General features: G+C 36.1%; 1 protein-coding gene, 1 long non-coding RNA gene and 2 pseudogenes across 5 annotated transcripts; 1 reads left to right on the top strand and 3 right to left on the bottom strand.

Annotated features, from left to right (window-relative positions):
- Positions 1–13,150: 13,150 nt before the first annotated feature.
- Positions 13,151–30,971, bottom strand: LOC141500342 (uncharacterized). Of its 4 annotated transcripts, XM_074203482.1 has the most exons (6): positions 30,869–30,929; positions 29,161–29,251; positions 28,792–28,927; positions 28,158–28,256; positions 20,615–20,759; positions 13,151–20,337 (listed from the first exon to the last, which is right to left on the bottom strand). In XM_074203482.1, exons 3-6 carry the CDS (start codon positions 28,823–28,825, stop codon positions 18,891–18,893), a joined length of 1,725 nt encoding a protein of 574 aa, XP_074059583.1. In that variant the 5' UTR covers positions 28,826–28,927; positions 29,161–29,251; positions 30,869–30,929; the 3' UTR covers positions 13,151–18,890. The 4 variants fall into 4 exon arrangements, with proteins under 4 accessions (XP_074059583.1, XP_074059565.1, XP_074059558.1 ...); XM_074203464.1 differs by lacking the exon at positions 29,161–29,251 and having other exon boundaries at positions 28,158–28,253; positions 30,869–30,971; XM_074203457.1 differs by lacking the exon at positions 29,161–29,251 and having other exon boundaries at positions 30,869–30,971.
- A 2,329-nt stretch (positions 30,972–33,300) lies between these two features.
- Positions 33,301–38,487, bottom strand: LOC141513726 (uncharacterized). Its single transcript, XR_012475869.1, has 3 exons — positions 38,012–38,487; positions 37,309–37,386; positions 33,301–36,052 (listed from the first exon to the last, which is right to left on the bottom strand). It is a non-coding gene; the product is annotated as an uncharacterized LOC141513726 (long non-coding RNA).
- Positions 36,077–36,485, top strand: LOC141493091 (single-stranded DNA-binding protein, mitochondrial pseudogene; annotated as a pseudogene).
- Positions 38,488–38,664: 177 nt separating the features above from the next.
- On the bottom strand, positions 38,665–46,462 carry LOC141513731 (uncharacterized; annotated as a pseudogene).
- Positions 46,463–72,089: the final 25,627 nt, after the last annotated feature.

Consider the following 72,089-nt stretch of genomic DNA (forward strand, 5'->3'; position numbering starts at 1 on the left):
CAATTTGTCAAATAGTGTGTTCTTATCCCAGAAGCTGATTTCTTTGGATTTGTCAAACAATAGATTGCTGTACTCATTTGCTGAAGTTTCTTTTGAACCTATCCTAATCCACTGATCCATTACTCTATTTCTTTTATTTTTTAAGCATTAAAAATTATTTATTTTTGAATTTTATAATTTTTCCCCTAATCTCACTTTGCTACCCCCACTCCCCACCCCGACAGAAGGCAGTCTGTTAGTCTTTACATTGTTTCCATGCTATATCTTGATCTAAGTTGAATGTGTTGAGACACACATAAAAAAATAAAATGTAAGAGATAGCAAAATTACATAAGATAATGTTGACTTTTTTAATTAAAGGTAATAGTCTTTTGCTGTATCTGCAAAATTCCTCCTTCCTCCCAAAACTTCCTCCCCCTTCCTAGATGCAGCTGGAACTGTGAGATAGTAAACTCTACTCATCCTAAGCCTGTGGGAAGCCCCTGGGTACGTGACTCCCTATGTCACAGGAAGCATGTTAAGACATAAAGCAAAACCCTGACCCTCTTCTGTCTTTTACTGGCCTCCTATCTATACCAGGCCACATGTTTATAATAGTCTGACAAGGAAATATATCTAACTGCTATCTCTGTTTCTGTACCCTGCTTGCTCACAGTACCCCCCCCCCCCAAAAGAAAATACTATAAAATCCTTGTTCTCTAGACACTCGGTGCTGTGTGATTTGAGATGTAACTCCACACAGTCAGGTAATAAACTCCATTCCCAAATTTCATAGTTTGGTCTCTGACTCATTTCTTGGGGTACAACATACATGTTTAGTAATGATATAGCTTCCTTACCAATGGGTTAAGTTGTAGTTTCCTTTCTTGTCCCTTTTAATGAGAATGATTTTTTCCTTTTACTTTTTCTGAGATCAGGATTGCTACCCCTGATATTTTTACATCAACTGAGGCATAATATATTTTACTCCATCTTTTACCTTTACCCTACGTGTATCTCTCTGCATCAAGTGTGTTTCTTATAAACAATATATTGTAGGATTCTGGTTTTTAATCCACTCTGCTATCTATTTCCATTTTATGGGACAGTTCATCCCATTCACATTTACAATTAAGATTACTAATTCTGTATTTCCCTCTGTGCTATCTTTCTCCATTTATATTTTTCTCTTTCCTTTCCTCTTATTCCTCCTCACTAAAGTTTTACTCCCTTTCCCCTTTTTCTTTGAAAATATAACTTTCAGTTTATTTTCACTTAAACCTTCACCTTCCATTTTTTCAGTCCTTCATCCCTTCCCTTTCCTTTTCCCTGTCCCCCCTTTCCTGTGGATTAGGATAGATTTTTAAACCCAAATTGGAATGTATTTTATTCCCTCTCTGGGCAAAATCTATTGAATAGAATTTACTCAATGTTCACACTCTCCCTTCTTTCCCTCTAAAATTATAAATTTTCATGCCTCTTCACCTGGTTTGTTTCTCAAGCACTAATAATCAGGTATCATCAATCATAGTTTGATTATTTGATTGCTTGATAAGCTCATATTACTATCAAAAATCATCACAAATTGATCGCTTGATAAGCAGCATTGTCTCAAATTACATCAAATTATAATTATAATCATTTTTTACCTTACCCCCTTTTCAAGTACCCTCCAAGGACACACAATCCTCCTCATGAGTCAAAGTATCATCCAAAGCCAAATCATTACTTGAACTATATGTGCCCCTCCCAGCAGGGCTATTTTCCACTCACACTTTATCCTACCCCCCACCCCCAGGGTACCTAACCCCTTGTTAAGGGAAACAAGGATTAACTCAAACCCTGATTTAATTAACTATAAGAACCTTAAAGATCTCTAAAGACTGGGAGGCGATGGAGGTCTCATCTGAGAACTTTACACATGATTGTAAGTTAAAGAGACAGTGACTCAGGACCACCCAGTTAATGATGCCCTCACCAGCACAGCAGAATTAAAGGTGGTCAAAGGATAATGAAATACTTAAGTTTAAAGCTAATACCCCTGCTTTTCATCAGGATTTTTTGTCTCAAATATAGTGAAGTCATCTTGGACCTCTTCAGTGGAGAGACAAGACCCAACTATATCCATATCTTTTAAGTCCAATCTCTTCAATCATATTTGACTCTTTAATTATCCTGAGAAGTAAAGTTCTCAAGAATTAGAAGTGTTACATCTCCTTTCAGAGTTATATACAATTTGATGATCTTGACCGACATTTGTTTTGTCTTTTCCTTCCCCTTTTCATTTACCTTTTTATGCAACTTTCGAGTCATGTATTTGACAACTGAATTCTGTGTTCAGTTCTAGTCTTTGTGTCAGGAAATTCTGGAAGCTCTTTGAGCATCCATCTTTTTCCCTGGCAGTAAATGCTAAATTTTGGAGGGTACTAAATACTGGGTTGTAATCCCAGGTCCTTTGCCCTCTGATATATTGTATTTCAGGTCTTCTAGTAAGCCTAATTGTGTTTCCTTTGTATTTGAATTGCTTTCTTTTTGCTGCTTGCAATAGTCTCTCCTTTATTTGAGAGTTCTGGAATTTGGCTATAACAACCCTTAGAGTTTTTATCCTGGGGTCTCTTTCTGGAGGGGTTCTGTGTATTCTTTCAATGGTTATATTGTTTTCTTGTTCTAGCAAATTTGGACAGTTTCTCTAATAATTTCCTGCATGATGTTTTCCAGGTTCTTTTTTTCTTTAATCTAGACTTTCTAGTAGTCTGATGATTCATAGATTGTCTCTCCTGGATCTATTTTCCAGGTAATTTGTTTTCTATAAAAGGTTCTTTATGTTTTCTTCAATTTTTTCAGCCTTTTCATTTTATTTGATGGACTCTTGTAGTCTTTCAGTCTTGTAGTCTCATTGGTTTCTATTTGTTCAATTCTAATTTTTAGAGTTTTATTTTCTTCAATTACCTTTTGTTTCCTTTTTAAAGGTGTTGAAATCTCTGATCAACTTTTCATAATTTTCCAGCCTGACTCTCATTTCTTTTTTCCATTTTTCTTCTTCCTCTCTTCTTTGGTTTTTAAATTCTTTTCTATGAGCTTTTGGATTTGATTCCCATTCATAGATTGTTTTTGAGACTTTCCCTATGAGTGATTTTTCACAGATTTATTCTTCAGTCATAGCACTGTTATTATCTTTGTAAAGTAGTTTTCTATACTGAGCGCTCTTTTAGCTTTTTTGCTCAGCTTGTTGTTTTAACTCTGCTCCCAGGGTATAGGGAATATAGCTTTTTTTTTTTGGCTGGTACTGGGGTCTGATCCTTGGCTTCTTATTGGCCAAGATGGTGCCTATGCAGTCCAGGCCTTGCCTTTGAAGAGGTTTGCTTCCTCCTTTATGTCCAGGTTTTGACTTGGCAGTGGTATGTTCTAGATTCCGATCTGTCTTTTGCCCCAGTGTTCCCAGGGTTCTGACTTTGGTTGGAGTTGGGATCCTCCCTGCTGGCTTGCTATCTAGCTGTTGGGACCTCTGTGCTTGTTAAGCTGTTGGGATCTGGATTGTACTGTGGCTAAGAGCCTTCTGCTGGCTTTTCCACTCTTTTGCCTCCTAGACATTATTCCCCCTTCCCCCCAAAGAGACAGACCTTCAATGAAGATCCTCCATGATGGCTACAGTTGAAAACTTCTTTGAATCTTCTCCTTTTCTTGGTGGGATCCATAGCTTCATTTCTCTTTGGTAGGGAAAAGCTCCAGGACACATGTCAATTTCACTTCACCATCTTGGCTCTTCCTAGTTGCTAAATTTTTAACTTTTCTAGTTGCATAGACTATTTCATTTTAGGTGACTTTATTATTATTTTACCTAAATTATTAAATTCTTTGAATAATTTCAGACTAGCTTTAATTTTGTTTATTCTTATTTAGTGAAGTTACCTAATAAAGCAATGTTATCTATTGCCTTCTTGAAATGGAAGAGAGTAGGGGCAGCTAGGTGGTGTAGTGGATAAAGCACCAGCCCTGGAGTCAGGAGTACCTGGGTTCAAATCAGGTCTCAGACACTTAATAATTACTTAGCTGGGTGGCCTGGGGCAAGCCACTTAACCCCATTTGCCTTGAAAAAAAAAACTAAAAAAAAAGAAATGGAAGAGAGTAAATCAGGCATTTTTGCCTGTTTCCTAATAATCTTAGCCCTAGCTTCAAATTTCCTCCAAATCCCTATTTTAGCAGTTACAAAAATGTTTAAATGATAATTTAAATTCATTATAAACTTATTAAACTTTAGCTACAAATTTAGATTCTATTAGTTTATAATGCCATAAATTTCTACAAACTAGAAAAAAAAATATTTCATTTTCATGTTTATCTTTATCTCTGCAATTGTGAAGGCAGAGAAAAAGATAGAAACTTGCAGATTTTCCTCTTAATTTCCATTGAAAAAAATCTAATCAAAGAATCGATGAAAGTTAGTCCCTGATTAATATTGCACATGTTTTAGGCATGAGAGTTAGTTAATTTTCCCCCATTCTTCTATTACCCTTTCTGGACTTCTTTACAGCAGTCTTTATGAGTGACTGAATGTTCCCCTTCAAAAATCTCCAAAGTTAATAAGACTTAGTGCACATTACAGAGCTTTTTGATGTCAGTCAGTCTGCTTCACTACCTGCCTAATTCAAGTTTTTCTCTCTATATGCAGGTCATCCAAATTGAATTCATGTAAGACTAATATTGGGTAAATGGTCTATCAGAGTCAATCAGTTAATCAGAATAAGACAAGATACAGTTATCGCATAAAGGGGTCTATAAAGCAAATAATATTTTGCCCAGATGTGAATGTCCCTTAGACACAGTCAAAACAACTTGACTGAATGTAAAGTCCAAAACTGGAATTTGGACGTAATCAATGAAAACATTTAATGAATAGATTTAAAATATCATGAGTACTATATTAAATTAAATTTTTGTTGTTGAAAAGTTTTCAGAACAAACAACAAAAAGTTGGGAACTACTGCTCCAAAAGATACTTGCAATGGGACTACTTTGAGGCATTGAGTGATGATGATCATTAGAAATACAAAAGACAAAGTCACAAATAAACAGAGCACAATTCATTCTCAATTTGTCATATTCAAAAGACAAAAAGCCTCTTTCAGACTCACAAAATTAAATTCATCCATGCATCTTAAAGAGAAATTGTGCTCTGAGGGAATCCTCTAGTACAAAATTACAAAATGATAATTTATTAAGTTACAGTTCTGGAGTACACAGAACTTGTCACATTAATCTGTCCTTGTTGAATAGCCACAGGTAAGTTATTTTTTCCAAGTCTAGGGGAATAAACTTCCTCTCAGTGAGAAACCATCAACAAAAGTATTATCAGAAGCATGAAAGCCAGTCAAGGCTTACCTTGCTCGGCCCTGTCTATTACCTACTTCAAGGACATCATTCTCTTCTAATCCTGAAGTGTAGGGATATCCAGGTGAGACTAGGGCAGCTATTTGGTACAGTGGGTAGAGTATCGGCTCTCCAGTCAGGAAGACCTGAGTTCAAATCTGGCCTCAGACACTAGCTGTGTGATGTTGAACAAATCACTTAACCCTCACTGCCTTGCATCCAGGGTCATTTCCAATTGTCCTGATTCATATCTGGCCACTGGACCCAGATGACTCTAGAGGAGAAAGTGAGGCTGATAATTTAGCACAACACCCCTTCACCCAAATTCACTTCTTGTGCTTGCCATGGCATTACCCCAATTGTCATGGTCTTTTTATTTTTTCTTTTTTTGGAGTTGTATGGATTTTTTTAATTATAAAGATTTTATTTATTTTAAATTTTACAATTTCCCCCCTAATCTTACCTCCCTTCCCCCACCCCCCAGAGAAGGCAATTTGCCAGTCTTTGCATTGTTTCCATTGATCCAATTGAATGTGATGAGAGAGAAATCATATCCTTAAGGAGGAAACAAAGTATAAGAGATAGCAAGATCAGACAATAAGATATCAGGTTGTTTTTTTTTCCTAAATTAAAGGTAATAGTCCTTGGTCTTTGTTCAAACTCCACAGTTCTTTCTCTGGATTGTTGCACTGATGGAATGAACAAGTTCATCAAGGTTGATCATCGCCCCCTTGTTCCTGTTAGGGTGTACAATGTTTTTCTGGTTCTGCTCATCTCACTCAGCATCAGTTCATGCAAATCCCTCCAAGCTTCCCTGAATTACCATCCCTCCTGGTTTCTAATAGAACTACAATGTTCCATGCCATACATATACCACAGTTTGCTAAGCCATTCCCCAACTGAAGGACATTTACTTGATTTCCAATTCTTTGCTACCACAAACAGGGCTGCTATGAATATTTTTGTACAAGTGATGTTTTTATGTCATGGTCCTTTTCAAAAATGAAGGACAACATTATCCAGGTAAGACTAGTACCTATCATGTGAGGGCTGTTGACCCCTTTTCAGGGATTTTCTACCTTTTGTGTCCACCTGATCCACCCAGTTTTCACCTGTGACTCTAAGAGGCTGAAGAATGCTCAAACAACCACATCCAAATAAATTGTTTTGACAGAGGGACTAAATCAGGTTGAGGATAAGAAGCAATTGAATAGACAAAAGGTCTTTTTATCAAATTTCTCTAATAATGACTTGGTGTTAAATATATAATAATAACTTGGTATAATATATAATAATGACTTGGTAGAAAAAAATGGATAAAATCTGTGTTTTGTGAGTTTAGGGAAAACATCTGCACAGAAACAGTTGTCTTAGATGTCAAAGAAATAGAGCCTGGAAGACTGTATAAATAGAGACCAGACTCAGTCTATATTCCATTCTGATTCAATATCAAGAAAGCCTCCTCCATTTTAGATCTCAGGTCCCACCTAGACATTCCAATGAGAGGAACAGACCTGATCTTGGTACCCAAGATTTACTAGTTACATCATGGTTAAGACATTATATCTTCTCCCCAAATCACTTATTATTCTAGCCTTGCCTTTTGATTTATTGACCCCCCCCCCAGTTAAACTGACCATGGAAAGAATTCTGGGAGTATTTTAGGATCTCTGGGTTTGGTAATTCCCCAACAGTATCTAAGATATTCAATTAATAAATATAAATTAGAATAATAGCCATTACCTAATACATAAGTGGTCAAAAGATATGAATAAACAGTTCTCAAAAGAAAAACTGCAAAGTATCCACATCCAAATGAAAGAATGCCACAAAACACAAATCACTAAGAGAAATGCAAATCTAAAAAACTCTGAGGTTTCATTTCACCCTCTGGAAATTGACAAAAATGAATAAAAGTGACAGATGTCAATCTTGTAACTGGGGAAGAGAGGCATACTGATATATTATTGTTGGAGCTGTGGAATGGTACAATGGAATTATGCAAATAAAGTGACTTAATGTCCATATCTTTTGGCCCAGAAACTCCATTACTGTAGTTATACCCCCCGCCAAAGAAGAATAAGAAAAAAGATGCTAAATATAGAAAAATATTTATAGTAGCACTTTTTGTTTTAACAAAGAATTGGAAATGGAGTATTTATCCATAAATTGTGGAATAGTTAAACTATGGTATATGAATGTAATGTAATATTACTGTGCTATACAAAATGATGAATATAGAATGCAATGTAGCAAGGAAAGATCTAAGTAAATTGCTACAGTGAGGTACTGCAGAGCCAAGAAAACAATGTGCACAATGATTGCAACAATATAAATGAAAAGATGACCACCCAAAAAATTCAAAAGTAAATGTTATGAAGTTAAAAAATTAAAAAAAAAGTTTGACTCAAAAGAAGAGACTTCAAAGGAACATCCCAATCCATCCCTTCATAGACACCTTCAAGGGAATAGGAAATCCATGAGTGTTGCACATTGAACAGGTTTTCAATTTTTTGTATAGTATTGATTGCTTGTACTGATTTTTAATCTTTTTTGCCTTTAAAATTATATGGGATGACTCAGAGGGGAAGAGAGAGAAATATAGGGGAAAGCTGTGATGATATTGAAAGACATTAATAAAAAAATTTTTTAAAAGAAATTACATGATTTATTACTGGAACTAGAGCTAAGTAATCCCTTCCTTCTTTAAGATAATACAAGCTTTCTGTATAATTTTCTATAATAATTTAAACATGTGACCTGAGAAAAAGTGTTAAGTTCTAATCATTAACTGAAAGGCATTCAGTCTTAAAGGGGATTAAGACTGTTTGCATTTGGTCATTTTCGTTTTCTGGTGCTTGTGAGAATAGTATTTATAACAGAAAAAAGCTATGTAACGTAAGTGTTCAAAAGAATCAGAAGCTGCAGTTGCCATGCATATTATCTTATCAAATAAGAAAATCTAAAATTAATTTTTTTAAGGTTTTTGTTAGGCAATGGGATGAAGTGGCTTACCCAAGGTCACATAGCTAGGTAATTATTAAGTGTCTGAGGCTGGATTTGAACTCAGATACTCCTGACTCCAGGGCCGGTGCTAAAATTAATTTCTATAGGCTATAACTCACTTTATGCTTATTAGTGCTCTCATTTTTAAACTGTAATTTTGAACAAAATTATTTGTGTATAGACAATGTTTTGGTTTGGGGTTGGGATTATATTTTGGATTTGTTTTCTTATCCAGATCCTAATCAAAAAAGAAATTATTTCCTGGTTCCAAGAATTCTGTTTCTCTGCTGTCACTTTCTGCTTAACTGATTTCCACTGATCTACTATACACTGTTAATTACCATCTGATCATTTCAAAGATGAATCAGTTCCTTGAACCTTTGGCCAACTTTTAATATAATTTTTTAGATAACTCTTCCTTTTTATACAAAGTAACTTTTCCTCCATATTGATTAGCATTCTTAGCTCTATTTATTGTGAAATTCAAAATTTTCTCCTGTTCAAAATGCCTATATTTTAGTCTTCAGGAGACTGATCACTGTTTTTTCTATTTGTTTATACTTTTGAGGCTGTGAATAATTATGGACATTGTGAAAAGTCACTTTTTGGGCAGCTAGGTGGCGCAGTGGATAAAGCACCAGCCCTGGAGTCAGGAGTACCTGGGTTTAAATCCAGTCTCATACACTTAATAATTACCTAGCTGTGTGGCCTTGGGCAAGTCACTTAACCCCATTTGCCTTGCGAACAACCTAAAAAAAAAAGGTCACTTTTCAGATGATCCAGAAGTGCAAATCCCTAGTCTCACTCTGACTTATGTTGTTAGAAGTTTTATTTGGCTCTGTAGAAATGTTTTCTACAAAAGCTGTTACATAACCATTAGATCACAATTATTTTGCAGATAGAATTACAGTATGGAATATATATAAAATTCTGATTAATGTGTGAACAGTTATCTACTTTTATGGGAATAACTGAACCTCTCTGTAGAAGTACCATAAGGCCTTCATTAGTGGGGCAAGCATCAGTGGAACCTACAGTAGTGAACTGTGCTTTCATTTTTGAAATTTTACTTTAACAGCTTACACTAGGCTTCAGATAGAGATATTATTAATTTATATTCACAGTTGTTCTGTTGGGCCATGTTACTTTTTTTTAAACGTAAGAGTCATGTTGGGAAAATGAGATAACCTATCTTTATGATGATGTTGAAAGGGTTGTGGGTCTAAATTTATTAAATTTATTTCTATATCAGGGATATTTGATTCTATTTGGCACCATTTTATTTCTACCTTGTTTTCTACTGGGACATGAAATAAATAGATTTGCTTATATATGGGCATGCCCTCCTTAGACTTTCAATAAAGTTGAAGATCTTAAAGAGCAAAGACAGATGATGAGGTGTAAAAGGGGAAGTCATTGCAGATATAGATGAAGTATTCCTGTCTTGGTCTTTGCCTTTTATGTTCTTACTGAATTCTAACAGGAGCAAGCAGACCCTTACACTTACTGTATTCCTACATTTGTATTAATCAGAGTTCACAACTTGCTGAGTTTTGAGGCTCCAAGTAGCTCTAAAAAAGGAAACCTGAGATTGAAACATGATAGAAATCTTCTAGAGATCATGAGTCAGGTAGGAGGACCATAGATGATAAAGGAAGAAACAACTCACAGTTGTACTATCCAAGGGAGTCAACATGGGAAAGAAAAATGCAGGATCTTTGGGAATTTATAACGGTGGGATCTGGTTGGAGGGCCACAGATCTAAGGATAGGTCTGCAGTGGAGAAACTTGATAGTAGTAGAGGGGATAGATGGCCAAAGTACTGATTCTTGGGGGTCTCAGGGGTAGCCCTGGACATCTCCAGTCTTACTATTTTGCCAATCTTTCAAATGTTTCTAATTCTCTTCGGAAGAGATTTTCCCAGGAACAGGGTGTTAGGGAAGTGAAAATATTACATTACTTTCATTAGAACATCAAAAACATCATCAAATTTTATAAAATTGAATACATAAAGGCTCTGGGGAAATAGTTCCTTTATTAAATCATTGGTGAGATTTGCATATTTTTATACATTTAGAAAATAATACAGGAATTTATGAGTCACAACAATGATCATATATACATTTCAGTTCAACGTCTCCATTAAGACCAGTGTCCCAAAACTAATGAAAAGGAAAAAAGTCCCTTCCTATATCACAGTATCGAGACCATTAATTAATGTAATATAATCATGTCATCAATATTAGCAATTTGAAAATGCTTATACAAAAAGATGCAAAGCCAAGGCGGCAATGCAAGAATTAGAAGGTCCTTCAGATGCTCCTCTTTATGGATGATATTGTTTTTATTATGTCAAGTCTCAGAACAATCCAGTCTTTTAAATGAGATATATAATTCCGCAAGATTTTGGTCTAGTTATCCAAATAGGAAAAACCAAGTGGACAAAGAATATTATGCAGGCTGTAAAATAAAATTAGATAGACAATAATCTACAACAGACACTGCTAATGAACAATCACTGATAAACCAAATTACAACAGATTCTTGAAAAGAACAAAATCATTTAATTTGTTTGTTAATTTGTAGGTTTCATTTTTACAAATACCAAAGGTTTATATTTATAATACTAAGATTTTAATATTTTAAATTACAAACAGTTTTGATGGTTAACTTTTTAAATTTTTAAGTGATTAAAAAAAATCAGGCCTCAGGACAGTAGGCAAGAATCCTCATGCAGAATTATAGTATTTAAAGGGAGCTCAGTGACCATCTAGTCCAGGTCATACATGAACCACAGTATTCTATACAAGTCATCATCCACTTGAAGTGTCATTTTTTGTCTTTTCTGTATTATTTAATACTATAGACCATCCTTTTCTGGATGGTTATCTTTTCTCTGAGTTATCTTGACAGTGTTCTTTCTTGGTTTGTTCTTTCTTAGTCTTCCTTGTTTAGTCTTCATCCATGATATGTTCACAAATCATGGATGCATTCAAGATTTTTCTCCTGACTTTTTTTCTTTCTACCTGGCCTCTGGGTGGTAGAATGGATAGAATGCTGACCCTGGAGTTAGGAAAATTTGAATTCACAATTGGTCCTCGAACACTAAGTAGCTGAGTGACCCTGGGAAAATTAATCTCAGCATCCTCATTTGTAAAATGAGAACAATAGCATCTCCTTCATAGGGTTATGATGAAGATAAAATGAGATATTTGAAAAGCATCTTGAAAATCATTAAGTGATATGTCATCATACCATCATCATTATTATTATTATTACCTACCATCTCTGCAATGGGTAACTCATGGCCTCCCATGAATCCAAATATAATCTCTAATTTTAAAACTCCTGTATTTATAGATCCAATCTATCTGTGGAGTTTTAGTCCCACATTACACATAAGGCTGTTAAAGCTGTCAGACAATTTAAGCTGTGTCTCACATTCAAGTCAAAAACAGAATTCATCTTTTCACCCAAACACAACTCTCTGGACTTCCCTATTTCTATACAAGGTACCAGCCTTCCAAATGCTCAAGTTCAGAATCTCAGTGACATTCTTTCATTCTTATTCATTCCACATTCTCAATTAATTCTCAAATGTTACATTTGAATTATTTCCCCTTTCTCCACTCATCTACCTTTTCTCTACTCACACGGTTGGACTAGCCCTTTTGATTTCCTTGAATTAAGCCTTACCTAGCTGCAACACATTCTCTAGTCACCAGAATGTTTTTCTTAACTGACAGGTCTAACCATATTAGCCCACTTCTCAAAAATTCCAGTGCATCCCTTAGGAAGATACTGAAAATCACCTGGCAGAAGATACCAGACTCTGTGGACCTTTCTTGAGCTAAACTGCCTAGCATTCCAACATTACTACAGAGAGAGCAACTACGATGGGCTGGATACATTGGAATACCAGACATATACTTGCTAAAAAAAACTATTTTATGGAGAACTCACACAGGGCAAGCACCCACAAGGGGGTTGGAAGAAGTGATACTGAGACATTTATGAAGGCGTCATTGAAGAACTTTAGAATTGATTGTACAGCATGGGAGACACTGGCACAGAACCACTCAGCATGGCATGGCCCTCATCAGTAAGAGTGCTGCTTCCTCTATGAGGAAGGTAGAATTGAAGCAGCTCAAAGGAAACATGACATCTCTAAGTTTAGAGTATACACCCCAGGTGTTCATAAGGACAATTTGTGCTCAACTGTGGTGGAGCATTCTGAGCTCTTATTGGTCTGATCAGCAACAGTAGGACACACTGTAATTTATCTCAAACATGGTGATGTCATTTTGGTCTTTTGGATAATGAAGGACAAGAACCATAGTTCTCCAAACCCTTTTTATACACTATCCAAACCATCCAAGAGGAAAGGAGAATTATCAATTGAAAAGGATCTGAGCTATTTCCCTAGGGTAGGTGGTGCCCTCTGAAGAGACAAGGGCCACAAAGACGTAGGGCAACCCTGTGCAAGAAGGAAGGGCAGGAGAAGAGCTGGTCAAAAGCATCCTCTCCTTATTGGATACATTTAAGAAGGCTGGATCCTAAAAACTACTGAACCAGAAATCTTTCTCCCATTTTAGACTGACATTGAATCATGAGCAACGTGGCTTATGGGAGGTGTCAATCTTATCAGGCAGAGACAAACTCTTTGCTCTGAGAAGTAGTAAAAGCCTTTTTGCTACTTAGGGTTAGGATAAGGTTAATGTTAATGGGGATTAGGTGGAAATGGATAGTAGCCTAAGGAGAGTTGTGCAAGAAGAGTTGCCTTCTCCTTATGAGGATCAAATGATCCCCGCCCCCCCCAGCACAATATAGCATAATAATCCCCTGTCCAGAGTGGCAACAGAACCATTCTCCAACATCTGCCATTCTCATTATGGCTTTGATTTTGTTGAGTGCTTCATCAGAAAGCATATATCCATGATCAGTACTAACATACCCCATAATCCTTCCTATTATGGGAGACATTTGCAAAATTCCTTCATAGTTACCGATGATCTTCTGAGATCCTTTTATTGTCCTGTCCCATTTTCCTAAGACCATATACACTCTTGACAAATTCATGACCACCACTGACACCACCCAGGAAGCAGTGTATAATGATGATCTTATCTGATCTCAGTGCTCTTTTACCTGCCAACCATACTATCTGCAGCACAGCTCAAGAAGCCTTAATAGAATATCCATTCTCTAGAGTTAGTGAAATCTAGCTGCATATGCCTTGCTTTTATGAAGAACCAGCCATAGCTAAAATAGGGAAAATTGCTCAGGACCTAGATCCACATTAGTAGGGAACCATCAGGGTTCAGAGGCTACAACCTGTTTGTGAAGTGCACTAAAATTCATTCTACCTTTACAAGAGAAATTTTTAATATACCATTCTGGTTTAATGATACGAAGTTTCTGAGCTTTGCCCATCTTTTTAGAAGGGTCTTTTTATATAACCCAACTCATGATAACCACCTATGAACAGAATGTTGATATGACTGAGCAGCAGCAACTAGAGCCCAGGCAAGCAAATTTTCAAAAGTGGTATACAGAACGGACACTTTGGGGAACTTTCATATATTTTCAAAAAGTGTCTACCAAAGCCTATTTAATCATGTCTTTAAGAATAGGGACTTCCAAAAGCATGGGTCCTCACAGGGTCCTAAGAGTCTAAGGAAGAAATTGCTGTACAGCTTGCTTTAGGTCTTTCAAGACAGAAGTTGTTCTGGGTTTCACTTGAAAGAGATGAGTTTGCAGGTAGCTCAGTAAAAGGAGAATGTCAGGGTAAAGGGTAAGAGGAAATCTCCAAGAATCTAATAAACCAGCTTATTATTGACATTTTCATTTCTTTGCTGAATCAAGTATGATTTGTAACCCCATTAACTGATTATACTGTATTCTAAAATGTATCATTTTAATCTATATTATGTGGAACAAAACTTATATAATAAAATGCTAGCATAAGAAATATAATTTCTCTATACTAAACTGAGTTAACTGTTAAAACATCCCCCACAAAGACAATGTGAACAATCTATTTTTGCCCAGACCTAAGTGTGACTGGGGGGAACCCTCCTCCCCAAACTTACTGTAATCTTGATCCCATAGGCTCCAGGACAATAAATCACCTTTGATGATTTCAAGGAACTTTTTTCATTTTACTCTCACAACCAATTTATAAAGTTGATACTATTTCCATTTTACACATGAGAAAACTGAGGCTGAGAGAAGTTAAATAACTTGCCCAAAGTCATACAGTGTGAACTCAAGTCTTTCTGACTGCATGTTTCATATTCTAGCTACTCTGCAGCTAGCTTGACTAACATTGTGGGGAAGCAAGTCTAGGCAGCTTGACCCAGTGTCCTGAATCATTTGGATTCTCCCCATTCACCATGGTTTTCGAAATTCTAATGAGTTTTGATTCTGCATTTTCTTGGGCTTTATTGCCCAACACTTTCGCCTCATATGGGCTATCTCATATAGGTTCTCATCTAGCTTGATCAATCTTATGACATCAATTCAGTGGTGGACATCGACACCCTCGGGTAAAAAACCTCTTTCAAGTCCCTGCCCACCAAAATGCGGTCAGATGAAGGGGTCATAAAACTCAAGAGTTTTAGGGAAAGATGGTGAAGACATACTGGACTCCTTCCCAAGTGAAAACCAACTGCTCCTGAATGGTAACCATGAAAAGAAAAAACTACTATGTTGGGGAGGTTGATAATTTTATTCGAATCATCCTGGAACTAGGCTGCCTGACCTACCACAATGGCAAGTCAGGAACTATTACAGTGAGGTGAAAATGACCATTTGGTTTAGCTCTCTATTATACACTAGAAATCAGGTGCCATCCACCTTTCTCATGGGTTACACAGGGCTGTTGGTAAAGTAATTGTGCTTCATCCCCAGCATTAGGAAATCTTGACTACTCCCTCTACCCTACCCCGCAGTGGAAGGGGTAATATTTAATATTAATGACATGATATGCAACTGCCAAAGTTTCTATTTGGCCATACTCGCTAGTTCAGTTACTGCTTCCTAAAAGCTTGATGTCTTCCGTTGGTGGTTTACCTGTGGAAACTGGGATGAATCTCTAGATCTTCCTTGGTTTTACTTATGCAGCAACTTATGTCCAAATGGATTTGGAGTTTTAAGAGATTCATCAGATACAAGTGGAGTTCAAGGGTCTTTACTCCCTGTGTAATGTTTCTTGAAATAGTTTTATCAGCATCTCCAAAAGCTGGCAATCTGCTTTCTTATCAACTCTTTTAGGAATCACACTCAAAAGATCTCTGAGAGAAAGAATATCACCTTTTACTTACCTGGTAGAAAGGTAGGCTTTGTGCTTCCTTCCCATTCTCAAAACGCCTATTTTCAATGACTGCACTTATATATCCTGATCATTTTCCTGTCAAATTTTAGCTACTGATCTCCAATTTCCTTAATGACTGTGGGGAGGGAGAACTACAGTCATCTGGGTGGGGAAATATTCTCACTTAAAGGCAAAATCTAATTAATTGCCCCAACTCATGATCATACAGCATGACAAGTTAATGAAGAGAGGAATGTAGTTCCAATTTACCACATCTCTTTCACCTAGGATCTCCTCTTACTTTCCCCTCAAAGTGAGAGAACTGGGAATTAACTTTTATGGGGTAAGTAATGAATTACTACCCATCAAAGACACCTTAAAAAAGGACAAAGGAAGTTTCCATCTGTAACAACTGATTTAATTGGCTTAGGAAAAGTAAATCTTCTTACAACTTGCCAAACTCATAGGACTAATGTGGACACCTTCACTCTTATCATCTCATTAGTTTGCTGTTTACTATTCTTGCATAACCTTCCCAGTTCTTTGATGGTGAATATTCTCCTACCCTACATTTCTCTATGGAATAAAAGGTTTTTTGGGGGGAAGGAGAAAGAGTAATAGAATCACATGAATTTTTAACCTACAATTTTCAAGTTTCATCTTCATTTCCATTCTCAAATCATACAACATTGATCTCAGAAGGATAGAGAAATTTTCCAATAAACCTTCTTGATTAAAAACCCTACTTCTCACAGGGTCAGCTAGGTGGCACAGTGGATAGAGTACCAATCCTGGAGTCAGGTAGACCTGAATTCAAATCCCACATCACACACTCATACCTATCTAGTTATGTGATCTTGAGCAAATCACTTAACCCCAATGCCTTGCAAAACAAAAACAAAACAAAACAAAACAAAACCATACTTCTCACATTTGCCTATAAGATCCTTTCTAAAGTCTGTCTCTGCTACCAGCTGAATCACTTTTTCCACTTGCACCACTGATTAGTAGCTTCAGCAACTGCTTGTCTCACTGCAGTCTTTAGAAATAGGGAATTCTCTTTCTATGCAATGTGCTGATTCAGTTCAAATGCAACTTTTTTGCTGAGGTCTCAAATTCTCTAAGGCAGTTCAAAACAATGAGGGAAGGGTGGTCCAGAAAATGAATATTTGGAGTAAGTCTTTTCTTGCACTCAATTTACTACTGACTAATGCTAAAAGCTATGAGTTGAGTTGGATTCAAACTGGTAGTATTACTTCAATTTTGAAATGAAAAATGATACTCCTAAGTATCTTTTGTCAATTGAGGTAGCTGACAAAAGAACATTTAAGTAGTCATAGCTTAAAAAGGATACTTAATAAGAATGCATCAGTTGTTTGGGCATTCTTCATCTCTTTAGAGAAATAAGCCAGGTCAGTAGACAAAGATGTGCTAACTCCAGGGACCTTGGGAGTCTGAAGAACCAGAGTTTATATAAATGTACTTTTTTATGCTGTTAGCTGAACATAAAGCCAGTTTAAGATGGTTTATATCCAGCAGGAAGCTATTTCAATAAACTGATCCATTTGGACCTCAGTTCCCTGGGCCAATCAAGTTTTAGGGACATTTTCCTTACCTTTTAAGGGAAGAACTAGCTTAATCTACTTGGGAACAAAAATCCTAGTAGATCTTAATCTTGTCACACTGCTTTACTTGCTCTCCCTCAGACATCCCCCATAATGCCCTCTTCTAAACATTTCTTCTTCTTGTTCCTGATTTTTGTCATGACTCAGGTCAACTGAATAGCATGAAGGCTTTCTCAAGGTATTTATTTTCACAAGTTTCTATTTTCATGAAGATATTTTCTAGTATGAGAACTTCAATGTTGAATAAAGTTTGTTTTCATGGAAGGCTTTCCTCCAATCATTATACTACATTCTTGAGGCTTCTCTCCAGGGTGAGGTTTCTGATGTTTGCTAAGATATATATTGTTGAGGAATGTCTTTCCACAGCTAATTTCAATTATAAAATATCACTTTTCTATGCAAACTCTGATATTGAATAAATGGAGATTCAGCAAAAATTCTTTCCCTATTCATAGGGTTTATTAGGCTTCTCTCCATTATGTCTTCTGATTTTGATTTAGGTATGGAATGTCAATCAAAACTTTCCCACAATCATTATATTAAAAAAGCTTCCCTCTAGCATGAATTCCCTAATGTTCCACAGAGTATGTACAGGAAGGTTTTTTACCCTTCATATGCTTTCTCCTCTGTAGGAATTCTGATGTTATGCCAATCTTTCCACATATCATTTATGCTTGTAGTTTTTACTCTAATATAAATTCTTTGATATTCAGTAAAGTCATGAGCTCCAACAGCTTTTTCAATAAATACATTTTAAGGTGCTACTTTATTATGAATTTCTAATATACAGGCCATTAAAAGAGGCAGTGGAAAACCTTCCCACATTCATAAGGATATTTTTTAGTAGGACATCTTGAGCTAAGTTGTACTCTGATACAGGTCTTCCCTGAATAGTTCAAAAATCCTCTTCCTAGTGTGAATCCCCTAATGCTGAATGAACTCTGACTTTAGGGTGTCTTGCAATTGTTACAATCATTATTTGATATGCAGTTAAGTATGAGCTCCAGGGAACAACTTTTCCCACATTTATTACATTTATAATGTTTCTTCCCCAATTGAAGTCTCTGATGTAGTGAGATGTTCTTTGATACAGAAGGTCTTTCCAGAATAGTTAATTAGATGTATGACTTTTCTCTAAGATTAATTCTCTGATGTCAGTTAACTCTGACTCCAGTTGTAGGTCTTTCTACAATTATTACATTGACATGCTTCTCTTTAGTATGAATTTATCTGATGGTAATTCTGAAGTATAGTGGAAGATTTTCCCACATTCATTTAAAAGGTTCTTTCTCAGTGCAATATCTCTGTATAGCAAGGTAAATTTTGATATAAAAGGACTTCCCAAAATAATTACCTTCATAAGTCTTCTGTTCAGGAGGCCTTCTCTGTTGTATAATTAAATATTAACTCCTATGGAAGGCCTGCTGACTGAATTCTTTGATGTATTTTCTCTCCTGGATGAAGTCTCTAATATTAAGTTAACCATGAACTCTAGGTGTAGGTCTTTTCACAGTCAGTATAGGTTTATTGCTTCTCTCCAGTATTGAGTTCTTTGATGTAGAAATAATTGTATACTCTTGTGGAAAACTTTCCCACATTCATGACTTTCCTAAGGCTCCATTATGAAGTTTCTGATGTATAATAAGATGTTCTTTGTTGCGGAAGGCTTTCCCACAAAAGTTACATTTATAAGGTCTCTCTCCTGTATGAATTCTGTTATGTCGATTTAAATGTGAACTTTGGCGAAAGGTTTTTGCACAGTGTTTACATTTATAAGGCTTCTCTCCAGTATGAATCCTCTGATGTAAAGTTAACTCTGAATTCCTATTATAAGCCTTCCCACAATCCTTACATATATAAGGCTTCTCTCCAGTATGAATTCTTTGATGTAGAGTTAATTCTGAACTTCGGTGGAAGGCTTTCTCACAATCTTTACATTTGTAAGGCTTCTCTCCTGTATGAATTCTTCGATGAAGTGTTAACTGTGAACTCTGGTGGAAAGCCTTTCCACAATAGTTACACTTGTAAGGTTTCTCTCCAGTATGAATTCTTTGATGTCGAGTTAATTGTGAACTTCGATGGAAGGCCTTCTCACAATAGTTACATTCATAAGGCTTCTCTCCAGTATGAATTCTCTGATGTGGGATTAACTCTGAACTTTGGTAAAAGCCCTTCCCACAATCCTTACACTTGTAAGGCTTTTCTCCAGTATGAATTCTCTGATGTCGAGTTAAATGTGAACTCTGGCGGAAGGCCTTCCCACAATAATTACACTCATAAGGCTTTTCTCCAGTGTGAATTCTCTGATGCCTAGTTAACTGAGAACTCTGATGGAAGACCTTCCCACAATAGTTACATTCATAAGGATTCTCTCCCATATGAATTCTCTGATGTAGCATAAAGTCTGAATCTTGGCCATAGATACTCATATAATTGTTATATTTATAATACTTCTCTGAGGCATGAATTCTGTGATGTAGATTTAGCTCTGTACTATGGCGAAATTTCTTCTCACACTCATTACACTTGTAAGGCTTCTCTCCAGTATGAATTCTCTGATGAACAGTTAACTGTGATCTCCTGCAGAAGGCCTTTCCACAGTCATTACACTTGTAAGGCTTCTCTCCAGTATGAATTCTCTGATGTGCAGTTAATTGTGATCTCCAATGGAAGGCCCTCCCACAATAATTACATTCATAAGACTTTTCTTTATTACGCATCTTCTGACGCTTTTTAAGAACCTGGCTATAGGATAATTCTACTGGACATACATGATATTCACACGGTTTCTCTCCAGTATGAAGTCTTTCATGTTGGTTAGATTGTGTGTACAAGCATAAGGATTTTCCACAGTTATTAGGTTTCTCTCCAGTGTGTAGGGTCTGATGTTGGGTAAGAAATGAGTTGGAATGGAAGACTTTCCCATAATCATTATCTTCATAAGGCTTTTTTCTACTATGAATTGTCTGACATTCAACAAGGTGTGTGCTCCAGATGGCCTCTATATATTCATGACTTTTATGGAGATTTTCTCCAGTAGGAATTCTGTGATGAGAAATAATTGATGAATTGTGGTTTTAGGTTTACTTACATGCATTACATTCAACCTAATAGGTTTCTAAGTTAATGAAAGGATGAATTATGAACTGAATGAATTTTATGTTCATTTTTGTTTCCTTAAGCCCAAATAATGTATAAAGTTCTATGAAAGTATATTTATGGAGATATTTTCATATATGGCCACCAACTAAAGTAAATGGATCAGATTTAGTCAGAAAATTCCACCATATGTTGAGTTTTCCTTTGAATGTTTTTTACTTACCTTGAATGTATCACCTCTTGATTCTTCTGCAGTCCTTCCAATTTTACATAATATTCCCAGGATTCTCCCAATTTAGAAATATAGACATCATTCCTTCTTAATTTTTCATGAATTGGTAAACTGGTTTCAGACCTAGTTTCCCAATCTAAAATAAAAAAATGTAATTATTTTCTATTAAATCCAAAAGTATAACAAATCCATCCTTCTGACTTCTTTACCATGAAAAACTGTCTACATTTATTTTTTAATATACTATAGGTTTTTGTTCAATTTTTACCAAGAATTTTATATTTATCTAATTCTTTCTCTACTTTCTCTCACCCTGAAATTGGTATAGATTTTATTTGTTTGGTAAAAGAAATTTAGCATGAAGACTTTCTCTATTACTGGAAACATTTATTTTCAAAAACTATACATTGCTTTTAAATACATAAACACGCATTTCTAAAATGATCAGGACCAGAGTGTTTGTTAAGCTATGATTTTGCTTTGCCTCTGGAGGTTCAATTGTTATTTATTCAGTTTCCCTTGAGGTTAAAATCTCTATCTTTCACATATTTTCTGACTATAAGTTTTTTTTAAATTTGGATTTTTTTATATTCGAGTTTTAAAGAACTATCTAAATCTTATGGTAATCTCTAAGTCTTTTGAGAACAGTTTTTTTCATATCCTTTAACCATTGCTGATATTTGTCTTTTGTTTTCAGAGAAAACCTTGACATCAGGGAAGTGAAGACATGACAAGCACATGAATTGGATTTGACTTAGAGGATGCTGAGCTAAATCACCAACCTCACTTTCTCCTTTGAGTTAGAGGTTGCTCAGCTAAGTCATCAACCTCATTTCTTCCTCCAGAATCATCTGGGTCCAGAGACCAGATATGAATCAGGACAACTGGAGATTACCCTGGATGCAAGGCAATCAGGGCTAAGTAACTTGGTCAAGATCACACTGCTAGTAAGCATCAAGTATCTGAGGCTGGATTTGAATACCTGCCCTCCAGGGGCAGCTATATGGTGCAGGGGATAGAGCACCAGTCCTGGAGTCAGGAAGATCTGAGTTCAAATTCAGACTCAGATACTTAATAATCAGCTAGCTGTGTGACCTTGGGCAAGTCACTTAATCCTACTACCTTGAAAAAACAAAAACAAAAAATTAATGAATATCTGCCCTCCAGACTCCAAGGGCAGAGCTCCAACACTGTGCCACCTATCTGCCCTCTAATCTATGAGGGAAAGCATCTGGTATTATTTATTTATGTAGGTTCCCCATATATTTTAGATAGTATGCCATTATGAGAGCTTATAAAATACAAGTGTAATCCTATATAAGAATATCCCTTCTTATCCTAATAGCTATGAATATTAGTGTTAATATTTTTCAATTTCATGGAGCTGAAATGCTCTATTGTATAGTTTCAAATTGTCTAAATCTGTTCTTTCTTATCCAGTCATCACTGTGAAATGTACCTGGTTTAATTTTTTAAAATTTTGTTGTAAAGTATGATCTGTAATATTAGGCTGTATATTAATTCTCTGTATGATGTTGGTCTAATTCCAGCTCAATTACTTCTAAGTTTTCAAGTTGTTAAATTGTGAGTTCTTTCTCAGATAATATTTTTTTAGGCTTATCTAAATTTTTTTTTTTTAGGTTTTGGCAGGATATGATTTCTCTCTCAGCACATTCAATTTGGATCAGTGTATACCATGGAAACAATGTAAAGACTGGCAAATTGCCTTCTGTGGGGGGTGGGGGAGGGAAGTAAGATTGGGAGAAAAATTGCAAAACTCAAAATAAATAAAATCTTTTAAAAAAAAATTATTAAGTGGCTGAAGCCAGATTTGAACCCAGGTACTCCTGACTCCAGGGCCGGTGCTCTATCCACTGCACCACCTAGCTGCCCCATTTTTAGGCTTATCTAACACTAAATTGTTAAGGACAGATATTCCTGATCAATTCTTATCTAATCTTTCCCACTGAAATGTTTCTATTAAGTTTTAAAAACTACTAAATGAGCTTGCTAATTACTTCTCTATAGCATAAGAGGTGATGAAAATATCTTCCCATTCTTTCCCTTTTCATTCCTGCTTTAAACAAAAATCTCTATAAATTTTGGAACATTTGGTCCTTTAAAAAAAAGTTTTATATAGCAACTTGGGTCACTTAGGTGACACAGTGAATAGAGTACTGGACCTGGAGTTATGACAACTAATTTTCCTGAGTTCAAATCTAGTCTTAAAACATTTACCAATTTTGAGTTACCCTGGGCAAGTCAGTTAACCATGTCTGCCTCAGTTCCTCATCTATAAAATGAGGGGCGGCTAGGTGGTGCAGTGGATAGAGCACCGACCCTGGAGTCAGGAGTACCTGGGTTCAAATCTGGTCTCAGACACTTAATAATTACCTAGCTGTGTGGCCTTGGGCAAGCCACTTAACCCCATTGCCTAAAAAAAAAAAAAAAAAAAAAAACCCAGAGACAAGTGGGAAAATTTTACAAGAAACAATATTATAAACTGTTTCTACTTGTAATTGAAAAAAAATTTTTAAATAAACTTTAAAAAATTTAAAAATTTCATCCCTCTACACATTTCCTTGATTCTATTTTATCTGTTTTTATTAAAGATTGCCTGTATAATCATCTAATCTCTCTCATTGAATATCTCCTTACTACTGAATTCTTCCACATGAATTTGATACAGACACTGAGTAAACTAAAACAAGAAAAAATACACAATAAATTAAATGAAAATGAAAATGTAAAACATAATAACAAAGTAATAAAAAATGAAGGCCACAAAATTACAATGAATGAGCTTGACCTTAAAATAAAAATACAGGCAACAATCTCTCCTCTACATTTTCATAAGGGACCCCTCCTCCCACTCCCATAGCTAGAAGACAATGAATTTAGAATAAAACTTCACATGTTTTAATGTATTGTTACAGTTTCCTGAGCTATTTATTTAAAAAAAATATTTTCACTCTAAGTTATGATTCTCTCTGATATGAGAAGATATATTGCAAAAGGCAGTTGAGAGAAAAATGAAATATCATTAAATATTTTTGAAGCATTATTTAAATTATTAAATATAAGAAGCATGAAAAAATGAAAAAAGAAAATTTAAACATACTAAAATGCATACATACCATTTAAAATTAGGACTGAATATTAATTGTTATGCACAAACATCAGAAGTTTTCTGAATATGTTTAAGGATATAGAAATGATGACTTCCTTTCTCCTTTAACATTCAACATAAGCCCACAAGAGTTAAAGCAATAGAAGAGAAAAGATATTAATTAAGATAAGTAATTTTATACTGGTTACAGTGGAAAAAACCCCCACTATTTATGGAGTTAATAAGACCTGGGTTCAAAACCTGTTACAAACATCCTGTACATAAGCTTGGACATGTTATATAACCTCTTTGAGCCGCAGTTTCCTTAGCTCTAAATTGAGAGGATTATATTATACAGTTTCTGAGGATACTTCCAGTTTTAAATCTATGAATCTATGATCTGTGGTCCTATATCATCAGTAAAGTAGCAGGGAGAGAAAATATATTCTATGTTGTAGCCACAACATACTGCTGGCAAAGTAGTCTTAATTATGAAAACAATAAGTAAAACTGTTAAAAAAAAAAACTTCCAAATACCTATGATCATGATGAACTACTGCTGATTTTACTATATTGGCATTAAGTGGGAACAAATTTCCCTAGCAAAAAACCCCCCAAAAGTGCATATTTTAATATTATTTATAATGTATTATTTTACATTGATATTGAGTTAAAGAACAAAGAATAATAAAAACATGGTTCTTAATCTATTAACTAATAAAGTAAAAAGGACATTAAAGTAAATAAGCTAGGAAGGGTATCAAAACCACACAAACTCAATTTGTGTAATATTATATTCAGGTCTCAAAAATCTATGTGACAAAAAGGAAATAAAAATAAGACTGTTTTTAGATGAGTCATAATCCCTGATCTAACTGCAACCTGTAATATGAAAAAGGTCAATTAAACTTGATGTAAAACTAGATTATATTTGGGTGTGGGGTGGAAGATTATAAACAAAAATAATGTGAAATGATTGAAGTGAGGGAGTGCTAAGTGTTGAAATGAATCATAAAAGGTCCCATAAAAGAGGTATATGTGAACTGTAATTTGCAGCATCAAGGGTTCCAAAAAGAAGAGATGGAGAAAAGACATAGAGGCAGAAGGGACAGTGGTATAATGGAAATGAATTTGGAGTCAAAGAACCTAGGTTCAGATCTCACCTGTGACTTAGTAAATGTATTAGATCTTGAGCAATTGACAATCTCTCTGGATCTCAGTTTCCTTATCTTAAAATAAACAGGATGGGCTGGATGACCTGGAAGATTCCCTCCACTAAGTAATGAAACAAGTCCAAAAAAGTAGGTAGGAATCAGATGGTAGGAAGCTTTCACTGTCAGTATCTATTTTATCTGGGAGATAATGTAAGATAAACATCCTTAAACTGAAGAAAAGAACAGCTGGGTGGAAGGGCAGATAGAGCACCAGTGTTGATACTTACTAGTAGTATAACTCTGGCAACTTACTTAACCCCAATGCCCCACAAAAAAAAAAAAAAAAAAAAAAAAAAAAAAAACCTGAAGCAATACAAAAATGGAGCAACTGGATCAGAAAGTAGTGGATTTGCCTTCACAGGTCTTCCAGAAAAAGCTGGATCATCATATCAGATATACTGTAGAGGTATTTTTTTTTTTGGTCATGGGTTAGGCTAGATGGTCAATGAGTTCCATTTTCACTTGGAAATTTTCTAATAAGGGGGTCATTGAAGGTTTTTTTTAGTAAGGTTGAGAGGGGGGAATGATCTGCCAAATTCTGTGCTTCAGAAAATCAAGTCAAGTGAACAAGCACTTATTCAGCACCCATGATGAGCCACTGTGCTAAGGGACAGATATAAAGGAAGGCAGAAACAATGGCCACCTTCAAATAGTTCCTCACCTAATGGGGGATACACCATGTAAACTCTTGTGTGAAAACAAGCTATAGATGGAAATGAATGGGAGAGAATCTCAGAAGAAAGGTTCTAAGATTAAAGACTAAAACTTTAGCTGAGACATGAAAGGAGGAAAATCAGAAAGAAGGAACTATAAGTCAGTGAAAATTCCCAGTCAGAAAATAGAACATTATTTAGGAAGAACAGCAAGTGGGGCCAAGTCATGGAATATGTGAAGAAGTACCAAATCTAAGATCAAGGAGGTAGGAAGAAGCTAGGCACGAAGGACTTTAAAATCAAAACAGAAGATTTTGTATTTGATCCTACAGATAAAGAGGGAGTCCTTGGATTTTAATGACCAGGGGGTGATAAGGTTAGACTTAGACTTTAGGAAGATCAATTTGACAACTGAGTGGGAGAAGGAATAGAGTATGGATAGTCTTGAGGAAGGAGGCAGGGGAGGGAGAGCAGACTAGCACAATAATCTAGGCATAAAGTGATGAGGGCTTGCACCAAGGAGATAGCACTGCCAGAAGGATGTCAAGGATAACAATTTGGCAGTAGTATAGAGAACAGTATCTTCCAGAGAGACAAATAGACAAGAAGTGATGAAGGTAGGTAGAGGCTGTGAGAGTAGAGACAAAAGGAGACATAAGAAAAATTCTGTAGAAACAGGAGCAATAATACTTGATAAGTGAATGGATAAAAGAGTTGAAGGAAAAAGAAGAGTCAAGAATATCTCTGTTTTTGCAAAGCTTGATTACTGGCAAGACAGATAGCATGAATAAAGAATTTTGGGAGAAATATAAGCAGTTCCATTTTGCATATATTGAGTTTGGATATGTTGAGATTTCTGTAATCAAATCTAAGCTTACAGACTGGGGAAGAGAAACTGAGTGGAGACATATCATATTATATCCTTTAATGAGTTCCATGTGTACCAATAATCTATGTATTTTTCAAATATTTAAATATCATAAAAATGATTCTCTCTCCCTTTTATTTGTAATATACCACAAAAGATCCATGCTTTTGACTCTTAGGAAATGGCAAAATAGACTATGAATTAATTACTTCTTCTTCTTCTTCTTATTATTATTATTATACCATTAAGTATAAAAAATAGAAAAGTATATTTTTAGGATATGGACAATGAGGGAATTTATTTTGCTTGATTATATTTATTTGCTATAAGTATTTCCCTCAGTCCTTATAAAGGAATGAGGAAGTAAGGAAAGAAAACAGATTTTTGCTTATGAAAAAAATTAAAATTTATAAAAAAAAAAGATTGACTAAGAGAAATAAGGTAAAATAAATGATTGTTGGTGATTAAATGGCCTGAAGGAAAAATGGGAGAGGAAGATCTCTGACTGAAGGAAACTAGCAAACTAACTCAAAGAAAGCAATTTGAGAATATATACTCTAAAGAAAGTTATATTAAAACAAACCCTAAATCTAAAAAAAAAACATTTAGAAGAAAAAAAAGGAAAAAAGGATATGGCAGAAAATACGATGTTTGTATAACTGTTTTATTTTCTCCACAGCAGTTTCTCCTGCCCTGGAGGCCAGCTTTCCAGAATCATTCATCTCTAGACAAAGCTACATTTCTGAGATGCTGGCTTCCACCATTTCCCAAAACCTTTTATATAACCTACCCCTCTCTAATACATGCTTTTCAGAATCCCATCTGTATTTTCTTCCCTCCATTAAAATGTAAACTCTTTGAAAATGCCGCTTGTTTTTTAAATTGAATATGTATCCTCAGAACTTAAAAAAAGAGTCTAATACACAATAAACACAATAATTGTTATAAATAATGTGTTCAAGTTGGTGTTGTTGGTGTTATTCATTCATGTCCAACATTTAGTTAATGACATCATGACTCCATGGCCCAGGCATGCCAATGAAGTCCATAGGGTTTTCTTGGCAAAGATCCTGGAGTGGTTGACCATTTCCATCTCAACTGGCTTAAGGCAAAGAGGTAACTGATTTTCCCAGGGTCATACAGCTAATGTCTGAAGATGGATTTTAAATCAGGACTTCAACTTCAGGACCAGTGTTCTACCCACTGATCCACCAAGAGCTGTTACCAAGTTAGTATACATATTTTGAAAAAAAAGTGATCAAGGTAGATTTTTTAGGACATGGACAAGGAGGGAATTTGTTTTGCTTGTTTATGATTAATTTGCTGTAAGAGTTTTCCTTTACCCTCAAAGGGGAATGAGGAAGTCAGGAAAGAAAACAGACTTTTGCTTATCAAAGAAAATTAAATAAAATTTATTTTTAAAAAAGGCTAAGAGAATTAAGGATAAAAAAATTGTTGGGGATTAAGTGGCCTGAAGGAAAAATGGAAAGGGAAGTTCTTTGACTGAAGGAAACTTTCTCAACAGATATCAGGAAAATGGCTTATTGATAGTTCTTCCTCTCAGAGCTCAGCTCTGCTCAAGAGATGCAGAGGCCTTTAAGGAGAACTCTAAAACTGATTTACTCCCCCTGAAAGACCAAATAAGTTGTATTCATGAAGATTCCCATTTGCCTGATTTTCAATGACTCACCTGAACTGATAGTTCTTGGTGCTTCTCTGTCTTGCATCCAAGGTGTTTTCCCTTCTTCCAAGTGGAAGATCACATCTGGTTTCCATACTGTAAGTCCTGCTTATTGGGAAATAGAAAAGTGTTGAGGACAAAAGTCCTTCTCTCTAATTTCTATTTGAGGTAAAGAAGCATGTTAAAAATCCCCAAAAGGGGTCCAGAGGACTTCTGATGTATCATCTTCACTGTTTTCTTTAGATAAGCGGGGTTCCCCCCCAGACATAGGGGATTTCCTATCACAAATAAAAAAGTACATTTGATTCATTTCCACCAAGAGTATAAAACTTTCTTATCCTCAGGCATATACAATGGAACTTTAGGAGAGAATATCTGATCCGAAGGCAAGAGAATGGGAAGGGTACAACTTCAATAGTAACACACAAGCACCCTACTTCCAGTTATATACAATAAGGACCTTTTACCTGAGACTAAAGAGCAAAAGAAAAGCATTGATGACCACAACAGAATTAGCAAATAGGTCTTTTTTTTGGTCAAACAATAACTCTTAAATGTTTATCGTGTAGAAAATGCTAATTTACTAAAAGAATGGAAAAAGACTCCACTATGGAAAGAATCAGAAAGAGATAGCTCTCCTTACCCAGGAAGACAAGGTTTCTATAGTTCTCCAACATCACATCCCTATACAACTCCTTCTGGGAAGGGTTCAGGTTTTCCCACTCCTCCTGGGTAAAGTTCACAGCCACATCCTTGAATGTCACCAATTCTTGTTGGACCTTCAAGGAATCATAAATTTGGTAGGAATTTTAAAGAGTTGTTCTTGAAGGTTAATGTTCAAAGCCAAAAATAAATTGAGTTATCAATGATGCAGCTTTTACTGTGGGCAAACAACTATATAAGCTCACATGTATATTGCATGTACATTTTCTATAAAAAACAATTGAAATATTTCAAGTATTGTCATTTTATGGATTAGAAAAGTGAATCTAAGAAAGGCTAAGTCACATACCTATAATCAAACATCCATAATCTCTTTAAGTGAACATATGTGAACCAGATGTATCTCTCAAATGCTCAATTCATAATTTGCTATCAAAAATCTACAATACACAATAGTAACATTAGTTATGATAATCCAAATATTACTGATTTCAATTAGAAGCAACAGTACAATCTTCCTCTACTAGTAATCAAATATAATTTCCTTTGGATAATATTCACCAGTGCCATTTTCTCCTTTTTTTGCAATATTTCAGACTAATTCAAACATGCTTACTATAGCTATCCCCTAGATGATTCATTACCATTTAACACAAGCAGTCTACATTTGTTTAGCAATTCGTTTTGAAAACTGTCTTATAAAAATGATCTTTTTTTTTTAGGTTTTTGTAAGGCAAATGGGGTTAAGTGCCTTGCCCCAAGGTCACATAGCTAGGTAATTATTAAGTGTCTGAGGCTGAATTTGAACTCAGATACTCCTGACTCCAGGGCTGGTGCTCTATCCACTATGCCACCTAGCTGCCCCCAAAATGATCTCTTTTAGACCTTGCAAAGATATGCAATTTATAGATGAGAAAACTGAGAAGCAAACAGGTTAGCTGACTTGAAAAAAGGTCACATACTATTAAGGAAGACTTGTAATCCAAATCTTCCTGGATCCACATGTAACACCAATCACTGCACCAAAATGCTCCTCAAACAATTTAATTTTAAGAAATCTTGTAGCTTTAACACTAGAATTCCACAGACAGGCATTCTCACAAAATTAACTTTTAACAAATACTTTGAGTTATATCATTACAATTGCTTTGCAGTTATTTTAGTTTCTACAGTTATCCTCTGGGACACACTTAACCACAGAAATAAGAGACAAAATAATTCTACCTTAATTTTTCCCCCCCTGCTTTCCTATAAGAAAAAAGTCAATAAGATTAATACTAATATAGAAAAAGAAGACAAGAGACCACTAGATTCTATACTATATTCCTTCTCTACCCAAAATATTTAAAATAAAAACTGAAGCATCTGAGTATTGCTTAATTAATTGATGTTGGGAAGTAAATGCTTTCAGTATTCCCATCTGTCAAATGGAAAAATAATGCTTGCACTCTGTAAATTTTCTGGGAAGAAAGTACTTAGGAGGCTGGTTTCAATATCTACTAATTTTACAATTTTTTTTAAACATTCACACTTATCCAGCTCAGAAATGAGCAGGGTATTTGAATAAGTGACATTTAGATTGAGAAGAAAAAGGATCAGTTGCATAGTTGGATGGGGGTGGCAGCACGGTATAGAGCAGGAAAACAGCCTGAGAAGTCAGAAGATCTGTAACAAAATGCTGGTTCTTTTACTTACTACAGGTGTGACCTCAGATATGGAGCAGGAGGACTCTGTGGATCAAATGCTAGAGTCAGTTAACATCAGAGCCCAAACCTTACTTCTTACTAACCCTTCTGTAAAATGAGGCTAGCATTTTAAGTACTCATAGGCAGGTTCTGGTAAGGTTTAAAAGAGCCGATGAAAGGATTTTGTAAATCTTAACATACGACATCATTATTACTTCAGGTTGCAGAGCTTTTTAATAAATCTCTAAAACGAGGGAATGATGACTACGGTCCTCTGGAGCTCGGAATGCTACCCTGTGCTAAGGCTATCTAAGGGCCTTGGGCGCCGGCGGGCCTCGCTCCTCGGGGCCGCGCAGCCCCGAGCGGACTCACTTTGCAGGCCGGCGCCGGCGGCAGCAGCACGGGGGCCATGGCGCCTCCTGCGGAAGGACGCGGGAGCTGGCGCAGGCCCGGGCCCGGAGGCGCCCCTCAGCCCGCCCGCGCCCCGGCGGGCGCGCTCTGGCCAGGCAGGCCCCGGGGCCTGGACCGGCAGGAGGGGCGGCGGCAGGCCGCGCAGGCCGGGCCGCGGGCGGCGGCCTCCTTCCGCGCGGACGGGGGCGCGGGCGAGGCCGGCGCCGGAAGGGGCCCGCCCAGGCACCCGCCGGGAGAAGGGCCGGGCCGCTAGGGTCCCCCCGGCCGGGGGGGCTCCGCGCAGGCCCCGAGCCCCGGGGGCAGCTCAGCGCGCCAGGACGGGCGGAGGCGGGGAGACTCCGGGATGGTCGGGCCGAGGGCCCACGGCCGGAGGGGCCTCAAGGCCCAGGCCCGAGCCAGGAGCAACGGAGCGGACACAAAGCAAGCCCATGAGGTCAGACTGCCCGAGTGACAGCGGAGCGGAACCGGAAGGCACGACGGAGCCCCTTCCGCCCGCCCCTTCCGGCCATCCTTCCTCCACGGTCTCTTCAACCCCGGTTTCCGCGGCAACCGCCCTGGAAGGCCCTGGCCCACCCTGATGGAAGCTGGGTCCCCGGGGGGCGGGATTTCCGGAAGTGGAGGCGGAGGCCCGAAGAGATTTGTGCGCATGCCTAGCACAGAAGAGGGCCACTCTTGGGAAGCGCCCGAGACTTTGCTCTCTCCGTGTCTCGCGAGAGTTTGCTCGTTTAAAGCCTCCTTTCCGGGCGAGGCCCGGTGCCAGCCGCGGGGCGCCTCCGGGCCACGCCGATGCCCGGTGTCCGCCCGAGCTGTTCCCAGGACGCGGCTGAACCGCGTCCTTTAGCGACATCCCCCTTCCCCGCCCAAGGGAGATATATACATATACATATATATATATATATATACCCACTCCCACGACTTAAAACAGATCCCAGCGTGTGGAGGAACTGTTGGTGCTGCTCATGGAATTGGGGTTAAGTAGCTTGCCCAAGGCCACACAGCTAGGTCATGATTAAGTGTCTGAGGCTGAATTTGAACTCAGATACTCCTGACTCCAGCGCCGGTGCTCTATCCACTATGCCACCTAGCTGCCCCAAAAATGATCTCTTTTAGACCTTGCGAAGATATGCAATTTATAGATGAGAAAACTGAGAAGCAAACAGGTTAACTGACTTGAAAAAAGGTCACATAGTATTAAGGAAGACTTGTAATCCAAATCTTACTTAATCCAAATCCACTTAACTCATGGAGACCTGCAATCCACAGAATGCCCAGGGGGCCTTTAAAAAAATTGGAAAAGGGCGCACTGCATAGAGCACCGGCCCTGGAGCCAGGAAGACCTGGGTTCAAATCCAGCCTCAGACACTTAATCATGACCTAGCTGTGTGGCCTTGGGCAAGCCACTTAACCCCATTGCCTTGCAAAAGCCCCCCCCCATTTTTTTTTAATTGGAAAGGGCTGGGATGTTTATAGAGAATGGATTATCACGTGGCTCTAACAGGCCACCAGACCAATGGACTCTGCCAGAGAGGAGTAAGGGCTTTCTTACATTCTATTGGGTGGAAAAGTCACAAGTTAAAGTACATAAAATATATATATACAAAGTTATGAAAGGGGGATACTAGTAAATAGGAGATCAGTACTGACTTCTTAGAGATGGCGCATGAGCTGAACCTAGAAGGAAGCCAGAACATAAATTCAAGTATACAAAAAATCAAAAAGATTAATCAGAAAACAGTAAACCTCCACTGTATTACTTAAAATATTTGTGTTCTGGCAGCTAGGTGGTACAGTGGATAAAGCACCGGCCCTGGAGTCAGGAGTACCTGGGTTCAAATCTGGTCTCAGACACTTAATAATTACCTAGCTGTGTGGCCTTGGGCAACCCACTTAACCCCATTGGCTAGCAAAAACCTAAAAAAAAAATTTGTGTTCATATAGAATCCAAAATCACAGAAATGGAGATTTTCTACTTTATCTCGATCATATAAACATACATAAATTATAAAACAAGTTTACAATTTTCTGCATGGCTATCATGGATGTGATGTGTATGTTATATATTATATGGACTCACACAAATACTTCTATAGTAAGGAGTCATAATTTTTATGTGATTTTTATATATCATGTTTTATATATATATATATATATATATATATATATATATATATATTTGTCCACATTTGTACATTTTTGAATGTGTATGTATATGTCTATATACATATGTATGTGTATGCATGAATCTGGACAAATGTTTGACTTTAGAATCAGGAAGACATAGTTTCATAAATCTATAACAGGTAGAGTCATTTAATCTAAGTCCCTCCTTTTATAGATAGAAAACTGAGAGATTAAGTGATCTAATTTCTCAAAATACATATGTAGTAAGCAGCATAATATGATTTTTGCATGAGGTTGTATATATTATACATCATACCTATAAAATTTAAACAGTTAACAAATACGTTTTTAGTTTTTTTATTCCCTTCTCAACTGCCGTCATGTTATCCTAGATTTTTTTGCTGTTATGTTCAAATAGATCTCTGATACCATTGATTCTGGAGTTCTTTCCATGGAAGCACATCAGCCTGACCATCCTATTATATTCTAGTTCATGTCCTTCTATATAATTAACATACTTCCTCATGTTCTCCTGACATTGCAAGCATATCCATGGAATGTTGTAACCATCTCTTTTCTCATATGTAACCAGTTCATTTTCTTTTTCTTTCATAAATTCATAAGATTCTTTGAGAACCCCCTTTATTTTGTTAAATTTTATATGTATAATGTCTAGATTATATGTACAACCACCTGCACATAATATATATGTAAACATTACATACACCATAAATGCTTATTATATTGCATAGATGTGACATCTACAATACAGAATATTTAGTATAGTAGTATAGTATTCTGTAGATAAAATTCAGTTTTATGCAGTTGATATGGTATTTGCTGCCTGATAACTACAGGAAAGATGACAGAAGCAGAACAGAGGTCTGTATAGAATATTTGATCAAACATCACAGCCCTAATTCAAGTGTTGTATTTTCTCCCTCTACATTCTTGGTTTTCCTACTTATAGTAACTAACCTCTTAGTATAAAAATGCCATTTCATTACTGCTAAGGGGGGGGGGCTAACAAATTGTTGAATTTATCACCTCAACCCTTCCCAACCTAAGTCTACAGCTGTCCCTCAACTCAACATCTTGTCCTGGTCCAACTGGCCTCTTATGGCATCTTGGTTTATACCTGCCTCTCTTTAACTGGCCAGAATGGGAGAGAGGATGTCTTCCCTCCCTGTGGCCAAAAGGGAGGAATGCCAGGATCCCCATGCTCACACCACCACTCTCTTTTTATTATTAGAAGACACCCCCCTTTTCCAGAGTTAAGGCCCAGAAAGCAAACTGTGTCCTGAGGGTGGCATAGTAATAATCCTTTGCAGCTCACCCTCTGGATGATCTTAACCAAAGAAAACCTCAGAACTGTTTCACCCCAACTCTAGATGGTCTCTGACCTCAGACAAGCATCTAGAGTACCCATGTTCTAGTCATGAAGTCTTATTATGAATCAAACTTGTCTCATTGTTGCTATTACTCCTCTATTGTCTGGGCTGCAATCACTGGTACGATTATTGAGATTGGTCCACACGGTGCAAAAAAAAAAAAACCCTCCAGAAACAATAGGAAAGGCTTTCACCCCCCCCCCCACAACAACAGAGCCTGCACCAGTACAAGGTAACTCCCCAATATGATCAGAGATGACTCAGGGATACTAGACACAAACAAGGCTCTATGTCCATAGATAACAAAGAGTGTCTTTCCAGAGAAAACTCTGTCCTAGGCTCAGGGGATCTCAGGTTTTCTGTCCCAAGACTCCAGAAAGAATTTTGAAGCTCCAGGGCTCTGTCTCAAAAAGGTAGGGAGGAACTTAATCATAGGAATTGGAGATCATGGGGCTAGATCCTCTCTTCATTTTTAAAATGTCAAAATCATTCTTAACATCTAAGGTGTCCAAAAATAGAAAGTGGGCACAATTTGACCTGTAGTTCAAATGAATCTCCTATTTTAATTCTTTCATGTCTCCTTGTTTTCTAAGTATTGAATTGGGACACCAATCTGCATTAGGTCCAGTTTGGGACAAGATGAAATTCCTAAAAAAAAAAAAAAAAAAAAAATTGGTTTAGAGGCAATTAGATAGCAAAGTGGTTAGAGTGCCCTGGAGTCAGGAGGTCCTGAATTCAAATTCAATCTGAGACGCTATATGACCCTGGCAAATCACAACCCCAATTGCTTGGAGGGTTTGGGCACAGAATAGTTTGTTAACTAGCTACCAACCACATCCAGATCTTTATAACCAACATCTGTCAGGGTCTTTTGTCCTGACTTTTGGGTGGAGCTGTACCTAAGTAGTATCAGGCTTTGGATATAGGTTTCCTCCATTATTCTACCTTATTGGCCTGGAAAGAATAATTTACAGTATTCAAAGAGTTTGGGAAAGCACTGAAAGATATCTAGGCAAAGAAGGCTGCCCATAAAAAGAGTTCTGGGGATGATGGAAGGTGATATTGAGATTGTTTCCATCTTATTTTAAGCAAAAGTGATTAAGGTTAGGATACTTCCTCCTATAAGGAGTTTTTGATGTGAGTCTTTAAATATGGGGTGGAAAAGATGATCAATCCTTTTCTTGCTAAGATGACAACTTGATCAGGTGTTAGATTTCCCCACTACCATAGACCTACAGCAAAACAATCAAGTTTCCAAAAGACCAAGTAATCTTATGAGAAACTACAGTAAACAAATTCTTCCACTACAAAACTGCAAAAAAAAAACCCTCCAGAAACAATAGGAAAGGCTTTCAACCCCCACCCCCCAACAGCAGAGCATGCACCAGTACAAGGTAACTCCCCAGTATGATCAGAGATGACTCAGGGATACTAGAAGCCAACAAGACTCTGTGTCCATAGATAACAAAGAGTGTCTTTCCAGAGAAAACTCTGTCCTAGGCTCAGGGGATCGATTTCAGGTCTTCTGTTCCAAGACTCCAGAAAGAATTTTGAAGCTCCGAGTTCCTAGATCACCTCTGTGGGGCTTGGCGCTGCTTGCGGGCCTCTGCATTAGGAAGAAACTCCAAACCAACTAAGAAGAAAAGAAAAAACATTATTTCGAAGACCTGTTTTACAGGTATTTTGTCAGTTTTCAAGACCTTACTCTGAAGGAAGTACCAGTTTAATTCTTGAACAATCTCTTAATCATGTCCAGTTACTTGGAAGAGTGGGTCAAGATCCTGTTCTAAGACAGTCAGAAGGGAAAAAATCTATGGCCACAAATGAAATGTGGCGATCAGGGGAAAGTGAGACATCTCAGCAGAGATGTCAGTCAAAGGACCACATGGCACAGGATATCAGTCTTCAGGCCAGGCCTGAGGAATCTGGCCTATCAATATGTAAAACAAGGGGCTCGAGTTTTTGTGGAAGGGAAAATAGACTATGGTGAATATGTGGATAAAAACAATGTGAGACGACAAACCACAACAATAACAACTGAAAATATCATATTTCTGAGCGACTAATGTAAAAGGGGAGTAAAATGGAAGACTCCAGGATCATGTTGGGACAGCATCATTTTGAAATCATGTATAATCTTTGAAGTTTCTTTTGACAAGAATTAAAATACACACACATACACACACACACACACACACACACACACACACATATACAAAATGAAAAAAAAAAAATTTTGAGGCTCCAGGGCCATCTCAAAAATGTAGGGAGGAACTTAAATCATAGGAATTGAAGATCAGTCCAGGAATCCAGATTGAGAGTGACCAAACAGAGCCACTGACCCCAACCAAAAGCCCAAGGGCAGAGAAGCCTTGACACAGAGCTAGAATGTGGCTAATGTGGAAATATTTTGCATGACTTCGTATGTATAATGGATATTACATTTTTTGCCTTCTCAATGGATAGCAGAAGTGAAGGGAGAGAATTTGGAACTGAAAATAAACTATAAATAACCGAGTTTTCAGAAGAACTTGACTTGCTCTTGGTTAAAGGGATCATTGGTTCCTACCTAGCACAAAAGAGCATTGTGGTATTATGTCTAGATTAACAATGAACTCTTTCCGTTTTAGTGAAGAAACCTATTCTAGGTCCCACTCAAAAGGGATAAATTTGCTGCTAAGTCAGAAAAAAGGAGGTCATTAGGGTACTATAGGAGAGGGGATATCCCAAAGTTCAATAATATTTGATTAATAATAGCTAGTAATGGTACTTTAAAGATTGAAGAGCAGTCTGCATGCCTAACAAACTTGTTAGATAGATGTTATCCCCTTATTACAGATGAGGAATCTAAGACAAAAAAGTAAATGACTTACCTAGGGTCACACATACCTAGTGTCTGAGGCAAGATTTGAACTCAGGTCTTCTTGGCCTAGGTCTAGTTAATACTCTATCCACTGTGCTCCCTGCCTACAACAGAATGTGGGAAAGTATTAGTAGCTTATTCATACTATGCCTGGAATCATTTGGTTTCCTATTTACCTTAGTTTTTGCACTCAATTGCACAGCTTAAACCCAACATCTTCCTAGCTTTGATTGTCCACTTTTTCTCTCATGGGTTATCAACTGATCTAGGGTCTCATCTGGCCCAGTTAACAGGTTATCAGTGCAATGGTGGACACCAATACCCTCAGGAGACTTTTTCAGGTCTCTGCTTCCTGGAATGTGAGGTTACATACTGCTCATTCCCAAGTGAAAACTGTTTTTAACTAGTCTTAGCCACTGCAGTAGATGGGGGGGGGGGGGAAATGTTGGGAAGATTGATAATCCTATACTGGTCATCCTGGAGATAAGGTATTTGATGCAATACATTGATGTGGTCTGAAACAGAAGATTGGGTATGACCACTTGTTTACTATAAATCACCAGGTTCCATCTGCCTTCCTCATGTGCCACAAAGGAATGTTGGCAAAGCAAAATACTCTATCTCCATCATTAGAAAGGAAATCTCTTTGACCTGACCCAATATATGATAGTATTTGAAGTTAATGATAGGGTGGTTTGAGCAACTACAAGGGTTTTCATTTGGCCTTACCTGCAGTAACCACAAGGATCAATGCAGTGTCCTTTTTCTTTCAGTCATTTTTTTCCAGTGTTTGACTCTTTCTGACTCCATTTGGGATTTTCTTGGTAAAGATACTAGAATGGTTTGTCATTTCCTTCTCCATAGTGAATTTTTTTTTTTAGCCCACAGCAACTTACATTTAACAGAGATATCTATGGACACTAGACACAATTAAATGCCCAGGGACTGAAAGAAGGCTGAGATTGTACATCAAGGCAGGAAGCACCAGGGCAAAAAGGGATCCCAGGGATGTCTAAACTAGTATAGGGTGTAACGGGGGTCATTTGGCAACTCTGTCTTCCACTATCCAATTCCAGGTCACAAATCTAGGGAAGAGAGGAATGTCATGAAACATGAACCCTAAGCTATGTTTTGAGCAAGTACAAATTCTTGAAATAAAATGTGGCTATGTGACTTTGATCTCAGGAGCAGAATGAATTCGAGATTCCAGATTCTAATCCAGTGTGGAAGTCTGCTGTAGAACCAGGGCAGGACTTCCAAGATCAAAAGGGAATGAACCCACAGTTCAGTCACTCTAAATTTCCAAAGGCTCCAAATAAGCTAATACTGGATGAATTTAGAAGAAAACTACTCCCAACAAGGATAAATCAATTAACTCAAATTTGGGTCAGGAACTTTAAGAGTCAAGAAGACTGGAAGGAGGAATCAAATTCTGGAAGCAGAGATAGATCCAAGTTAGTTCCTTAGTAGCTTAGGTCTAATATTGGAATTAAATGAGACACTTAGATCATTCAACAGTTAACAATAGATCATTCAACAGTTAACAAAATGTTTAATTAGCCATAACATAGAAAGGATGCTCAGAAAGAATGGAGTTGTTTTATAAAAACAAGACATCCTATATCTTCATTTGGAAATAAGTCAGGTCAGGAGAAGGTATGGTACCTCCACTGGTCCTGGGGAGTCTGAAGATCCAACTGCTATATAAAAATGGACATTTTTTATGTTTTTAGAGGGGAAGAAAACAGTGCCTACTATATGCTGAGAACTATGCTAAGTACCTTATTAACTCATTTTATTCCCAAAATTACCCTGAGATAGGTTCTATTGTTGTCTTCCTCTTACAAAGGTGAATGACTTGTCCAAGATGACACTGTCCTCCTTTACATGGGTTGAGACCTAAATGGAATTATTTTAAAGGCTAAACAGTTTTAGCCTTAGCCATCTTTGCCAATCAAGTCTTAGGGACAGCTTTCCTGTCTTTCAGGGAAAAATACTAGCCTAATCTATTTGGGAAAGGGGTGGGAGAACCTTGGTTGATACAGAACCTATCACACTGGCCCACTTACTTGACACTTCTCCTTTGAACCAATCACACCTGGAATGGCTTTTAATAAATCTCTTCCTCTTGTTATCCCTGAACACTAAATAAAGGGAAAACTCAACTCAGCTAAATTAGGTACTTTGGCTGAAAGCTTTCTCATATTAATCTGCATTTACAAGATTCTATCTTCAAGAAGTTTTTCTCCAACGTGAAAAGTTCAATGTTGGAGTTTTCATAGGTCTTCCAACAATGATTTCATTGCATTCATGGGGCTTCTCTCTAGGGTATTGCTTCTGATGTTTGCTAAGGTGTGGGAGTGCTATTAAGGAATTCCTTTCCACAGTCATTTCATTTTAAAACATCACTTTTCATTATGTAGTGTTTGATGATGAATAAACTCTGAATTTTGTTTCATTATATTTATAAGGCTTCTCTCCATTATAAATATCCTAATACTGATTAAAGGATGAACTCCAATGGTAGGCCTTCTCACAACTTTATAAGGCATTTCTCCCATATGAATCCTGAAGGCCAGTAAGATTTTGCTATCTGGGAAGATCCTTCCATATCATTATCATTTAGAATGTTTCACTACCATATAAATTCTCAGATGTGATTACATTGAGAGCCAAGAAAAAGCCTTTAGGCAATCATTTCATTTGTAGTTTTTCTCCAGTATGAAGTCTTTGATGTTCAATGAACTGTGGGTTCCTCAACTTTTTTCAATAAATACATTTGTAAAGTTCCTCTTCACTATGAATTTTCTGATATATAAGGCTTTTCCCAGGAAAAATCTGATGCCTGGTAAAAGTACATTTTGATATGATCACCAATCCATAATAGTTAGCTTCATAGAGTTGCTTTCAAAAGTGGGTTCTCTGATGCTGAGTTAATGCTGAATTTTGGTTGAAGGCCTTCCCACAATCACATTTGTAAGAATTCTCTCCAGTATGACTTCTCTGATGTCAAGTCAATTCTGAATTCTGATTGTATGCCTTCCCACAATCATTGCATTTATAAGGCTTCTCTCCAGTATGAATTCTTTGATGTTGAGTTAATTCTGAACTCTGGGGGAAGGCCTTTCCACAACTATTACATTTGTAAGGCTTCTCTTCAGTGTGACTTCTCTGGTGTACAGTTAACTGTGAACTCCAGTGGAAGCCCTTCCCACATTCATAACATTTATAAGGTTTTTCCCCATAGTGAAGTCTTTGATGTAGAGTAAGGTGTACTTTGACATTGAAGGCTTTTCCACAATCTTTGCATTCATAAGGCTTTTCTCCAGTATGAATCCTCTGGTGTCAAATTAAATGTGAACTCCCATGAAAGGCTTTTCCACAATCTTTACATTCATAAGGCTTCTCAGCAGTATGGATTCTCTGATGTTGAATTAACCCTGAACTCCAGTAGTAGGCCTTTCCACAATCATTACATTTGTAAGACTTCTCTCCAGTGTGAATCTTCTGATGTCGAGTTAGCTCTGAATTCCGGTGAGAGGCCTTCCCACAATGGTTACATTTGTAGGGCTTCTCTCCATTATGAATTCTCAGATGTACAGTTAACTCTGAATTCTGATGGAAGGCCTTCACACAATCATTACATTTAAAAGGTTTCTCTCCTGTAGGAATTTTCTTATGAGCAGTTAATTTAGAACTATGGCAAAAGGCCTTCCCACAATTACTGCATTTGTAAGGCTTCTCTCCTGTATCAATTCTCTGATGTATAGTTAACTCTGAACTCTGATGGCAGGCCTTTCCAATCATTACATTTAAAAGGCTTCTCTCCAGTGTGAATTCTATGATGTAATGTTAACTATGAACTCTGGTGGAAGGCCTTCCCACAATCTTTACATTCATAAGGCTTTATTCCAGTATGAATTCTCTGATGTTGAATTAATTTTTAACTTCAATAGAAAACATTCCCACAATCATTACATTTAAAAGGCTTTACTCCAGTATGAATTGTCTGATGTTGAGTTAATCCTGAACTCTGGTGGAAGGCCTTTCCACAATCTTTACATTCATAAGGCTTTACTCCAGTATGAATTCTCTGATGTTGAGTTAACCTTGAACTTCAGTGGAAGGCTTTCTCACAATCATTACATTTGTAAGGTTTCTCACCAGTATGAATTCTCTAATGTTTAATTAACTCTGAACTCTGGTGGAAGGCCTTCCCACAATCTTTACATTCATAAGGCTTCTCTCCAGTATGAATTCTCTGATGTTGAGTTAACCTTGAACTTCAGTGGAAGGCTTTCTCACAATAATTACATTTAAAAGGCTTCTCTCCAGTGTGAATTCTCTGATGTAGAATTAACTGTGAACTTTTTCGGAAAGTCTTCCCACAGATATTACATTTATTGGAAGGCTCCTCTCCAGAATGAATTCTATGATGCCCACTTAACTGTGAACTCCTGCTAAAGACTTTCCTGCAAATTTTACATTTGAAAGGCTCCTCTCCAGTATGAATTCTCTGTTAACTGTAAACTCTGGCAGAAAGCCTTTCCACAAATATTACATTTGTAAGGCTCCTTTAAAGTAAGAATTTGCTGTTGATCAGATAAGTGTAAGCTCCTGCTCAAGGTCTTTTCACAATCATGATGTTCGTAAGATTTTTCTCTCCTATTATTTTTCTGATGGTAATTAATATATTTATTAGAGGGGAATGCTGTTCCAAATATATGATATTCATAAGGCATCTCTCTGGTATATAGGCTCTGATGTTGGGTAAATTGTGAGCAGCAGCAGGAAGCATTTTCACATTTGTTAGGTTTCTTTCCAGTAAGCAGGGTCTGCTGTTCAGTAAGGTATAAACTGGAATAGAAAGAATTGACATAATTACTATCTTAATAAGAGTTCCCTTTATTATCAATGATATGATATTCAACAAGATCAAATAATCTTTATGTGTACAAGACTTTTATGGAGATTTTCTCCAAAAAAGAACTTTGTGATGAGAAATAGTGAATGAATTTTTGATTGCAGGTTTACCTAAATGTATTTTATTCTCAAAGTTTCTATCCCATAAATATTCCAAATAACTGAAAAGATCTAATTATGAATGGAACACGTTTTTCATATTCAATATGTTCTATTTTAATTTGCTTAAGCCTAAAAATTGTCTATCAATATCAAATTTAAGAATATATTTTCTAGATAAATCTAAAATAAATAGATTGGATTTAACCAGAAAATTTCTTTAACTTTTTTTACTTGCCAAGAATATTTCTCTGCATTTTTATGATGTAGTTCCTGCAATCTAGCATAATATTCCCAAGATGTTTCCCTTTTAGAGTCAGAGAAACCATCCTTTCTGAATCTTCCTTAAACTGTGTCCTTGATTTCAGGTCTAATTTCCAAATCTGAAAGAAATGAAAATGTAATATTCCCTTCTGAATTTGAAAGCAAAGTAGAATAAATCCTGTCCTCTACATAAAGTAATTCTTAATTCTCCATTAAAAAATTACCAACATATTATTTTTAATGGTAGTATTAGTCCTACTAAAAATTTATATAACATTCCTACATCTAGATTTACAGAACTAAAGTACTTTTTCTACTTTATCTCTTTCTAGATCAGTATGAGGAACCTATGTGTTTGGTAAGTTTATTACAGAGCCTCTTTCCCTACTCTGGGAGACTTTATTTACAATTTTCTTTTAAACACAAGAATATTCACTTAACATGATCATCACCACGATGTCAGTTAAGTTTTGGTTTTGTTTAACCTTTGAAGTACAATTATGACTTGTTCAATTTTCCTTTGGATTAAGATTTCTAAACTTTCTTATTTTTCTTTTGTTTTTTTTATTTTATTGGAGATTTGCAAAAATGTTTCTTATATTCTCTTTAATGATCCCAACTTTGAGGAAAGGCTTTGGTTTTATACAATTGTATTAGTTCTCTGTACCTTAGATAGCATGCCATTATCAAAGGTATTAATCAGAAGTGATACATATCCCTTCTTATCCTAATTGCTGATTGTTAATATTAATATTAATTATAATTTTTTTTGCTCCCTGTCCTCATTACTCTGAAAGTTATTTTGGTCTGTGTATTTTTTTATTTTGTTTAAAAGTGTGATCAGTAAGGTTATTTTGAACTTCTCTGTAGTATTTTGTAGATTTTGTCTAAAACTAATTCTAGCCCATTTTCTTTCAAATGCTCTTAGTTCTTGACATATTATTAAGTTTTTCCTCAGTTAATTTTTGTTCTAGACTTACCTAACCCTGGATTATCGAATATTACTGTTTTCTGATCCATTCTTACCTAGTCTTTTTCCACTGAAATGATTTTCTAGTTTTTAATAAGCACCAAATGATAACTTCTAGGATTACTGAAAAATTAAAGTAGATAATAATTGTAAAATGCTTAAGTACAGTGTCTCTCACATAGCAAGCACTAAATAATTGTTAGGTATCCTTTGACCCAGTAATACCACTACTGGGTCTATACCCTGAGGAGATGAGGAAAAAGGGTAAAAACATTACTTGTACAAAAATATTTATAGCAGCCCTGTTTGTGGTGGCAAAGAATTGGAAATCCAGTAAATGTCCTTCAATTGGGGAATGGCTTAGCAAACTGTGGTATATGTATGTCATGGAACACTATTGTTCTATTAGAAACCAGGAGGGACGGGATTTCAGGGAAACCTGGAGGGATTTGCATGAACTGATGCTGACTGAGATGAGCAGAACCAGAAAAACACTGTACACCCTAACAGCAACATGTGAGTGATGTTCAAGCTTGAAGGACTTGCTCATTCCAACAGTGCAACAATCGGGAACAATTTTGGGCTGTCTGCAAAGAAGAGTACCATCTGTATCCAGATAAGGAGCTGTGGAGTTTGAACAAAGTACAAGGACTATTCCCTTTAATTTAGAAAAAAAAAAAAACAGATAGCTTATTGTCTGATCTTGTTACCTCTTAGACTTCTCTTTAAGGATATGATTTCTCTTTCATCAAACCCAATTTGGATCAAGGTATAACATGGAAACAAAGTAAAGACTGACAGAGTGCATTCTGTGGGGGGGGGGGGGGAGGGAAGCAAGATGGGGGAAAATGTAAAACTCAAATAATATCTCTAATAAAAAATAAATTTAAATTAAAAAAATAATTGTTAGGTATCATTGTAATCATCAGTTTGTCAATAAATAGGAATAATTTTAACACTTTTTCATCTATTTTTACTTTTAATTTCTTACTCTTTTTTTGATTTCTATCACTAGCAAGTAACAACATACAAAAAAGTAGTCTTTTTCCTTTGATTTAATGGGAAACCTTTTAGCATTTCTCCATTGAACAAAAGTGCTTTTGATCTTGGACATAAGACTTCTTAAATTCATTCTATGCTTTGGTTTGTGTTTTTTTTAGGAATAATCAGTATTATACTTTGTCAAAGAAATTAATTACCTCCACTGATATAATTCTGGCTTGAATGCTTCTGTTTCCAATAAGATTCATTAGTTTGTTTTCTAAATATTGAATCATTTTTGCATCGCTGGAACAAATATAATTTGACTTCAATGAATAATTTTTGGTTATAGTATCATGGTCTTTTTGTCAGGATAAAAATTTTTTGATTCAGTTTTCATTAGTAATATACGGTCTATAATCTTCTTTCTGTATCTTATCCTCTCCTGGTTTAGGTATTGATAATATAGTTGTCTCAATAAGAGGAGTTTGGTAGGGTGTATATAAAAAAAATGATAACTCGGGGGGTGGCTAGGTGGCACAGTGGATAGAGCACCGGCCTTGGAGTCAGGAGTACCTGGGTTCAAATCCGACCTCAGATACTTAATAATTACCTAGCTGTGTGGCCTTGGGCAAGCCACTTAATCCCATTGCCTTGAAAAATCTAAAAAAAAAAATGATGACTTTATAGAAAATGGGAATACATAGTAACAGGAAAAACTATACTATAAATCAACTATAAATGGAAACACAATAACAAAATAATCATAAATAGAGGTCATGAAATTATATTGACTAAGGTTAGCTCCAAAGGAAAAAATACAAGATAGAATAAACGTTCTCCAGTCTTTGTAGAGGTCAAATTATGAGTTTGAAAGATTGCATCGGGTTACAGATTTTTTTGATGTTTAGTTTTGCTTTTACAAAATTATAAAAGTAGGTATTTGAAACTAAGATGAGACATTAATTATATTGGATAAACATTGGAATATTTCACTGCAAAGTCAAGGTGAAAGCAAGGCTGCCTAATTTTCCATTATGGAACATACCACTAGAAGAGCCAGAGCAATAATAATAGTAGTAGATGGTACAAATATTACATTATCTCAAAACAAGTCTGGTAGGTAGAAGTGGATGTTATTATCTTCATTTTCCTGATAAGGGAACTGAGACAGATCATTTTCCTGATAAGGAAACTGAAACAAAGTGAGGTGAGGTAATTTGTCCAAAGCCAAGCAGTTAACCACTTTATGATCTAAACTCAATTAATTCTGACTCTGGGTCCAGCATACTTATCTCCTTCACCACTTAGCTAACTCAATAAATCTAAAGAAAGGAATTAATCAAGTTACTTAATTTCATATTCTGGGTAGATTGGTATGGCAGAAAGAAAACTGGCTCAGGAATTAGAGAATCTGGATATAGACTTTGCCTCTGAAAATTACCATTCATGTGATATGCACAAGACACTCAACCTCTGTGTCCCAATTGCTAATAAGTAAAATGAAGGGGTTAGCTTAGATGGCCTCTAAGGATCTCTATGTCTGATATTCAGTGACTAACCTGAATAGATACTCTTTGGTGCTTCTCTGTCCTGCATCCAAGGTGCTTCCCCTTCTTCCAACTGAAAAATCATTTCTGCTTTCCAAACTGTAAGTCCTATTCATTGGAATGGGAAAAAGTTGAGGAGATAAGTCCATATTCTATCCTCAATCATTATCAAGGGTAAAGGGACATGCAAGGTATGTGCAAAGGGTAGTAGAAAACACATCTAAAGAATACTCTACATTGTTGTCCAGAAATGTATAGAGAAAAAACAAAATTTGCCAACACAAAAAAATTACATTTGCCCCAAACCCATTAAGAGAATGAAACTTTCTCATCCTTAATCACCTGCACTAGAACTTTAGGGAAGAATCTTTGACCTGAATGGACAGATAATAGAAAAAAAAACAGACTGAGATGTAACACAAATAGTTTCCATCTATACACAGTAAAGATCTTTCACATGGGACTAAAGATTAGCACTGAACTCTACATGCCAATATAAACTCTCAAATATTTACCATGTAGAAAATGTTGATTTATTAAGTGAAGTGACAAAGGATCCACTATGGAAACAATCAGTCAGAGGATAACTCGCCTTACCCAAGAAGACAAGGTTCCTATAGTTCTCCAGCATCACATTCCTGTACAGTTCTTTCTGAGAAGGGTGCAGATTTCCCCACTCTTCCTGGGTAAAATACACAGCCACATCCTTGAATGTCACTGAATTTTTTGGGGCTTCCTGGGGGTGGTAAATATAGTAGAAATTTTAAAGGGTAATTCTTGATATTTAGGGTTCCAAGTCAAATTCACATCCAATACAATCTATGTATATTTCACTGTGCACAAAAAACAAAAGCAACTCATAAGCTCATTGCACATTGGATTTATGAAGTACTTTTCCCATAAAATTTCCAAAAATTCCAGGATACAAATTTATTATCTTCATTTCACACAGATAACACCAATTCTAAAAAAAAGACTAAATGATACTTGCCGTCATCTCATTATATGAGCACATTTCCCTCAAATGTCCAATTTATATTTTCGATATTAATATCATTTTATAATTAAAAATCCAACACTAATATCAATATTACTGATTTCCAATTAGAAGTAACAACATAATCCCTTTCCAGTAATGATCAAATATAATTTCTACTGGATAACATTATCCCATTTCTTCCTTTTTGCACCATTTCAGGTTAATTCAAAAGTTTACCAAAGCATTACTAAGATGATGTATTCTAATATTAATAATTGATATTTCTATAGTAAATCAGGCAATAAACTCCCTTACAGACATTATCTCATTTTAACACTGCAAAGATCCTGTGTACTTTTCCCCAATTTACAAATAAAGTGAGATGCAAGGACATTAAGTGCCCTGAAAGTGGCCTGATTATGTTGAGAAGTAGGATTGCAAACCTAGGTCTTCCTGCACTCATGTCCAACCACTTCAACATACTGCCTCCCAAAAAAATTAACTTCAAGACATCTTGAGTATCATACTTTTCAATACTATGAAAAGATATTCTAACACTTGTCTTTTGATAATAAAAATAAAAAAAATATTACTTGCATTGTTACAATTGTCTGGAAGCCCTCGGATAAATTACCCTCCAGGTCAATATAATCAAAGAAACATAAACCAATTGAGCCTTAACTTTTTTCTCTTTCTTTTCCACAACACAAACTTTTCTGTTGAAACCAGTAAGATTGATTCCTATATTACCTAAAAAAGCAAAAATGATTAATATGTAGAAAAAATTCAGCAATGATTTGATCCTATATTTTTCTCTGTATATGCAGAATATTTAAGATTGGGAATTTAAACTATATATATATATATATATATAGTTGTTCTTTTTTGAATCTTACCTAGCTAAATGATCCTGAGCTATTTAACTCCCCTCCTTGGCAATTTCCTCCTTCCAAATAGGTAAATATTGTTTATAGTATGTACACATTTCTAAGATCAAAGTGCTTCGCAGAGACTGATTTAAATATTTTATATTGTTGTATTATTTGTATTTTATCCCTCACAACCTAGAATTAAACGGCTTGCATGAGTATGTGGAGCAGATAGTAGCAAAGTAGAAAGCACATCCTATGGAGGCTGGCAGCATGGTACAGAGAAGGGAAAGCCCTGGAAACCAAAAGATCTGTAGGGAATCCTGGTTCAGCTACATGACCTCTGACATCGAGCATTGATATTGTGGGTCAAATGTTGAAAGGGAGTCAGGAAGACCTGGGATGAAACTTCATCTCTTAGCAGTTGTAGCATCTATAAAAATAAAGATTGCACCTCTAGTTCCTACAGAGTGTTGTGAGGCACAAAATTTTTTTTAAACTTAAAAATACTATGTAACTAATAACTAATAGTGCCTCTCTCTGGGGCTGTTTTCCTCGTCTCTAAACTGATGGGATTGGAATACAGGACGACCCTGCAGCTTTAAATTCTCCCTTCTAAAGATCACTGATCTCCAAAAAGTGAATATTCCAGAAACCCAAACTCAGGAGCAAGACCTCATTCCTCGGGGCCGCGCATCCCGGCCCGGGCCCCGGGACGCCCCTCCGCCCACCCGCGCCCGGCGGACCCCGCAGTCGGGCAGATGGCTCCCCAGGAGCGGGGGGCAGCAGCGGGGACCCGAGGCCGGAGGGGCGCCGGCTCCCAGGGCCAGGGCTGGGAAGACGGAGCAGACGCTGAGCGCCTCCATGGGAACCGGAAGTAACGAGCCCCTTGCCTCCCGCCCCTTCCGGCCATTCTCCCTCAGCTGTCGCCGCAACCGCGGGAAGCCGCTCTTTGGAGCGTGTGGACGTTTCCGTGGCAACCGCTAGAGAAGGCCCCGCCCACCCTGGCGGAACCGGGGTCTTGAGGCCGGGATTTCCGGAAGTGGCGTCAGAGGTTTATGCGCATGCCTAAAACAGAAGAGGGCTATTGTCTCAGACAATCAGATACTGTCATAGCTCCAACCATAATTGATACCCACTGGCTAACAGGTGGCGTTATTCCCAAGACCCACTGGGCAGCTTCAGGGAAACCAAGGTCTTTGGGTTCTTGGAGTAGCATTGTTTGTTGAAGATGGAAGGTCTGAGAGGAAAGAATAGTTCAGTGGAACCATGTAGTTGCCTCTGAGCTAACTTAGTTTTTTTTTAATTTATTTTTTTATTCTCATTTTGTACAAATGTTTTTTTACATTAATAAATATACTTGTTTACAAGTAAACAAAATATCCCTTCCCCCATGAATATAGATAGACTTGCTTGGGCGAAAAAGTAAAGGGGAGAGAAAAAAATTAAAGTTAAAAAAATAATAGTAATAATTGTAGGTATGGCCAGGTGGCACAATGAACGAAGCACCAGCCCTGGAGCCACGAGCACTTGAGGCCATATCCAGCCTCGTAAACCCAATAATCACCCAGCCATGTGACATGTAAGCCACCCGATCCCCATTGCCCTGCAAAAACCAAAAAGAAAAAAAAAGACCCAAAATAAAATAAAATAGTAATAATAGTGGGGTGGCTGGGTGGCAGACAGAGCATTGGCCCTTGAGCCAGGAGCACCTGGGTCTGAATCCCGCCCCAGACACCCAAAGATCACCCTGCTATGTGGCCCCAGGCAGGCCACCCAGCCCCACTTGCCCTGCACCCTCCCCCAAATAATAATAACAAAAAATGTGTTTCAGTCTTTGTTCCAACACCATCAACTCTGTCATGAGTGGATCACATTCTTTATATAAGTCCATCAAAAAAGTTACTTCCATATTTTTCCATTGCCATTGCTTATCGCAACTCCCTCTTTTCTTATTTCTCCACTACCATGTACTATAGTTTCTCTCTCCTTTCACTCTGACTCTGCTGTAGGGTCACTGAGTGGCGCAGCAGACAGATCCCTGGTCCTGGGACCAAGAAGCCCTGAGCCCCCATACCACCCCTTAGGCCCAGAATCCACCTGGCCCCATGGTCCTGGGCAGGCCTTCCAATCCCAGCCCCTTGCAAGAAGTAAAAAAGAAAATGTGTTATATCTGACCACTGTCCCCCCATGGTCCATCCTCTCCTCCTTTATTTACATCCCCACCCCTTCCCCCTGCTCCCCCCTCCTTCTTACTCCAGATGTCTATACCCCATTGAGTATATATGCTGTTTCCTCTCCTAGCCATCTCTGATGAGAGCAAAGGTTCCCTCATTCCCCCTTGCCTCCCCCCTTTCATATCATTGCAATAGCTCATTGTAATGAAAAAATCTTATTATGTGAAATATCTTGGACTATTCCCCCTCTCCTTTTTCTTTCTCCCATTCCATTTCCCTTTTTTTCCTATTGACTCCATTTTTACACCATATTTTATCTTCGAATTCAGCTTTCTCCTGTGCTTCAACTATAAAAGCTCCCTCTACCTGCTCTATTAACTGAGATGGTTCATATGAATATTATCAGTATCATTTCTCTATACATGCAGTTCATCCTCATTAAGTCCCTCATATTTCCCCCCTCTCCTCCAATCTCCATGCTTCACCTGAGTCCTGTATCTGAAGATCAAACCTTCTGTTCAGCTCTGGCCATTCCAAAAGGAACCTTTGAAATTCCCCTGGTTCATTGAAAGTCCATCTTTTTCCCTGGAAGAGGACATTCAGCCTTGCTGGGTAGTTCATTCTTGGCTGCATTCTAAGCTCTCTTGCCTTCTGGTATATTGTATTCCAAGCCCTACGAGCTTACAATATAGTTGCTGCTAAGTCCTGTGTGATCCTGACTGCAGCTCCATGATATTTGAACTGTTTCCTTCTGGCTGCTTGTAATATTTTCTCTTTGACTTGGGAGTTCTGGAACTTGGCTATAATATTCCTGGGGGTTGGTTTTTTGGGATCTCTTTCTCGGGGGGGATCGGTGGATTCTCTCCATTTCTATTTTGCCCTCTGCTTCTAGAATATCAGGGCAATTTTCCTGTAGTAATTCTTTGAAAATGATATCCAGGCTCTTTTCCTGATCATGACTTTCAGGTATTCCAATAATTTTCAAATTATCTTTCCTAAGTCTGTTTTCCATATCAGTTGTTTTTTCAATGAGATATTTCACATTTTCTTCTAATTTTTCATTTTTTTGGTTTTGAACTATTGATTCCTGATTTCTGGTAAATTCATCAATCTCCCTGAATTCTATTCTTTGTCTGAAGGATTTGTTCTCCTCAGAGAGTTTTCTTATCTCTTTTTTCCATCTGGCCAATTTTGCTTTTTAAAGCATTATTCTCCTCAATAGCCTCTGGGAGGCTGAAGTTCTTTCGCTCTGGCGGGCCACCCCTCTGGCAGGCTGCCCCTCCGACCCGGGGAGCAGAGCCTTTCTGCTCTTTGCCAGGTTACCTGGAGTAGGAGAACTGCCTCACTGGGTCCCTTTGTGAGTTCTGTCTCTCGAAAGTTTAGTTAGAGTCCTTAGTTTATGAGTTTTTATCAGAGAGCTCCTAAGACTTGATCCCTTCATGTCGCCATCTTGGCTCCGCCCCCCTGAGCTAACTTAGTTTTACCTAAATTATTTCAATACGTTCAGGCTAACAGTGACCAGTGTTTTTTGTTTTGTTTTATTTTTGCCTTTGCAAGGCAATGAGGTTAAGTGACTTGCACAAGGTCAAATGGCTAGGTAATTATTAAGTGTCTAAGGCCAGATTTGAACACTCTGGTCCTCCTGACTACAGGGCTGGTGCTCTATCTACTGCATCACCTAGCCTCCCTGTGACCAGTGTTTTTTGCTCTGAGTTGTGAGTGAATTATTATATAGATGCTTTATGTATAAACCTCTTATTTTCTTAATTTCTTCTTAATTGATTTTCACATCAGCATATGTTTAAACTAGATAAATAAACCAATTAAAATACTTTTAGAAAGATCTTATACATATAAATACTGTTGCCATAATAATTTTTTACATTCTTTTATTATTCTTTATTATTTGGAGTTCAGGAACACTTCTCTCGTTTAGGATGTTTTTTGGTTGGCCTAAGTTTCTTTCATGGGATGTCAATAATTAAATGAAGGCCCTTAGACATTCCTGAGATAAGCCAAAGGGGAGAACAAAGGAAATTTTTACACCTATATTTTGGTTGTTTTCCAAAGTGATTTATGTTAATGATCTCATCCAACTTGGACCCTTTGGCATATAAATCTTCCCTCTTGATAACTCATTGTAAATTCTCCAAATGTAACCTTATAGGGTAAATTTAACAAGCCCAGTCTTGAAAAGTAATTCCTATAAATTCATTTTTGTAAAATTTTGCTTTATCTCTGGTCAATGTGTGAGACTGTATCATTTACAAAAGTTCTAGAAAGAAAATCATTTTTCTATCTCTCTGGCATAATTAAAAACTTTATAAGCTTAATCAAACCCTAAATGAGGTTCAGAGTTATTTTTCTGAGCTCTAAACCTGTGCTTAACCATAATAAAACCTGGGTTTAACTTCTGGAATCTCTACATGATGATAATGTTATTCAGCAGCAATTACCTAACACAAGAACTCACTGAGAATATTTTTCACATATTAATATCTATGAATTCTTTAAGATTGTTACTTATTGTTAACCAATAGTTATTGCAAAATTAAAAGCAACTATATTCCTGCTCTAAACTTATAAATAATATAACTCCCTATGTGGGATGGAACCATAATTTGATTTCCTCCAAGTTTTATGTTCAGGTAGAAGGATTTTTCTTTTTCTTTTATTAATTTCAATTTTATTTTTTTTCAGTTATGTACAAAAACAAATTTCATCATTCACTTTCAAACCTTTGAATTCTGAACTCTTTCCGTTCCTCTCACTGTCATCCCCTTCATTGAGAAAGCTAGTTTATGTGATATGGGTTAAAAATGTGTAGTCATGAAAAACATTACCACAGTAGTCATGGTACAAAAGTAAACATAACCTACCTCCCCCCTAAAAAAAAAAAGAGAGAAACCATAAGAAAAACAAAGTTTTTTTTTTTAAAAAAAAAGTATACTTACATCTGTATTCAGACACCATCAATTCTGTCTTTGTGATGGATAGTATTCTTTATCATAAGTTAGAAGGATTTTTCTTAGTATTTCACCATTCAAGGGAAATACTAAAAGCTCCTCAAAGGTGCCTTCTGGAAACTACTCTTGATGCATGTGACTGGAAAATTTGAGAAGATATTCTTATGAAAGTAATGTCTATGTTCTCTTGACTCAGTTTCCCATTGTTCTATTTCCTTTCTAAATAGGAATGGCTGATTTTAAACTTAGAAATTTGAGTTATATAGAACTCTGCTACAAGAGTTATTTTTTTTTTAATTTTATCTTACATCAAACGGAGTTAAAGAATTATCCCTTTGGCATAGAAGTGATAGGTCAGTTTATAACTTCAGGCTTAGGATAAAGGAAATTAAATAGTCTTGATTTTCTATGGAGGTGCCCTTTCTTTCATACCAATTTTTTTTCTGACTGGCAAAGGAACTGCAAATGTTTTCTAGTATGTGTTTTTGTTACAATCAACAAAGATCTTTGAACTGCATAATAGAAGACCCTTTCTTTAATTTTGTCAATCTGGATTTCTGACCATTATTTCTCTCAATCTATTCTGAATGAGTGGGTAAAATCAGTTTGTAAACTTGCTATCTCCTTGCTTACTGGTTCATTAGAGATGTATTCATATAGGTCTATCCAATATCACATTTTTTCCTAGATGATATAAGAATGATATATATCCTCAATTATCAGAATATATATCTATATATACCTATATATATATATATATGTGTGTGTGTGTGTATATGTGTATGTGTACATTATATATTACAACATATATGTGTATGCATATATTATGTATTACAACATATACACAAATATATATTCTGATATTTGAGGATATATATCATTCTCATATCATCTAGAAAAAAATGTGATACTGTACAGACCTAATTTTACACATGAGTTCCTAGGGATCCTAGTATAAAGGTGTGATGTGATAAAGATGAAAAAGTTTACTTTCAGTGGAACCAGCATTATTACATTTGTTACATTTGAGAACTAGAAAATAAGTAATTGATTTCAGTGTTTCATTAGAGAATGGAATATATTTAAAACTTCTTGTGACACCTATATTATATTAGTTAAAACTTGTGCTGTTCTGATAGTGAAAAATTCAAATAATCTCATTGATCCTCAATAGTATATTTTTTATTTTATCCTGGAAATAATAAACTTTTCAGGTTTTTTTTTTAATATTCAGAGGTGCTTAACCAATCAGATGCCTAAGTACACAGGCTTTGGATAAGTTTGAGATACATTTTAGTATGTATCTTTGGGTATGTTTTAGTGATCATTGATAAAGTCTCACGATGGATTGAAGCCATCACATATAGAACTGATTTTAATTGTCAAAAAACGTTTTTGTTTCTCTACCTGTGGATACATACATTATATATGTATAGATTTGGAAATGAGAAGTAAAATACTTGATTCTCAGGATGACCAGAAATGAAACCCTTTTTCAAACCACTCAGTAAGTTTTTACAGTCCACATAATGTTGAAGATGGTGGAAAGAAGTCAGAACTTTTAATATAGTCACATAATCTTAAAGCACTAAGCTTTAAGAAAAAGTTTTGTATCAATTTGTTGAAGATCAGACAATACAATGTTATGAATCAAGTTGTCTATAATATTTCAGTATGAAAGCTTGTTGGAGGATAAAGTTTGTATTGTGGTCTAATTGCTTGGTTAATAGGCCAATTTTTCAAATTAGGAGAGTTAAAATGAAAAAGAATGGTTTTAATAATGTAGCTAAATATATATTTTTGCTTTAGTTACAGAATATCATCAAAAAGAAACATTTTATATTGTATTTTATATTGTGACAGAATAATTTTTTTGTTTGAAGTCTCTCTCTAGTAATATCTAGAGATAGAAGGACTTATTTTACAAAACCAGATCAGTCCTTTAGCCTATGGATAGTGTTATCTAAATCATATACAGTGTTCAAGTACAGAAAGAAAAAACAAATAGTATATAAATACTGAAATCCTCTAAATTTTCAGATGAATTATAGGTCACCTAATTTGATGTATATAAGATTACTCTTAAATTTTGATCTGACTTTCATTACATAAAGCTAATTCCTGACAGCCCTTGTAAAAAGATTTTTCTCAGATCCTACTAAATTATGTTACAATTTATTTCTAGCAGGTTTAAGCATTTTTAGCTACTAAATCTCTAGCAACGACTTAAAACCTGGGAAGTAGATCTAGGGGAAGGAACACCTTTCCAAAACTGCCCTAATAAGGCCCATTAAAAAATGATATCCCACAGGGGTGGCTAGGTGGTGCAGTGGATAGAGCACCAGCCCTGGAGTCAGGAGGACCTGAGCTCAAATCCAGCCTCAGACACTTAAAAAAAATTACCTAGCTGTGTGGCCTTGGGCAAGTCACTTAACCCCATTGCCTCTTGTAAAAAAAACTAAACTAAAAAAAACCCAAATAATATCCCAATTAATATAGCAACATATTAATGCATGTGCCTGATTTTGAATGATTTGAACTAAATACTTTATGAACAAAGGTTTAGGATATAGCCATTTAGATTTCCATAGGAAAATGGTTTCCAGAAGCAGATAACTTCATGAGGTAGATTTAAAAAAGAAAATCTGTTGTTTAAATGGACATTAATGGAATATTGCATACATGTCACACACATGTGACCAAACGTTTGGTATTTCCCCAGTATCTAGAGAAGATAAAAAATATAGGGCAATTTGACTGGGACTTGATTTGGCTTTGGTTCCCAGGAACAGGGTGGATTTAGCATATTTTGAAAATCCCATGTTGTGTAATGTGAAAAATTGTTACTGTATTTTTTTTTTCTTTGCCACCAAATTCAATACTTTCCCAATATACATGATGATGATGATGTTTATCCTTTGTTCTAGAAGACCATGACATCAAGGAGGTGATGCCATGACAAGCATGTGAATTGGACTAGAATGAGGGGCTGCTGTGCTGTCAACCAGTCTCACTTTCTTCTCCAGAGCCATCTGGGTCCAGCGGCCAGATATGATTCAGGATGACTGGAGATGGTCTTGGATGTGAGGCAATCAGGATTAAGTGACTTTCCCAAGGTCACACAGTTAGTAACTGTCAAATGTCTGAGGTCAAATTTGAACTCAGTCCTCCTGACTCCAGGGTCAATGCCCTTTCCACTGCACCTCCTAGCTACACAATATGTGTATCTGCATGTGGAAATGCTTGTCAGAAAAATGATATTAAGGCATCCAGAGAGAAAATTGTTAAGATGCACGAGTATATATTTTTAAGTAAATACATTATGCACATTTATTACCAAAAGTTGAGACTATGGTTAGAAAATTTTTCTATATTGGCTTAGGATCATTTTATTGAAACTCCAATCTCATTAGCTGGAGTCTCAAAAATCAAACTGAGACATTAATTACAGTAGGCCTACTATCTGCTTAGTTTCTACTTTGTCTTATCAAAAATTTTTAATTTCCTTCTTGTTTTTCACCTTTTGTTCCTCCAGATGAATTCTGTTATTAATTCTTGTAGCTCTATTAAGGAAACCTTTAATTTAGGTTATATCGTTTTTATTATAATTACTTGGTCTACCCATGAGCAATTAATATTTCTCCAAACTATTTAGATCTGAATTATTTGCTAAATGTATAAAGTTTTCTAAATGTGTTCACAGAGTTCCTATGTCTTTATCAAGTAGACTAAGTTTTTTTTATATTGTGTTTTTTTAAAATGGAATTTCTTTTTTAACTTTCTCCTGGGCTTTGTTGAAAATTTACAGAAATATTGATTTGTGGGGGTCTACTTTATATTCTGAAACTTAATTGAAATTTTGATTTTTTTTTAGTTGACTCTCTAGGATTTATCTATTTTATTGTTATTTTATTGTTTTGTTATTTTATTGTTCCTTCAATAAAAAGCCAGTTTTAGGGGTGGTTAGGCGGCGCAGTGGATAGAGCACGGGCCCTGGAGTCAGGAGTATCTGAGTTCAAATCCGACCTCACACACTTAATAATTACCTAGCTGTGTGGCCTTGGGCAAGCCACTTAACCCCATTTGCCTGGCAAAAACCTAAAAAAAAAATCATGGTTTTTGTTTTTTTTCACTGTCTATACTTATTCCTTCAATTTATATTTCTTATCTTATTGTTACAGCTAGCATTTCTATTATAATATTGAATAGTGATGGTTATAATACAAATCCTCACCTTCTAAAAAAGAGCTTCTAGCTTATCCCCATTTTAAGTAATATTTGTTCTTGATTTTAAATAGATAACATGCATCATTTTTGTTTCCCAATATATTTCTTAAAACAGGAATAGGTGTTGCAAATACCCATTTTGTCAAAATTTTTCTATATCTACTGAATTAATCATATGGTTTATTCTTTTTAATTAATAGTCAATTATGCTTATAACTTTCTAATATGAAACCATTTTTGAATTCCTGGTATAAATCTAACCTGGATTATAGTGTACAATGTTTGTGGTATTGTTGTAATATCCTAATATTTTATCTTTTTTGTACAATGATCATTAGGGAAATTGTTCTGATTCTTTTTCTATTTTCATTTGCAAACTCATCTGCTCCCGTGATTTGTTCCTTAGAGAGTGCATTTATGACGTGTTTTTTTTAAGGCAACCATTTAAGAATTTTATTGATATATAGCTGTGCAAAATAGCTCTTAATTTTTTTTGGCTTTGGTTGTGAACTAATCTTTTTCATTTTTGATATTGGCATTTTGACTTTCTTCAATTTTTAAAAAATATGCCAGTTTTCATTTTTACTTTTGATTTTGGTCTTCTTACCTTTGATTTTCAAGATGTCTATTTTGGTGTTAATTTGAGATTTTTAATTTGTTATTTTCTAGTATTCCTGAGTGCATTTTATGGGGAAAGACTATGGGATTAACCAAATAACTGGTCCAGAAATCTGTAAACTAAAGCAAAATTTGTTAAATTCATCAGGTAAGGTGGGTCTGCCATTTAAGAAGAGTCATACCATTCAGGGAGAGAACAGTGTTTTTATGTCACTGAATAGGAATGAGGATAAATATGCTTTTAGTACTCTGGGACAGATCTTGCTTTTTGTTTGTCCATTGAATTCAGAAAAATTATGGTTAAACTAGTTCTCAGAACTGGGGTGCAAAATAAGACATGTTGAAAATATTCTGGGCTGCTTGCAATTTTAAGTAGGAAGCAGATCAGGGGGCATAGTACCAGAGGAATTAAAAGGTGACAGGATGGCGGGATCAGGATCTATACATGTTTTATTTGTTTTTTTTATTTTATTTAAGGCGATGGGATTAAATGACTTGCCCAAGGTCACACAGCTAGGCAATTATTAAGTGTCTGAGGCCAGATTTGAACTCAGGTACTCAACTCCAAGGCTGGTGCTCTATTCACTGCACCACTCCAGGATCTATACATGAATAATTAATTTGCTTTTTCATTTTATTGATATCTATTACATATATAGATATAAAAAGCAGTACTTTGACTGAAAATCTACAAGTTTTGAGATGTCTCACTGTTGTAATTATACTTAATGAAATTATTATTTCTATAATTTCTTCTTTTATTTATAAATTCTTTAGGAGTAAGTTGGTTTCCAAATTATTACCTATGCTCCAAAGATCTTTTATTGAATGTATTATGATCTGAAAAGGGTACATTGATTGTTTCTACTTTTTGCACTTGTACAATTTTTAAGCTGTAATATGTGATCAGTTTTTGAAAAGAGGCCATGCTCAAATGTGTAATAGTTACACTACTTTCTTTTTACATATAATCTCCAGAGGTCTATGAAATCCATTTTTTCTGAAATGGTTTTCATTTCCTTTATTATTTTAAGGTTATACTTATCTTGGTCTGAATGGAATAAATTGAGGTATTACCTTATTTTAGATTTATTGCTTCTATAACTAATTTTATCTTTTCTGTGAGAATTTGTATGCTATGTCATTTGGTAAATATATGTTCAGTATTGATATTAATTCATTGCCTCCATGATTATGTTTTTATTTAGTTCTTGTTCTTTGAGATAATTGCCACCTCTACCTTTTAACTTGAGCAGAATGAAAGATTCTACTCAAGCCCTTTATTTTAACTCTACATGTATCTTTCTGTTCCAAATGTATTTCTAGCAAACTATATATTGTTAGATTCTGGTTTCTAACTCATTATGTTGCCCTCTTCCATTTTATTTTATTTCAGTACTAAAATATTTTATGAGTTCATCCCATTCACATACAATTTATGATAGCTGCATATTTCTTTTCCTCCCTCTGTGTATGTATATTCATTTCTCCTTGAACTAGATGTGAATGAAGTTCAAGTGTTGCTATCTCTCCTCACTGTATAAACTTATTTTACCCATTCTTCATCTTCCTTCCTCTCCCAATGTATTCCTCTTTCCCAACCTCTTCTTATTTTTGAAATCAATCTATCATGATAAATATACCAAGGATCTCTGGCTATCTAAATTCCTTCTTAAGACTCCTGGGAATGAAAAAGTTCTGAGGGATAACATGAATCATCCATGTGTGTGTGAGAATTTAAACAGTTAACCTTGTTTAGTCTTCAAAAATTTTATGTTTTATCTTTTTATGCTTCCTGAGTTCTGTGTTTAAATATCACATTTTCTACACAGGAATAACTGAAAGTCTTCTATTTCATTAAATGTCCATATTCCCCACTCTGTGGTATTATTCTTAAATATACTTGGATTCTATGACTTTTGAAATATGAAAGGTCTCTGTTCCTTTATATGGTGGCTGCTAAATCTTGTATGATCCTGGTACCCCACCATATTTCCTGTTACAGAAATATATTTACATATTAATTTGGGGGGGAAATAATCAGGGTTAAGAATTACCTCATAAATGAAACACTCTAAAATTTCTAAAATAAAAACTAAAAGCATTTATTAAGAATCTGCTATGTGCTAGGCAATGGGAAGACAAAAAAAACAAAATGGAATAGTCTCTGCCTTAGAGCTTACATTCTATTAGGAGGGAATGTGTACATGAAATAAAACTAAATTCAAGACCTATAATGAATTTTTGGAGGAAGCTACTAGGGACTAGAAGGAAATCAATCTTGACTTTCAGAAGATGGCATCTGAACTGAAAGTAAAAGGAAGTCAGAAGACAAATTTAGATACACAAAAGACACAATGGAGAAAATGGTAAACCTTTATTTACAGTACTTTAAAGTATATATACATATATTTAACATAAATATATATACATACATATATTACATATGCATATAACTATATATTTCTTTTATTAGAAAGAATTCTGAATTTGGGATAAGGGAAACCTGAGTTCTATTCCTATCCTAGACACTTATTATCTTTGTGATCCATGGGAAGTCATTTAACTTTTATTAACTTCATTTTCCTCATCTAAAAAATGGAAATAACAGCACCTCCATTACAAGTTTGTTCTAAGAACAAAGGGAAGTAATTATATATAGAGAGTACATTGCAAACCTTAAGTGATTTAAAATGTTCACTTCTAAAAATATTCAATCTATAATATAGAATATATAATACAGATGTATAAAAACATATATATGTAATGTAAATATGTATAAAATATTTATATTGTAGATGATAAATATAATAAAATTGTATTATTGTTTATCTTATACCCCCCTTTTCCACATATATATATTCAGATTTTTTTTACTATTACTCTCAAATACTCAGAGCTTTGATCTTATCAATTCTTCATCAGTTCTGCCAATCATGCAGACTGCAAACTACCCATGACTACCACATTCTGTGAAACTCTAGTCCATGTCCTACTGAGATTGTACAGGAAGTCCTTCCAATGTTCCAGTAAAAACAATACTCAGCCCCTCCTACAGAATTAGCACAATTAGGGAAGAAGCCCCAGGACAAGAGGCAAAGTTAAATATTTAAAACTAATTCCTTTTGGGCTAGATATTTTTTAATCCCTGGCAGTAAGAAAAATGGCCTCCTTACCCATCCAATCTACATAAAACTGGTGTTCTTCCTAACCCTCTATTAAGTTTTTGTTTATATAGCATGTTATGCAATATAAAAGGTTTAAGATCTTATCTATCTTATTTGACTCTCCCTAGAACACTAGAAGATTTCCAAGAGGGTTTAAGGTCATTCAGTCAATAATCAATAATTTATCAAGTGCCTAGTATATACCAGGCCCTGTGACAAGCCCTGAGAATAAAAACAGGTAAAAGATCCTCGGGCTTACAGTCTAACAAAGGAAGACAACACACAAAGGAGAAATGAATATGGAGAGTTATGGTGGGGAAGTCAAAGAAGTCCAAAATAAGTACTACCAGGAAAGTCAAAGTTGTAAAAAATGAATCCTGCCAGAGAAGTCAAAAAAAGGCCAAACATCTGGGTGGGAAATATTTGTCCTTAAATGGAGGAGTTTATGGCTCCACTCTCCAGTCAAAGGGATAGTGATGAAGTGTGATTAATTGAATCTTGAAAGATGGCGAGATTCACAAATGATGAGTTTACTTGAGGTATGGTGAAAAGCCAAATTAGTCTAAAACGAGGTATCTCCTGAGGATACAGTAAGTCATGATGTTTGCCCTTCACTCTCCAAGAAGACAGTGACATCATGACAAGCATGTGAATTGGATTTGAAGGGGGGGGCTGTGCTAAGTCATCAGCCTCACTTTCTCCTCCAGAGCCATCTGTGATCAGATAAGAATCAGTGACCAGATATGAATCAGGATTACTGGAGAGGAATTGGGACATGAGGCAATCAGGGTTAAGTGACTTACCCAAGGTCACACAGAAAGTGTCAAAGGTCTGAGGCCTATTTCAAACTCAGATCCTCCTGACTTCAAGGCCAGTACTCTATCCACTATACCAACTGACACTGGAAGGCAGTTTTGAGTGGGCCCATGTGGCTTCTCCTTCTTTGTTTGTCCCTGCTTGCTGCTTCTAGCTTTCTCACAATCGTCTCCTTGAATGCAGAAAAAGCATTCTGATTTTAAATCAAGGGTTCTCTCCACTCCAGTTAGTTGGTGGGTGTTATCAAGCTTTCTATTTCTAGATGGCTAGTGTCACAGCCTTGCCATGATCAGAATATACTGAACTACTAGACCATTATTCTCTTACTAGGTAAGATAACTTAGTCCATACAGAGCTTATCCACATGGATTACCTAAATGTAGATATACAACTCATGGATATGTGAAGATTTATTCTTTAAATCCTTTCCCAAAAGTGACCGCAATTATTCTTTTGAGAGGAAGGGGAAATGGTGTATGATTAGGCACTTGCTCCTTGCCTCACCTATTTTCAAGAAGAGTACCTGGTTAAAAATTATACCAACCTCAGGGTGGCTAGGTGGTGCAAGTGATAGAGCACCGGCCCTGAAGTCAGGAGTACCTGGGTTCAAATCTGGACTCAGACACTTAATAATTACCTAGCTGTGTGGCCCTGGGCAAGCCACTTAACCCCAGTGCCTTGCAAAAAAATTAAGAAAATAAAATAAAATTATACCAACCTCTCCTCTCAGAAAGTATCATTTAATTTACTCTTGTCAACTTAGTAGTTTCCCATCAAACATTGGTTACAAAAGGATCATCACAAATGCAAAGTATAAAATGGAGAATGGCAAAACAAATTATAGTACATCAATGTGATGTGAATATAATAAAGTTATAGAGATCAAGCAGGACTCAAAAGAAAAGATATGAAAAGACAGTTCCAATTTACCACTTTTTTTTTTTAGGTTTTTGCAAGGCAAATGGGGTTAAGTGGCTTGCCCAAGGCCACACTGCTAGGTAATTATTAAGTGTCTGAGACCTGATTTGAACCCAGGTACTCCGGACTCCAGGGCCGGTGCTTTATCCACTTCACCACCTAGCAGCCCCAAATTTACCACTTTATGGAGGTGTGAGGGCCACACACTTTTTCAATGTATCAAACAGTTGTTCATTTTTTTTTCCTGTGACATTTTTTTTTAACATGGTCGATGTGTGGGTTTGCTTTGCTTGATTCTGCTTATTTGTAACAATGAAGGATCCCCCTCTCCTTTATTGGAAGGGGTGGTGAAATTGTGAGAGAAGGAATGTCAAAAATGCAAAAAAGAAAAAAAAAGGAAAAAAGAAAGAAAAAAAGGCAGATTATGGATTTTTTTAAGCCTATAAAAGAACAGAGGTTCAGGAGGCATAAAACAAAGACAGCTTTAGGGGAAAAAAAGCCAGGTTTGATATTAATTTTAATTTTCTATAAAAAAGCAAGCTATATTTAATAAAACTTCATGATTTCCTATACAACCCTCTTTTTCCGTATTAAAACAATATTCAAGTTGATGATTGTCAAGTTAAGGATATAACAAAGAAAATAATTTAAAAATTGAATTAAAAACAGAGTGAGTGCTTTGTGAGTGAAATGAGATCTTAGCTTAGCGAAAAATAAGTGAGGCCCCAATCTCACCCAGAGAGATCCACTTTGCAGTCTCTAGAGAGAGAAGCTAGAAATATACCCTATACCAAGAAAACAACTCTATAAGTCTGCCACATCTCTCTTCACATGTCTCTCCCAAAGTCTCTCTGGCACTACATGTTTCTCTTCCAGGAATTCTGGATGCATACAGCATCCTGATCAGTATTCTTTTCCAGAACCTGGAATCACATCTCCTGCCATATATGCATCAATATACAAAATGCCTCAGGCTTGGGTTATAGTCAGGTTCAATATTCATTTTTACAATCTTCCTGGCAAATTTACAAGATAATTTTCTTATTATAGATCATGTTTTACTTATTTAGTACAAAACCCACAGGTATGAAAATTAGAATGAAATTTAACCATAAAATTAAAGCTGTAAATTATCTCATGTCCATTTTTACAATATGGCTACTTTTCAGCATATCTTTATTCAATGGGATGTTAATCTTATATTCACATATCAGCTAGACTAAATGTATCTATCAAGTCCTTTCTAATTTAAAATTCTACAGCTCTGTGGCTAAGTTCTCTCCTACCCTGGCTTTCATTTATTCTTAAAAGTAATGAATAATTCATCAAATTAGCCTCCAGGTTCTTTTAATTGGTCCCAGAGGACAGGAACTGTGAGATGAAGGTAAGCCACTGCTGCTGCTGATTAATACCAACTCGGGACAACATAATGCCATAGAGTACCATGGTGTCATTAGGATGTTATTGTCCTAAAAGAAGTTGATATAAAAGGTGGCAGTGTGACAGCATTAAGAATATTTGATTTGTTTTAAGAGGATTTGGGTTTAAATTCAGTCCTGATTTTTTTTTTTATCTTGTTTAGCAATGAAGTTTGGTTTTTCACATTCTAAAAATGGAATTCCTAAATGCACTAGTATATAAAAACTTTTTGTTTTATCTCTTGGGCATAAGTTTCTTTATCTGTAAAATAAGTGTTAAAGATTACTTCTAATGCAAAATCTGTGATGTACTTAAGATCCACTTAACATCTTATATTCCACATTCAATACCAAGACCAACCTTGCTAAATTGTCAATGGAACAATGTCTTAACATTTTCCTAAAGTATCTCAATCCAGACTTAGCTATAAATATTGGAGAGTGTACCAAGATTCACCCAGAAATCATAGGATTTCACTTATAAAACAACCTTTGCAGAAAAAAAGATATCTAAATAATTGAAGAAAATATTAACTCAGCAGTAAGTAAAGCCACTATAATAAAAATGACAATGAATATTGCATAAAGCAAGAAAAAAAAGAATTTTTATATGGAGGAACAAAAAGTCAAGAAACATCAATAATAATGAAAGAAGTAGAAAAGTTGCTCTTATCAGATTTCAAAGTTTACTACAATACAAAGCAATAAAAATTGTATTTCTTATTGGCTAAAAAAAGGAAGTCAGATTTATTAATAGCTTTTATATAATGCTTATTTATGTACTAGCCACTATGTTAAATGCTTTACAAACATTATTTCATTTGGTTCAGGTTCATTTTACAGATGAAGAAACTGAAGTAAACAGAGGTTGTGATCCCCAATATCAGCTTAAATGCTTACTATGACAAGGTGGCTAAGTCCATTTCCTTATAGATAACTGATTCTTGGCAATTTTTTCTTTTGAGTTATACAAGAAATATGAAGTCACCCACATTATATAAGGAATATTATATAATGAACAGCATCTTCTTCAGGTATGAGAATTGCACGAGTTTAGATAGTACACAGAAGGGTCTAGATATAGATATCCTGTGCTGACTGTCTGTAGTTTATATTCAATTAGTCATGTCCAGGCTAAGGACCTAAAAAATGGAGACTGCCAGAGAGTTTCTAGGAGTTTCAAAATTTAGATGAAAAATATTTAATTTGCATTCATCATGTGTCAGGTGTATATGTGCTAGCAATAAAAAGGAAGTTTTAAAAATACTCCCTCTTTTCAAAAAATGCACATTCTAATGAGGGGTACAGAAAACAAATAATTATATAAAGAGTAGATGGATGAAAATAATGTAAAGACTAACAGACTGCTTTCTGCTGGGGGTGGGGGGAGGGAAGCAAGAATTGGGGAAAAAATTGTAAAACTCAAAATAAAATCTTTCTAAAAAAGAGTAGATGTAGATAATCTCAGAGGAAAAGGCTATAATATTTAAAGGAGTATGGAGGGGCAGGGAAGGCCTAAAGAAAGTGGGATGAGTTGAGAATTGAAGGAAATCAAAGAAATTAGGAGTTTAGGGTGAGAAAGGAAGAATATATTCTAGACATAGGTGACAGCCAGGACAAAAATCAGAAGTTGCAGTTTGTGAAGAACAAAAAGCAAGCCAGTGTAGCTGGATTGCAAAGGGAATTGGGAACAAGAAAAGATAGAAGAAGCCAGTTTATAAAGAGTTTTAATTGCCCAAGGACTTCATAAGTGAAAGAGTGTATCTTTAAGGTAAGAAAGAATCACATTGCCTAGGTAATGTGGGTTCACCTTCACTGTAGGAAAATAATTTTGACATCTAAGTGGAGGATGAAATGGGGATAAACTTGCAGAAAGAAGATCAATTAGTAAGCTAATTACAATTGTCCAGTAGAGTGGAATACGGGGCTTATATTAGACTGATGACAAGTTTGCCAGGAAGACTGTAAAAATGAATATCAAATCCTTTCTGATTTTTAAAATTCTATAGCTCTGTGGCTAAGTTCTCTCCAACCCTAGCTTTCATTGATCTGAAAAAGTAATAAATAATTCATCAAATTAGCTTCCTGATCCCTTTAGTTGGTACCAGAGGACAGTAACTGTGTGATGAAAGTAAGACATATTAGACAGATTTGTTGGCAGAAATGATAAGATTGGGTAATGAGAAGTTAGTTTATGTGAGATTATTATATATAGCTTTAATACTCACTACATAAATTTCTGACTTATTGGTCCATGCCCACCTAATACCCTTCCATTAACTCAAATCATACAGTGAAAGACCTGATAAAATGTATTTAACATATGAAAAGGTAATTCATTTTTCTTCCTATGTGTGTTAGAATATTTCCCAAAAGATTCAATATATATATTTTTTATTCTTCAAGAGAGTTAACAGTGGCAACCATTTTAGGAAGCCTTAACTGTTTAATTTAAAAGATGAAAGAGGAAGAGAAACAAGATCCTTATGTTTCCTTTAAATTTAAGCTAAAATTCCATCTTCATTTCCCACCTAGTTAATCTGGATTTTATGATCTCTACATACACATTATTCTGCAAACTTAAATCATTCAAACTGAAGAGGACGGGGATGGACATCTGAGAACTCCTCTTAAAACTACTGAGGAGAAAAACCTAGAGAATTCACCTCTTTATTTCCCACTAGGCTGATTTGCTGCACTTCATGACCTCCAGAAATCTAATCTGCAAGATGAATTCAATTCTTACTCATACCTCTTCAGGTTGCAGAGGATAAAGCAACTGGCCTAGAATCAGGAAGACCTGAGTTCAAATCCAGCCTCAGATACTTCCTGTGTTAACCTGAAGTAAGCCACTTATTTTTGCTTCCTTTATCTCATCTACAAGATGGGAGTCATAATAGCTTCCTACCTCCCAGAGCTGTTGTGAGGATCTCATGAGATATTATCTGTAAAGTGCTCAGGACAAGGTCAGGTACAAAGTTGGCATTTCATAAAAGTTAGCAACTTTTGGACTAACATTTCTCACAGATCTATAGGACTTCATCATGCCCCTTGCTCAGGGTACTCTGTCCCTTTTTAATTTCTCTTTGTGCCATTTCCCCCATCTGCTCAGGAGCTTCTTGAGAACAAGGATTCAACCATTGCCTTTCTTTTGCATCTCCAGTGTTAAGCAACATCTGAGGTTTAATAAATGTCAAGTGTCCAACAGATGGACTTGATCCAGATTCAGGTAACTTTATAGATGTTTTGGCTTTATCCCCATGTCATTCAATGAGTGGAAGATTTTTAACTGAATGACCCGTGAATGTGATTCTTATGTAGATACATTATAATCATTAGGACAGAAAAATAATGATCCCAAAGAAAATAATACTGTGTGTCTGGCATGATAGAAAATGGATTGGATAAATGAATATAAAAAAGTATACTTAACTAAATCAAAGTTATTTAGTTCCTAATGTATGGATTCAGATGTTACATATTTTTATTCATCACTGTTTTTCTATATTTTGGGGTTCCATTAAGAAAAACAGAGAATTGAAATAGATTTGAGTAATTTGAGAATTTCAGGGAGCACCAACCCCCCCAAATTTCTTGAATTGCCTCCTTCATTTTTGCTAGTATGTGCTTGGGCTTGTGCCTAGCAATGAGAAGGGAAGACAAGAAATAGGAGTGATCCAGTATTGAGGTTTGGCAGTTTACAATTGGAAATATAATAAAGAGTTGAACTGGTTCACCAAGAGCCCCTGACAGGAAAAGGAGTTCAGCCAGGGAGAGAACTGAAGCACTGAGGGACTGGAGGTCGATGGTGTGGATGTAGAATAGGAATTGCAACAGGGGATGATCAAATAAGGGAATTTCAGTTTTAGGAACATGGAGGAGCTACATTTATAGATGATGGTAAAATCAAGAGTATGACCATCTACCTTTATAGTTGAAATATAGCAAAAGAATTGGTCATGATAAATGAGTATGCTGAGGAACTGAGAGTTGAAGGTATCTGAAGGAGTAACAATACTGAAGTCCTCTAGAAAGAGGGTAGTAATTAGGAAGGAAAGATAAGAGAAAAATGAATAGAAAGAATGAGAATTTTTTTTAGGTTTCTGCAAGGCAAATGTGGCTTGCCCAAGGCCACACAGCTAGGTAATAAGTGTCTGAGGTCACATTTGAACTCAGGTCCTCCTGACTCCAGGGCCAGTGCTTTATCCACTACACTACCTAGCCCCGCCCCCCTTTAAGGAACTGTGATGTTACACTTTATGTACTTTGTGATCCAATAGCCTTATTGATCTATCCCCTGAATCTAAGAACATTTTCACTGGCTGTCTCCTATATGTGGAACTCTGTCCCTCCTTGAGCCTTACTTCCTTTGAGAATCAGCTAAGAATCAGTTTTCTACAAGAAGCCTTACTAGTCCTCCTTAATTTTTACATCTTCCTCCTGAAATCATCTTCAACTTATATTGAAATCTTTTTCTATGTAGTTGTTTGCAAATTATCTTCTCCTCCAGACTTTGAGCTCCTTGAGAGAAGCAACTGCTTTTTTTTCCTTTTCTTTGTATTCCTAGAGGTAGCATATAGAGTCTGGCACAGGTGGGCCCTCAATAAAATGTTTTTGAGTGACTCATAAATTGAAAAGCCATCATTCTTGGTCTTTTTCTATAAAAACTATTAATAGATTTCCCTGACCAAATAATCAAGACAATCTTTTGGGCCATTTAAGAATTTTTTAGCACCAAATTTCTTAAATTGTTTGATTCATTTTTGCTAGGAGGAAATTAGTTCTTAAGTTTGGACCTAGCAATGACAAATATCTGACCATATAAAAAATTTTTAAACTAATAATTTGGATGTTAGGTATTTGGCAATGTATACAAAAATTCTGATGATTGGATTTTTACTTATTTGTCCCCATGATCTAACCATTATGCAATGGTAAGATGACAATTTTTCTTCCTTTGGAGGCTTTACAAAATAATCTCTCTTCTTCTAATATATGCATGTTATTAAAATGATTAATATCTGCTTTGTTTTAATATTTAATATTTATTTATTCTCATTTTGTACAAATTTTTTTATACAATAAAATATTCTTGTTTAAGAGTAAACAAAATACTCCCTCCCCCATATAGACTCGCTTGAGCGATAAAGGGGAGAGAAAAAAAATTAAAATTAAAAAGAAAAAATAATAGTAATAATTGTAGATGTGGCCAGGTGGCACAATGGACAGAGCACCAGCCCTGGAGCCAGGAGCACCCAAGCCCATATCCAGCCCCACACACCCAAAAATCACCCAGCTGTGTGACATGCAAGCTACCCTAACCCCACTGACCTGCAAAAACCAAAAGAAAAAAAAAAGACCCAAAATAAAATAAAATGGTAATAATAGTAGGGGTGGCTGGGTGGCAGACAGAGCATTGGCCCTTGAGCCAGGAGCACCTGGGTCCAAATCTGGCCTCAGACACTCAACGATCACCCTACTATGCAGCCCCAGGCAGGCCACCCAGCCCCATTTGCCCTGCATCCCCCCCAAAAAATAACAATAAAAAATGTGCTTCAGTCTTTGTTCCAACACCAACAACTCTGTCGCAGGTGGATCACATTCTTTATGATAAGTCCATTGCAAAAAGTTACTTCCATACTTTTCCACCGTTGCCATTGCTGATCGCAACTCCCTCCTTTCGTATTTCTTCACTACCATGTACTATATTTTTCTCTCTCCTTTCACTCTGGCTCTGCTGTAGGGTAGCTGAGTGGCGCAGCAGACAGAATATTTGCTCTTTAGAAGACTAGTTTACTAAACTATCAATATAGTAAAAGCTCATTAATTTAATCTCCACTAATGGAAAATTCATGATTATTAGACCCAGTCTGTATTCTACATAGGATAATAAATTAGAAGATCTCAAAAATTCTGCACTGGAGGCCCATGAAATCATGGAAAATGGTAAGGTTTGAAAATTATAATAGTGTAATAAAAACTCTTTAAGTTATATTTCCTTGAACTAGGTGGTGAAAGTTTAAAAGAAAACTGAAATATACATCTAAGTAGTTAACAGGTAAATCTGGTTGACAGTATTTACCTCTTTCTTGATCTCCATTTCCTCTATTGGTTTAGTGCTGAATTAGGTCAGTCCAAAAATCTTGCAATTTCTTCAGTCACCTTAATTTAAAAAAAATATATCCAACACCAAAATAAAAGGACATTTCTATTTACAAAGTAGAACACAAAGGCTTTTTTTAATAGAAAACTGTGAATCTCTCATTGTACTTGTTTTTAAAAAAACAAATTCAATTCATATTTTCAAAACTGTTGGGTTTGTCTTGTTTTCTTCAGACCTACCTTCTATACTGTCTGCTTTATCATTGTTTCAATGAACTTTTTTTTCCATCATTGCCATTTTCTCTTCCTCTCTGCTTGCTCACTCCCCTTTCCCCCACTGCTATTTTAAAATGGTATGGGATAGAAGGATGAGGAGGGAAAAGGTTAGGTTTAAGAGGAGAAAGTCATAATAAATATAATTAAGCAAAATATATTCACACAGTGACCAGCTGTCAATCCTATACCAAAGACTCCGAGGAGCTATATTTCCTGACTCAGTTTCTCCCTAGCTTTTTGGATATTTAAAATCGAGTATAAGAAATATCACAAATTCAACATGTCCAAAAAAGAACTTAACTTTCCCTACTTTACCTTCCCCCACTTCAAACTTCCCTATTCCATTCCAAAGTATCACCATCCTTCTAGTCATCTCAATTCACATCTCAATTTCCAAATTCTCAGTCCACTCTTATCTCTTATCCCATATGTAATTGGTAGTCAAGTTCTGTCATTTCTATCTTAATAACATCTTTTGTACTCCAATAGCATCAGGTTAGTCTCCCTGCTTCAACTAATTTCCCACATCAATCCATCCTCTTCTTAGCTGGCAAACTGATCCTCCTAAAACACAAGTTTGTTCATATCACTCATTTATTTGATAATTTGCAGTGGCTCCTTATGATTTTCAGGACCAAATAACATTCAAATTTTGAAACCTTTCATACACCTGACCTCTTCCTACTTTTTCATTATTCTTACACTTTTTCCTCTTCCACATACTCTTCCATCCAGTGACATTGGCATCCTTTGCTCTTTCTGAAACACAACACACTATCTCTCAAATGTGTTCCCTGCTTTTCCTTTCTCATCACTACCACCCAGCTTTCCTGAAGTCTCAGCCAAAGTAGCATCTTCTGAAAGAAGTATTTCTCACATCTCCTTAATCTTAGGAAGCACTATCTACCCTGTGCCTATTTTATGCATTCACATTTTTAAAATGTGGTCTCTTAATAGAGTGTGAATTCTCTAAAAACTGGGGATTTGGGGGGTTTATTTTGCCATTCTTTCTATCCCTCAAATTTAACACAGTGGTGATAAATGGTAGGCACTTAATGCTTATTCCCTTCCCAGATTTTTTTTAGGGTGGTTTTTTTTTTGCAAGGCAAACGGGGTTAAATGGCTTGCCCAAGGCCACACAGCCAGGTAATTATTAAGTGTCTGAGACCAGATTTGAACCCAGGTACTCCTGACTTCAGGGCCAGTGCTTTATCCATTACACCACCCAGCTGCCCCCTTCCCAGATTTCTAATAAATGATAGATGACTATCAAACCTTCCCTTTCTACCAACTTTCCTTATTTCTATTTAAAGCAGCACCATGCTTCCAGAATACCATGTATATATGACCCCCCCCTTCCTTAACACTAAATATCTATTACTAGATCAACATTTAAACCTCATAATAATCACAGATCTGTCCCCTTCTCTCTATGCTCCATAGCACCACCCTAATTCACCTTTAGCTCCCACCTAGGCTATTATGTC

This window comes from Macrotis lagotis, chromosome 1 (assembly GCF_037893015.1).
Source record: "Macrotis lagotis isolate mMagLag1 chromosome 1, bilby.v1.9.chrom.fasta, whole genome shotgun sequence".
Lineage (NCBI taxonomy): Eukaryota > Metazoa > Chordata > Mammalia > Peramelemorphia > Peramelidae > Macrotis > Macrotis lagotis.

What these genes read in the sequence shown, in the direction of transcription:
- LOC141500342 (XM_074203457.1), bottom strand. Translation starts at nt 30,907, where the DNA reads ATGGCCCCCGTGCTGCTGCCGCCGGCGCCGGCCTGCAAA. An exon ending in CGCCGGCGCCGGCCTGCAAA is followed by an intron (nt 28,928 to 30,868) that starts GTGAGTCCGCTC and finishes GATTCCTTGAAG; the next exon opens with GTCCAACAAGAATTGGTGAC. An exon ending in CAAGAGGTGATACATTCAAG is followed by an intron (nt 20,338 to 20,614) that starts GTAAGTAAAAAA and finishes TTCTCATCACAG; the next exon opens with AATTCCTACTGGAGAAAATC.